General features: G+C 37.7%; 1 long non-coding RNA gene across 1 annotated transcript; it reads right to left on the reverse strand.

Annotated features, from left to right (window-relative positions):
* Positions 1-11161: 11161 nt before the first annotated feature.
* LOC145062395 (uncharacterized) lies at positions 11162-20018 on the reverse strand. Its single transcript, XR_013687547.1, has 9 exons — positions 19826-20018; positions 13721-13903; positions 13357-13480; positions 12622-12692; positions 12351-12543; positions 12003-12224; positions 11712-11804; positions 11517-11622; positions 11162-11422 (listed from the first exon to the last, which is right to left on the reverse strand). It is a non-coding gene; the product is annotated as an uncharacterized LOC145062395 (long non-coding RNA).
* Between the last annotated feature and the right edge of the window lie 52071 nt (positions 20019-72089).

The raw sequence follows: 72089 nt of genomic DNA on the forward strand, positions 1-72089 counted from the left end.
AAAAGATGGGAGAGTACTTTAGTATCATGCTTTGTGATCATCTTAATGATTAAGAAACCATAGCATAATTAGTTCTCTAAGGAAATCTTAGTGCATTCTTATGACTAAGAAGAGGAACTTGAATTTTTGAAATGGTTAAATCAAGAAGATGAGTCATACTTCGTTCCAAAACAATTCTTAGAGTTATACTCTAAGATTGTAACTTGAGTGACATGTCTTAAAGAAGGTTTAAAACACTTGTCAAATGTAAGAGTAAAAGTTTTCTACTCTTGTACATTTGAAATTGGTAAGTTGTGATGTTTTGGATAAAACGAATACCAACTTAGGCCAATTTTGTGAAGTGTTTGTCTTGATTAGAATCCACACTATCTCTTGAATAACTGACAAGAAAGTATTATATGTCAAGAGGACAGTGGGAGTCTTAAAAGTCTCAAGAACTAATCAAGAATAAAACCTATAGTTCTTCACTAGCACACGACTTGAGGTTTATAACCTATCGTGTTGACATATTCTGTGGTCATTCCAGTTAAAGTTGGCTTTTCATATGAGTTCTTAGAGTTCTCAATTGGTTGCACAATAACTTGGAAGCAATGGCAGGCCCTTGAGCTGCCAGGTGGCAAGAAATTAAGATTGAGTTCAGTCCATATGAGTTTGGATTTGTCATTATCCTTGTCTTGTGACTATGGTTTTGACAATTCACATGGATAAGAACACATACACCATTAAATCTAAGGGTCATAAGGTTTCTCTCCGATTCATGAAAATGATGGTGAGGAAACACTTCCACCAAGTAGATTTGAAGACGATAGCAATTGTGATATTTGCATTCTCCAAGTCGTTTGTGGAGCTGTGTGGTTAACCGGCACACTAACATGGACTTGTGAGAAGTGGCAAAAAGGTATAAACAATTGAGACTATGATTACGGAATCCCTTTTCATAGTTCAAAATTTGTTTAGACACACCTGTGAGCTATCTAAAAGAAGTGTATGATTTTGATAAAGTTTTATCAAAACAATCTAGTATCAGAAATCTGAACTTTGGTAAGAAAGTCAGCTAATTTCTGAGTACATGTCAAAGCTAGTGGGAGCATAAGTGTTATGCTAATAATCATCATGTGAGTGGGAGCATGATAATTATGATAAAGGTTGCAAGTTAGAAATGTTAATTATAGAAAACAAAAAGTTTCAATTGGGAAAGAGTTGTTTTGCTATAATTAAGGGAGAGAAAATTATACTTCATCTCAAATCTATAAGATTAGATCGTGACATTTTAATCAAATTTAGTCAAGATTATATATGAATTTCATGTTGGAATGACTCAACATAAGGAAATTCTATACATGGGTTCATTATTTGCATTCTAAAATTCGATTATGATTACGACATCCCTCTTCATAATCTGAATTATGAGAACTTGGCAAATAGAAATGAAAATATTATAGCAAAAGACTGGTTTAGTCTTTATGTGAGACATCATGAATCGTGTCCCATATGCTTCAGATATAGGATCGATTACATGTGCTATATTTATCCTGTCTAAAATTTTCCAGATGCCTGGGGCATTAAGAAGGGAAAAGGTCTAGAACTGGATATGACTAAAACAATTAAGCAATTATCGAGGACAATCTAAGGTTTACCAAAGATTGGTTGCTCAGGAACAATTGAAAGTATAGTGTTAATTATTGGAAGGACCATATTGACATATTCTGAAAAGAGGCAACTCTTGTTCAGAAGTGATAGTCAAAAAGGGAATGTGGAAATGATCTCATTGGTGGAAGTTGTTCAATAAGTCTGTATAAGATTAGGAAACTTAATGCAAGAAGGATGTTTCCAAGGAGTTGATCTCCTTTGGAATGCTCTATAATGTTTGTTGTCAAATCTTTGTGACTTTGTGCATAATCATTACAAGAGAATCATTGCATATAAGTTGAGAATATAACATATTTAGGTAAAATGGCATGAATTTGGAATTTCTGCATTTGCCATAAGAATTCGGGAGTGTGAAATTAGAATCATTGAAAGTTTGGTCAATTGGTTTATTTCACAAAGTAAGGGTCATAGACAAACATAGTATGCATACTTGGTGTATGGCATGACTAGTGTTTAGAAAACATAGTGTACATGCTTGGAGCATGGGACAACTATTGTTTTAAATTCAAGAATAAAGTTGATAGCTGAAACAGTATACAATGAATAATGTGCAATCCTATGGTGATATATAAAAGGTGTTTTATTTATATTCATAAGTTCTGAGACCATATTAGATTCATTTATTCTTGTGTTTCACTTTTCATGTTTTGACTTCCATAATAACTAGGTTATCCTTCCGGAATGACTAAGTTATTCAAACCATCCACAGCCAGTCATATGTTGGAAGTAGATATGAATCAAGACTATCATGGGTTGGCTTGTAGAGGTCCAAGTTGGTGGACAAAGTTGTGCTACAATACTCATGAGTGCTCATAAGTTCTGAGTATTGGATTCAACCCGCGCTCATTTGAATCACTTCCTGGATGTTATCACGAGCGATCATGAGACGATAATATCTTATATTCTTCAAACCTAGAGATATGAGTTGTTACTATGAGTTGATAGTACATTGATGGCACGAAAACACATTGGTAACTCGATGTTATAAAACGTGCCTTTGTGTTTGATTCAACAAGTAGCAGAACATGTCATATGAGTCGAAGTTTATCCATTCCTTTTACCTTCGGGATAAAAGTGATATCTGTGGGCCCCTCGATGGTTTGATGATGACAAATGGAAGTGCGCGGCCGGGCCAGGACTGATTTGATTTGTTCAATTAGTCAGTCGTCATAAATTGGAAATCGGGAAACAATAAATGGACAGATAGAATGATTATAATCCATGTCTCAGTCCATATGATATCTAGAATGGAGGAATATATGATCACTTATCTAATGGACAAGTCATTGACAAAGGTTAGAGTTCATCTACAAGGTCAGAGTTCGACAGAAGCTTTTGAGAGCTATGATTGCCAGTCGGTTCTTGAAGTCATACACAATAATAGTTTTAGACTTATCTAAGTGGGAGACTGTTGGATTAATGTCTAAGTCCATAACTATAATTGGTAAGACTTGACCCGACCTGGCATGGTCCATTTGGGTTGCATGGCATCATGCACTTGGATAGACTAAATGAGAGAAATAAGACACTTATGGTTATTAATATATTATAAGTTCTAGTATATTAATAATAAGAATAATAATATTTAATTAGTATTGATCAAGAATTAATTTAGAATTAATTATGTGATCAAAAGAAGACTAATTAAATATATGGGTTGATTGTGCAAATCATCCATAACTTATATAGTGGGCCAAAGCTCCATGGATAATCAAGTTGGGTTAAACCCATAGGATGCTCCATGGAGGTTACATAACCCATGGGTGATGGAAATGAAAGGTCATGATAATTAGGGTTTACATGGTGTAACCCTAATTGTAACACACTATATAAGCATCATATTGTTCACCAAAATCTTCCACTAGTGAATGTAAAAGAAGGGCTAGCCGATTTCATGGGCTGTGGATTTCTCTCATGTCATTCCAAGTGTATTTGGTGTTGTGTGAACCATTTGAGGTGTCACACTTGAGGCACTAGGCACTCAAGCTTCATGAATACATTCTACATCAAAGAGGTATGCATTCTATCTTCTTATATTCATTGTTTTGTATGCTAGATTAGGATAATACCTTGGATGTTCATATTTGTATGTATAATAGAGAAAACATAGATCCAAGGTATTTAGGGTTGCATGTACACTTAGGAGTGTTAGAATGCTCAAAACCTAACATCAACTTCTTGGCATGCTCAAACAACTCAAAGGCTAAAAAGGAAGATGGAAATGGCCACAAACTCCCTAAAGAAGAGATCTAACCAAACAATGATTAAGGTGACAACTTTTTACCTCCAAAAAGTAGCTAGCACTAAAAGAACACCGGATCCAGAGGATTCTTCTCATTCCAAGCCTTATGCTCTTCTATCTTCTTCCATGAATGCACTAAAACACATACTTTTAGTCTCTCTCTCTCTCTCTCTCACTCTCTCTCCCCCACACACACAGATGATACCGGCTCCTTTAGGGTTTCTCTCAGAGTGTTAAAGTGATAAGGGAGGCGGAAATGAAGGCTTAAGGTCCTTTAAATAGGACACAAACCCTCAAAATTAGGGTTTTCACACTCAGCTCCTACTCCTCTAGTAGACTCTAAAAATCACACAACCGTTAAATCCTCTACTCGGCGAGTTGGGGTGTCCAACTCGTCGAGTTGCTCTGACAACATGAATGCAAATTGATTAATTATTATACTTGGGAGTCGGGATGTTAAATAAAGCTTAGGAACGAAAATTATACATCTCTTCTCTCTTCTCTCTCTCTCTCTCTCTCTCTCTCTCTCCTCTTCACTCTAGGTTTTCTAGGTTTTGGGTGTGAGCCATTAGAGGCACGAGATTTTTGGTACTTGCTTTCTAAGTTTTTCTAGATGGAGATTGAAGTGATTTGTTTTGTAACATCACAAAATTCTAGACCAAAATTTCATTTTTAGTTCAATTAATTCATAAACCAACAGTATAAAAACATCCATAAAACATCCAATGTCAAAAACAAAGTGTCAATAATCAAAACATGTTATCATAAAACAATATCAGAGTACAATCCCAAAGATCTCATGTGCGGAAAACATAGTGTGATGCGATGCGATCGAGCCGACTCCTTTCCTTTGAAAACGAAGTACGTGAAACCAAAACCGAAAACCGTAAGCACGAACCTTAGTGAGTTCCCCAAATACCACATATCATACATATCAACATAATGCCTAGCACATCTGGGTGCTGGCTTACCCCTTCAATCTCTTTCAACTGGATATTGTCTAGCATATAAGCACATAACTCGCATACTATCATACATAACCATGAGCCATACATATATCATAATTAATAAAGATTATATGTGCCAAACATAGTCTTGCCATTATGCTATGGGCCGCCACGTGGTCTTTCTTGCCAAGTAGGGGGCCACCCCTTCGGTCTCACAGACAAGTGCCAAGAGCCACTTCCTGGTCTTCCATGGAAGCATCACAAAGACAACTAGCATACATACTACCCTAATAAGCCAATTAGCATATGGTGTGCCAGGAGCCACCTCCTGGTATTTCATACATAATGCCTAGGGCTAACCCCCGAGTTTTCCTACCATACATAATAACATAGAGTGTGTCAGGCGCCGCCTCCTGGGCTTTCATACATAATACTTAGGGCTAACCCTTAGGTCTTCCTACCATACATAAACTAAATGGGCCGGCATTGGTGCCTTAGACCCATAAAAACAGTGAGGAGACTCACCTCACATTGCTGAAGTCCCGCGGATAAAGCTATGGCTGTTGGCTGACAGATTCATGAATCTGTCAACATCAAAATAACACCCAATCAGCAATTAGGTTCCAACATATACCTATAAGTCCATTCTTGGGGTAAAATACTGATTTACCCCTATCTTAGCTTGATTCAAGCCCAAGGCCCAATCCAAAAGCCCAAAAGTCAACTATGAGTCAAAGCCCAACATATGGCCCAGTTTTCAAAATTGGGCCCAAACCTTTACATGGTCTTATTCTAAGGCCTAAACATTTAGTCTAGTCCCAACATTTTGCATTTCTAATGGACCAATATCTCATAATCATAAAGACCCAATTATGGCCCATCTATGGCCTAATTTTCCAAATTGGGCCCGAACTTCACATAGGCCTTACCCTAAAGCCCATCCATAAATTCTTAGTCCATATGATTGTTCTTGGATGGCCCATCAATAGCCCAATCACCAAAGCCCAAGTGACATTAGGGTTTTCATATAAAATTACGATTAGGGTTAAGTGTTTCTCACTTAACCCATTAAGGACTTAATCCATTAAGTTCATCACTCTACTATATAAATCATATGGTGATCGAGTGTAATTAATAATTCAATTCTAATGGCCCAAATGTGGGTCTTGATAAGTCCAAGGCCCACATATCCAAAAATTAGGGTTTTCTAAACCTTAATTATGGTTTCCCACCCATCACAACCCAATTTGGCTCAAAAGCTAAGTCCTTAGGTCCATTAGGGTTTCATAAGTAGGGCACCACCCATTACCACCTCGGGTAGTAGTGGTCAACGGCGGCTCACGACGGCGGCCACCACCTCACGGCGCTGGTTATGGTTACAGTTCAATTTGTCCAAGTATCCCTAGCGAAATCTAAACACAAACTAAGCAAACCGACACCCAATACAACGGATGGTGGCGGCAGCCACCACCTCACGGTGTTGGTTATGAGTTTTCTTTTCATTATTTCACCACCGATTACAATATACAATGCTTAAACCTAACATAAACACACACACTAATAGATAAACACACACACACACACACAACCACCCTTGTGGTGGCCGACGGTGGTAGATGGTGGCAGCCACTACCTCACGGTGGTGGTGGTGGGCTTTCTTGGTTTTCTAATCAAACAAAGCATACACACACACACACACACTCTTTTTGGTCTGGTGAAGTGGATCCATCCACCCACCTGGCGGCGCACAGTGAACGACAGCAATAGCAACCTTGACAGCCGGCAGCGGAAGATGCAACAGTGGAGCAAGGTGGTGGTCTCCCAGAAGCTTGGCAGTATCGATGATGTGGTTGATGATGGGATCGAAGAAAAAGATGAGATTGGAGATGCCATGTTCTTGTCTGAACAGCCCAGCAGCAACAACAATAGAACAATGATCGTTTGTTAGTGGCTCTGTCTTCATCAGGTATGACGTAGCTGCATAAGGAACATCGGGACCAGATGGTTGAAGGCTCCCATTGACGACAACACCATAGGCTGGAATCAACTATCATTTGGCGGCCATGGATTGTTGAAAGGTGAGCGAAACCAATGGTGCGGTGCCGGAAGTTGAAGGAGGGTGAATGGAGGCGGCTGAAAACATCCTAGGGTTAGGGTTACCCGAAGGGTTATATACCCTATTCAACAAAACATCATTCCATAATGATAGGAGTGGTCCCTCACTATCCCTTTTCTTTCAATCTAAATCCATAATTTACCATTTAAACCCTGCCTTCTAAATTCCCTTTCAAGACAAGTCTGAAATTTATCCAACAACCCCCAGATCTAAAAATCCTTTCATAATAAGTACAATAGTTACCAAACACCCCCTGCCTTCTAATTTTTTTAAAAATAAATAATGAAACTTACCCTTCTAGCCCCCAATTTCTAAATTATGCTAGTTAACTCCTCGAAACCAACACCTTGCTATATTGTAACATCCCGAAATCCAGGTAAAGCTATTATACCCTTCCATTTTGTCAAGTTGTCAAAAGTGGTCCCTTGAAAGAGTTCTTGTAGCAAATGAGTATGCTGGGCTTACTGGGGAGTACGTTGCGCGTACTCATGTGCTTAATTTGGAGGCGGACTCGCCTGGGTACGCTGGGCGTACCCAGGGTTACGTTGGGCGTAATGGGTCCAGACACAAACCCTAATAGTAGACTTGTGCACTATATAATGGATGCTAAGGCTCATTTCTCAGCCTCCGTATCAGTGAGCGAAACCCTAAGAGAGCCTCCCAATCGTCCTTAGCTGAGAGTGAGTGTTTTGGAGCTAAAAGTGCCTTGGTGTGTTAGTGAAGAAGAAGGAGAGGAGCTTGTGGAGGCTAGAGCTTGAAGTGCAAGTTTGGATCTGAGATCTACAGAGGAAGGAGATGCATTGGAGGTATAAAGTTCAAAACTTTCCTCCTTATTTGGTTAGATGATTGCATGGACCATTTCTAGGGTTAAAAGTCCCAAAGGTGGAGACTTTATAGGTGTAATGTACTCCATGGACCTAGATCTGCCCCATTTCAGTGATATTTGTGTTATAGATCCATAAAGTTGCCATCTTGGTCGTTGTTATGAGGTCATGCTTGAGTTAGGAGCTTTCTAGAGTAGGGAAATGGAATGTTATGGGTGTTAGTGACTTGTCCAGCCATGCAAAGGCTTAAAGTCACCAACTTTATGGAGTAAGAGGGTTAGAAATGGTCAGATCTAGAAGTTGGACGTGGGTCTTAACTGATTAAGACCCCAAAATGCTTAGAGTCTGAAACTGGGAGTTACGTGGGGCGTAATCCCAGTACGCGCGACGGAAGGGGTTGCGCACCCCGTTTTCTGTGAAGACACCGGGTACGCCCAACGTACATGTGTGGTACGCGCAGCGTAACCCGGTGAGTTGTCTTTTGTTGACTTTTAGCGTTTGGTCAATTTTGGGTCTTAGGGCCATGAGAGGGGTAAAATGGTCTTTTACCCTTCTGGGAGTACTAAGAGAGGAAATAGCCTAGCCTTAAGGGATGTATTGATTTAGAGTGCTTATTTCATATGATTAGGCGGAGGCTAGATCAGATTTTTCAGAGTTCGAGATTTACCGAGTTACCCGAGGTGAGTCTTCTCACTATACTTTACCTAGATTGGTAATTAGAGTTATGTGACAGAGTACTTTGTATGCTTTTGCATGATGTGATTTCTATGTGACTTATTTTATGTATGTGCCAAAGTTTTCAGAGTTAGGATCGGAAGGTCCACAGAGTTAGGGCCAGAGGGTCCACAGAGTTATGGGACTGGAGGGTCCCACTAAGACACATTGACCAGAGGGTCAAACAGAGTTATAGCCTCAAATGGCTAATATGTGTTGTGTGTGGTATTTTGGGGAACTCACTAAGAAATTATGCTTAGATTGTTGTGTTATGTGTTTCTGGTACCAGTGAGGATCGCGAGAAGGCGCCGGTTTGATCAGTACACACTCGAGGAGCTTTTACATATTTTGATTTTGGGATGTGATTTTATGAATTGATTATGTGATAAAATGATGTTTTTATGACAATCATGAATGAAAATGTGTTTTATATATGTAAAAAAATTATTTGAAAATTAGGGTGTTACATATATAATTATTGATTTTAGGGCTACTATTTATTTATTTATTTATTTAATAAATGGGTGTTACATGCTTACTACAACAAATCATATGTATCTAACCATAAATATTATATTTGATTATACTAGGGATTCATTAGGGTTCAAGTTAATTTTTATTGTTCATAAAATGTTACATTCAAAGTGTTAAGACATAGATCCTTTAGGTTGCATGTGCCTTTAAATGTTAAAATTTTGCAAGTATATTGTTATTATAATCTATAAAACCCATTGGTGGTATCAAAGCCTTGGTGTGGCTTACATTGTTTGTACATAGGATGAACTGAATAAAATCGATTTTTGTGAAAAGCTGTTTATCACGTCGTGAACATCTGTTTCTCACGACGTGAGAACTGCCAGATCCAGTTTTTTGGATTTTCTTGCCTTATATGATTTATGTGGTTGTTAATTGGTAAGTATCTATTTCAATATCTGCCATAATCCAATTTTTGCCTATATTAGATAATTAACTAAAATCCTAAATGTTAGGAGATATCCTTAGACTTGATAATGGTTAATTAATATTATCCTTATGGATCTTATTATTAATTTAATTAAAATTAAAATTAAAAATTAATTAATAAATCTTTAAATTGGTTTAAATTTAATTAAATTAATAGTTTAATTTATATAATTACAAGATTAAACCTTGTATTTTTAAATGTTTTAAAATACACTTTATACTATATATAATTAAAAGTTTAATATATATTATATGTATAAGACAAGTCAGCCAAATTGCTAGTACGATCAGCTAGTGCCCGAACGGTGATTTCCCAAACTACCCTTACATTATGAGTTATGAGATATGTTATGATATGATATGCATGCTAGAGTAGGCTAGGTATTCTTATTAGGACTAGAGTGGCCTGATTTGTGATGCCTTAGCCTAGGATTTTGCTGCTAGGAGATGCTTGAGAGTGAATAGATAGCAGTGAGGAGTTTATGAGAGACCTGATAGAGAGTAGGGTATGTATAGAGAGAGTAGAGTACTTGGGACTTGGGATCCTAGTTGGAGGACTTGGCGTGAATATTGATGCTGTGTGGACGGTAGTATTGGGCCCGTACTATCGAAGGCACCGGATCAGTGCGGAGCCCAAGTAAGAATCTTTAGGATACCAGGGATCAAGTAGGAATGGGATATCGAGTGTGTGTACGATCGAGTGAGTCTTTGATATCTTGTGTTGTATTTCAGAGAGACATCATGGTTGGGACACGCCGCAGGCCAGGGACTAGTGAGGGGGGTGTGAGCGGTGAGGAGCTCCGCTATATGATTCATGATGAGGTGGCTGCTGCCATCCGTGCTGAGATTCCAAAGATGTTCGGGTCTATCAAGACCACATTGATTGAGACTTTTGATGAGCGGTATGCTGCTCTTACTGATGCTGTTGTTGCTGCAGCCACTACAGTCGTTGCTGCTGCTAGGCCGCAGGGGGTGACGCGTTGCTGTACCGGGAGTTCAGCAACACGTAGCCACCAGAGTTTGATGGGACTCAGGATCCGATAGCCGCGATGAGGTGGATCTATGACATTGAGGGGTTCTTCTACACATTTTTATGTCTGGAGCATTTGAGAGTTCGGTTCGCGCTGAACTAGCTTCGCTTGGGGGCGAAGGACTGGTGGAAGTTTGTGACAGCGCATTATTCTTCTGCAGAGCTTGCTGCGGTGACCTGGGAGAGGTTCACCGCTATGTTTCGTGATGAGTACATTCCCCCGGTAGAAAGGGAGCGTTTGGCCCATGAGTTCTTGACCCTCAAGCAGGGTACTGAGTCTGTTTGCTGTGATCACCAGGATGTTCCATGAGAGGGCGATGTTCTGCCCTAAGCACGTGTCTACCGAGCAGACACATATGAGTCGGTATTTGAGTATTCTGAGGAGGGGAATACGAGAGTTTGTGGTGAACTCGTCGTACCGAACATTTGCCGAGCTTCAGGCAAATGCTCGGAAGAGGGAGATAGAGCTGGAGACTCCGGTTAGAGAGGAGGCGGAGTCTCAGGGGATACTACAAGAAAAAGGGGTATCAGAGACTGACATATTCAGCCTTTGATGGTTAATAGTCTCTAATGAGAATCGGGGACTGATTTCGCTAGTCCTTAGCTAGTCCCAAAAACCTAGTCCTAGATAGTGTTTTTTTTTTTTTATATCTGGGACTGAAAATTAATCCTTAATATGCAACAATCTTACTTTTCATATCTTCTTCGTCTTTTGAGGCTGATTGAGATGTTTCTGCGGTTGATAAGAGATGTATATCTTTTTTCCTCATAACAGGTCCACTTGAAGCCTCCCATCCAGATTGTAATTTTTTTATGTTTGGCACAAATAGTTTTAATGACTTTTTTCACTATGTCGTATTCCATTTCTTGAGTAATGCTTGTTCCCGCCGAAACTAATTTGGCACATTCTTCCTCCTTGAGTTGGAGAATATTTTCCTAATACAACATAAAAACATATTATAATAACTTATAACACCAATATCAATATATTATAACTATAAATAAATATGAGTCAGGAAATCATTCTTACGTATTGAATGCATGACTCATCATTTATCCATTTCTTTATAGGATCAAAATGCAACTTATGATATAACTCGATTAGGCTGGGGGGGCAATTGAGTCTCTTTATTTGTCTGCAATAATAAAGATTAATATAAGTAAAGGTAAAAAATAAATTTTCTTGAATATATTAATTTAAATATGAATTAATTTGATAGTTTACCATGACAAATTTGTGATTTGCTATCGATCTTGAGCCTCCTCTACTTGGAACAACAAGTTTTCCGTGATTATGTTTCATTTGTTCAGCATATTACTACAAAATTTGAACTATACGTGGTTAATAATATATAAATAAGAGTTAATTACATAAAATGTGTATGTGCAAGATTGAGAGAATTTTGTTATAGGTGTATACTTTTTTATATTTGATAGCTCATGTTTTATAATAATACAAGAAATAAAATAAGAATTCTAAGATGAAATTATAAGGTTTATAGAATTTAATAATTACGTTCGCTTTATCCGATTCCCAATAATCGAACAAATAACCCCAATCTTTTTCGCTACGACAATCTAGCTTCATTTTAGATCTTGCAAATTGTGGATATGTCATTCCTCCATTTTTCTTCCAATAATCTTTGAAAATATTTCGTGTGCGTTTCCATTGCCTCCACATTTGTTCATCTACATACTCCATCATAACTTTATCTTCGTGCGGTAATTCAAAATTTTCCTACATTTAATACATAAATTAAAATTGAATGTTATTAATAAAATTTTAATAATAAATTACTTCCATTTATGAATTTTAAATTTTAACAAAAAATGAATAGATTTAGGAAAATGATATGTAACTTACACGTAATTTGTTAATCATTTCTTTTTTATTTTCTTTTGCTACTTTCTCCCATGTATGGAATTCCATTTGACAAAAGCTCCGCATCACAATCCCATGTATGGAATTCCATTTGACACGTAATTTGTGAAGCCTTTTTATTAATATTAGGGCCTCGCCTCCACCTCTGTGGTTGATCTACACGACAGTGGTTGATCTACACGAAAGAAAGTATACATCATCTAATGCATAATTTGTAATATTATAAATAAAAGAATAAATTGTCTATGATTACTTGGAACGACTTCCTCTGTGGCTAATGAAGCCGATTGAGTATTTTTTCTAGAACCACTCCCTCCTGTTTTTCTAGTCACATAAGCGTGTAAATGTGTAAACATAAGTGGAAAGAAAGAAAGAAACACAGAAATCACAGCTGGCCAGAGACATAAAAACAAGATACAGAGGCGGAACAGGTGAAGAACAAAACAGGAGAAAAAATTTCTGGGAAAATTATCTTGTACTCCAAGCTGTGTTGAGAAAAATATGAATAAAATTAATTAAAACATCATAGATACATATCCTATTCATACTAAACCAAAAAAATCCTAATCTAACAAAAAAACTAAAAATACGATGGTTTTTCCCAAAATACCCCTGGATGAAACCTGTCCTAGAGTTTGATTATTCCAACAGATGCCCTGAAAGAATGTAAAAGTTCTACGTTTATGATGTGAGGATAGATAGAGACAAAGAGATATATACTAAATTGAAGGAGATAATTAATAAAACAAACAAGGATTTGATTTTCTTTCTGGTTTTCTTCTCTGGGCATCACAGTGGAATTGTTGTTATTTTGTATAAGAAAGCATGGGTGTATATGCATGGTGTCATGATCTTTAAAAACTAAAAAATGATGCAAAAGAAGACATAGCAGTGGCTTTTATAAAATAAAAAAGAAAATGATATTGTAATCTGTCTTCACTAAATTGTGTTAAGCATGGGTGTATATCCATGGTTTGATGATCTTTACCTGTAGTGCCCGAGAAAAGAATCCGTATTTTGGCAAACTACTGGCTCAGTTGTGTTAGAGACAGTTCCTTCACCAACAAGCAAATTTGATGTTGATTGAGGATTTTTTCTCGGACCACTTCCTCCTGCAGAAATTAGAAAGTACATTTCCCGAACCCGAATAACAAGAAAATAGAATTACCCAACCGAATAACACCTATACATCGTGTAAGTTGTTTATAAGGTTGTAAAAAGTACATTGTCCAAAATTTTAGATTTAAAGTTAAAAACACAAATCAGGTCAAAAACATAAATCTGAAATCCATTACATTTAAAATTTGCTTTAACTCAATTTTTAGTAAAAAGTAAAAACATATAAGGTTTACCTGTTGCATCAACGGATGCCAAATCATGTTTACGTCGACGAAGCATACACAATTTTGGATCGAGTTCACCTTCACTTCCTTCACCTGATGACGTGACTGAAATTTATCGAGGTACTTTTCTTACATGCTTAGTACCTCCGAGATTAACAATCGTCATCATCACCAGAAATATCCACATTTTATCTGCAAAGGATGTGATTTATAGACAAGTTAGTTAGGAGTACAATTATTTATATTCATCGTCTAAAAGTTTTAAATATTAACAGATTAAAAACACACCAATGAAGTAGAACTACAGTACAATTATTCATAATCATAGTAAATAAGTTTTAAAAATGTAACTAATTACAAAACACACCAACAAAGTAGAAAAAGATTACAATTATTCATATTTATCGTTTGAATCATCAAATAGGGCTACATTTGTTTCATTGCTATCATCTAAACCCTCTAAATCTTCAGGTTCCTCACTAATTTCTTTGGGGATAGTATCATAATCAATAAAATCATCTAAATTGTCTTCAAAAGCTTCAACATCAACAATTTCCACAAACTCTTCTTCACCATTTTCTACATGAAACTCGAAATTTTCACAATTTGATGTTTGAAAGGGGGTTGTGTCCGACGATGTTCCTACATGTTCGAACATATCCTGTACATCCTCATTATCCGTAATATCCCATAATTGCCTATGTGTGCTTCTTTCTATGATTTCCAGCCCGAGTCACGCGTGGGATTGTTTATATAGAAAACTTGTTTTGCTTGATTTGCCAACACAAAAGGATCTTCGTCATAAGCTTTTTTGGTTGTATCTATAGATATGAAATGAGGTTCAAACATCACGTGCTTCCTTTTACGGTCGGTATTAAACCAAATGCTTTTAAATAAAATAACTCGGTATCCTTTTATGAATGAAAATTCAAGGACTTCATCAACATATCCATAATAATCTTCTTCAACACCATTGTGAATTCCTACAGCTATGACTCCACAATTTTGAGTCCTCCTATGATCATCTCGTGACTTAACAAGAAATTTAACTCCATTTACTATGTATCCACTATGTGATATAACTCGGTTATCTGGACCACGAGATAGTGCATATAATAGTACTTCGTTGATTTTCGAGGAATTTTGCTCATACATTGTACCTATCTGTTCTCCATTTCCAAAAAAAGTAAGGGTAGGTTGATTGTTCTGACATGAGAAAATGATATAAACTATGTTATAGTAACATTACCCGTGATGAAAACCAAGATGGAAATGTAGATTGTTGTAATTCACTGAAATCTAAGGCTGCTTGATGTTGTCTTTCCAAGAAATTCAAGTGCTTATTGTCAAGTGTAAGTAAGCTTTAAATACCTTGAGATACAAAAAAGTGAATTCACTATGAAAGGGAAAATGTACTTACTTCAAGTACGGTTCAACTTGTGAACAATTAGTTAACATAAACCACAATGCTTTCTTTATTGAAATGTTTGAAATCCTAACAGTTTCTCGCTTCCCAATTCCTCGTCCATTTAATCTGAAAATATCTAATTTATAGTCTCGAACATCACTGGTAGTTTCATCATCATATCTACCTCGCTTATCTAATATTGAATCAACACCACGTAAATAGTGTGAACAAAATATCAGAGCTTCTTCAACAACATAACCTTCTGCAATTGAACCTTCGGGTCTTGCTGTGTTTCTAACATATTTCTTTAAATTGCCGAGATACCTTTCAACTGGATACATCCACCTTGATTGTACAGGTCCTCCTAAAATAGCTTCTTGAGGTAGATGAACGCACAAGTGCATCGTAACTGTAAAAAATGAGGGGGGAAATATGCGTTCAAGCTTGCAAACAATCTTAACTATCTCTTCTTGCAAAGTTTCCAACTCTCTCACAAGTAATGTGGCTGAAGTTAGAATCTTGAAAAATTGAGACAACTCGGTCAATGTATCACATATACACTTATTTAAAAGCCCACGACCATCAATAGGGAGTATACGTAACATGAAGACATGATAATCATGTGATTTAAGCCCATATATCTTACTTTGCTCGACAATAACATTTTTACCCAAGTTTGCGGCATATCCATCAGGAAAACGCACAGACTTAACTAGAGAGAAAAATTGTTTCCTTTCTATTGGAGTTAAGACATATGGAGCGGGCGGTTTAATCCAACGATCATTTTTCTTCACCAAGTGCAGATTCTTGCCTATTTTCATATCTTGAAGATCTCGGCGAGCTAGGTCAGTGTCTTTTGTCCTCTTTTCTATGTTCAATAAAGTTCCCAAGAAGTTCTCACCCACATTTTTTATAACATGCATGACATCAATGTTATGACGCATTAACAACTTACACCAATATGGTATTTCAAAGAATATGCTTTTTTTTGACCAATTTAACTCACGTTCGCTCCTTCTACGTTTTTGGCCAATGTGAGACTGTTTCTTTCCATGTGGAAAGTAAGGGACATTTTATAATTGGTGCAAACAATCTTCTCCACTGATATGTTTGGGTGCAATCCTAGACTCTTTTTTCCCATTAAAATCTCGTGCATTCCTCCAAGGATGATACGGGGGAAGAAATCGCTTATCACCTACATATGCTATTTTTTCGTATACGAATACTAGATGCATCTTTGTTGCATGTTGGGCATGCCATGTACCCACTTGTGCTCCATCCAGAAAAGTAACCATATGCAGGAAAATCGTTTATTGTCCACATAAGTGTTGCACGCATGTTGAATGTACGTCCCGATTCAGAATCATATGTCTCAATACCGTTCTCCCATAGAAGTTTCAACTCATCTACCAGTGGACGTAAATATACATCAATATCCTTTCCTGGTGAATCTTTTCCAGGAATCAACAAAACCATCATAAATGAAGCATCAATCATAGACTTCCAAGGAGGCAGATTGTACAATATAAGCACAACGGGCCACATACTATATGAAGTACTCATCATCCCAAAAGGGTTGAAACCATCGCTCGCAAGACCAAGGCGTACATTTCTTGGTTCTTTGGCAAAATCAGGGTAGATTGTATCAAAGTGCTTCCATGCTTTTCCGTCTGCTGGATACCTAAGAACTCCATCTTCTTTAGACTTGTTGTGAGTGTGCCACTGCATGTCCTTTGCAGTATACCTAGAGGCATATAGTCACTTAAGTCTACTTATGATGGGAAAGTAACACAAGACTTTGGTTGGAATCTTCTTTTGACGCATTTTATCGTCTACCCAACGACTAGCACCACAAACAGAACATGATTGGAATTCCAAATTTTCCTTCCAAAATAATGCACAATTATTTTTGCAAGCATGTATTGATTCGTATCCAAGTCCAAGAGTACGCAAATACTTTTTTGCCTCATAGTGGGATTTAGGGATTATTGTGTTCTTGAATGCCTCACTCAATAACTTCAGTATCATATCCATGGACACATTTGTCATTTTACATGTTACCTTCACGTGCATCAATCGTAATATAAATCCTAGTACACAGAAAGTATAACATCATGGAAATAAAGGTTTCTCCATATCAGCGAATAACTTGTCCACATTTGGATTACTAGATTGATTATAAGACTCGGCCTCATCGTTGTCATCTACTCCTTCAGTTTCAGCTCCCACATGAAACACATCACCAAGTAAAGCATCAACACCGTCATCTGATTCATTATCACTTTCATCATGCTCGTTGTTTAGTTCATTTTCCTGGCGACTTTCCCCGTGAAATGTCCATATTTTATATGACTAATGAAAGCCATGATGTATGATATGATTACAAACTACATCAGGTGCATGCTTTCTTACATTTAGACAGCTTTTACATAGACAGTGTGTACGACCTTCACTATCAACGTAACCTTTAGCCATCTCCACAAAAGCAATTGCCCCCTTCATGAACTTTGGATCGACCTTATTCGTGATTTTAGTCCAACTCTTGTCCATCTTATCTTAGTATGAAGTTGTTGAACTAAAAGGAACCAAAAAGAAGAAAAAGAAGAAACATAAAAAACTACCATTAATGTTAAATAGATAAAATCTATTTACATGTTGGTTTGTGGAATGCAAAAAAGACTATTCTACCCTTTGTTTATTTGATGTAAATTTCTTCAATAACTGGAGATATAACTTATGATTATGAGTTAATTACGTCTTGTAATGTATACATGAAGTCCTAGAGAGTGATGGAGTTTGTGTATTGTGTTATGTGGTCCCTTTGCATAAATCATGTGGCATTGAATACATAAGTCTAGTAACTAGATGACTGAACACCATACAACTTAAACCTAGATAATTAATTTAGGTGGGCCATGCAGGCTTAGGTTTTAGTTTTTACTTCTTACATCTGACCATTGGGGGCATATATCATAGAAAATAATAAGTAAACCCAATTTATAATATCAAATATATGGTCATTCAAAAGTCACTAGGGACATCTTCCCCCACTCTTCAAGCACTAAATCCGCCCCTGTATTCAACCATCTTCCACTAGCAGTGCTTATTTAGTAGAAGATAATTTGTATGCATGGTGGCATAGGGAGGGAGTTTTTGTATAAGTGGTGCTGTTTTCAAAAGTAGCTGTCAAAATGGTGTTGTTTCAAAATGTAATGTAAAAATATGGTGATGGCCCCGCCATTCCTCCATCTGTTCATAACAATTTACAAATCAACCCTCTAAAATTTCATTTTTATCCTTTAAGTCTTACAATTACAAATAAACCTTTAATATTTTATTTTTTAATCTTTTAAGCTTTACAAGATGTCATATTTATATTATATTAATTTTAAATTTATTTTTAAATTTTTTTTGTCTTTAATATAATATACATAAGTTATTTATTTACGGATCGTTAAATAACATAAATTTTTTATTTATATATTATATTATTATACGTTCCAAAATATTTGCAAAATCAACTTCATGATACTTATATGTTATATAAGTATATATTTCATTTATAGCCCCTTAATTTAAATAGTATATATATATATATATATATATATATATATATATATATATATATATATATCATTTTCATAAACAATTTATATTTTATACCATTGTTTTATTTTTATACATAAATTTTTATCTAGAATAGAAAAAAAGTTGTCATAATTGAAAAAATTGACACCAACTTAGTCATAATTTTTAAACATATAAGGAGGTCCATACATTTAGTTGAACAGAATGAGAAAATCGAATGTAGAGTGTTGATATTGTGATTAATAAAAAGACTTTACATTATGGACAAGATTGTTGAAAGTTAAGCTGCAATTAAATATTTGGTATTCTTAAGGGTTAATTTTGTAATTTGGTGGTTATAGAAATTATTGTTCTGAGTGTCCTTGAAGCGATGCCATGTTTTCAATTTGCTTGATTCCTTTAAAATGAGATTTTAATAGATGATATATTACTTATCTGAGAACTAATTCACTTAATTCACAAAGATTATCACACAAAATAAACAAACATAAAAATCACAGCAGGACATGGACCGAAAAACATGATACAGAGGGAGGAACAAAACTGGGGAAAATTTTTCTAGGAAATTTTGCTTGTCCTCCAAGATTTGTTTAGAAAAACGTGAATAAAACTTAATTAAAACGTCATAGAGACATATCCTATTCATACTAAACCAAAACAAATCCAAATCTAACACAACAATTAAAAATATGATGGTTTTACCCAAAATACCCCTGGGTGAAACCTGTCCTAGATATTGTGTTCATCAAACAAAGTTAACTATTATTATTGATTATGTAATGGGATTGGAATTGCTTTTACAGTTGGATTCTTTTTTATTGAAAAGAAGTCCTGTAGTTGCTAATGCTTTCTGTAATTTATTTAATAATCTCCATATTATACAACCTGTATTTGTTGACAATTAATCAAATCTAAATGGGAAAAGATTTCTAGCAGAAAAGAGTATCATCTTCATAGCATAATCAAATTCCAAATGAAATCAATTCATATTATATGACCTGTATTTGTTGAAAATTCATATCACACTTTTTGGAATTGACTTTCAATATGTTATTCCAAGCATAACAATATTCCAAATCAAAGTCGATCAAATTAAAGCTACAAACAGTTAATGTTACCTTGAATTGACGAATACTTCACAAAGCCCTTGACTCCTTGCAATCGCTAGTCTTCCTTCAATTTTGGTAATGTATTTATAGGGTTTTGTGCGGCCGAATGTGATTGAATAGCCGTACCATTAATCTATATCCATGCTCTCGGAAATTCCGGAAAAGATCGTGTTGATCCCGTATCCCCTCCAAACCACAGGCGTGTTCCTCCTTATTTTGCAATATGCATACTTTATTTGTTAGATTTTTTAATAATTTAGGACTCATACTTTTCCAAAGAATTAAATGTTTTTTATATTTTTTAATTGAATCTCAATGTTTTTTATTTCCTTTTTATACAAATTGCTATAAATTTTTGTTTTTTACAATGTTTTTAAAATCGGACTGGACCGGCCGGTTCAATCGGGAATGGTCACGAACCCAGTTCTAAGAAGCCAAAAAAATTGCTCGTCATGTGAACCGCTAAAAATTGGTAAGAACCGGTTAAACCTATAAGAACCGGTAAAAAACAGAAATATAAAAAATATTTATTAATTTTATTTTATGTAATTTTGTATATATAATTAAAGTTAATAATAATGTAATTATGACATCATCAGGTTTTTCTGGTTTTTGAGACCGGTCCAATCGGTTGGACAAGTTGGACCATCGAACATGTAAGACGGCTGGTTCGGTCTACAATACGATTTTCAAAACCTTCTTTTTTAAGAGTAAATCACATGAACAGTCTATATGGTTTGTATTAATTTAAACGTTTAGTTTCCAACATTTTCTATTCTAGCTTGGATCGTCCTCATTGTTTGTTTTTATTAAAGTCTCAGTTCATACCATATATAAAATGTCCTCATTGATTATTTATTATTTATATATTGTTAATAAATAAGAAAATGACCAAACCGCTCATCTTACCATCACACCCTTCTTGAAAATGATCACATGAGTAGCACAAACTAAAACACAAACTAATGCTCCATAGTTGGAGCTTAAAGATGGTGGCTATATGTGTGGACGAGTGGTGGTTACTGGAAGTGAATGGAATAGATGGGATGATGTGGAGTGGAGGGCATGGGTGTCTCAAAGACTAAAATTCAGTCCCTAATGATTTCTCTTCGAAGCCAAATGTGTTTAGTTTATCCAAGACTGATTTTTAGTCCCTAATAAGTTTCCTTCGAATTAGTATTTGTGACTGATTCATCAGTCTCTGATATATGGCATCTATGACTAAATAATCATTCTTAAATACAAATATCTAGCCAATTATATGTGTTCATTCGAATGTCAAATAGTGCAAGTCTATTAGAGACTGAAATTCAGTCTTTAAAAAGTTTCTCGTCTGTAGGATAAATTGGCGCAATTGTATCAATGACTGAACTTCAGTGTAACAACCCGAAGTTGTTCATCGCCGAAAACCTATTCTACCCGTATAACTCGCCGTATATCGAAACATTCCGATGTCGTTTTTGGGTTTAGTTAATTAAACTTATATGTTTAATTGATGCTAATGAATGTCCAAACCTCTTAGGAACTCATGAATTTAGCTCAAAATGTTTAATTCATAAATTTAGAAATGTCCTCGCCGGGTTACGGTAACTCAATCGGGTGCGACCAAAAGCCCCGCTTAATGCCGGTATCGGGTAGAATTCCACCGTGTCCAAGTTTTGCGACCTATATAAACGTGTTTAACCTTTCATTTGAAGCTTTTTCTCTCTCTCACTACTCTCTCTCTAACCTCTCTCCTAAATCCAAGTTTAAGGGTCCAAAACTCAATTTTAAGGCCTCAAATCCCTAAGGTACCTTCCCTAACTTGTTATATAACCTCTCTAGCCTTCAAATTCAAGTTCAAAACATGGAATAGGACCACATTCATGAGTTTACAGCCCTGGAACAGTCCTAGGCCGTGAACTCATATGAAATGGGTTTTTGGAGCAATAAAACCCTTCCAAACCACAATTGGACCTTAGATATGGCTAGATGACTTTATGGAATGGACCTAGAATGACTTAATCTATAATTTAGAGACTTGTATATGAGTTTACGGCCAAGGATGGTGTTTAGGCCGTAAATTCATAATTATAGGGTTTTTAAGCCCTTAAACCCTTCCTAGACCCCAACAAGACATGGATATGACTTTTAAAATATTGGTTTTAGCCTTAGAACACTTTAAACATAAATTTTGGGGGATTTATATGATTTTACAGCCAAGGCATGTGCTTGGTCCGTAAACTCCTTAAACATGGGTGTAAACTCATTTTCAAGGTGTTAGAAAGCCATCCAACACCACCAAAAGCCTTGGAATAAATCATAGAACCAACCAAAAATAGTTTAGGGGATTTAAACACAACCAAACTCATCATTTGAGAGTTTACGGTCATAGCATGTGTTCCATGGCCGTAAACTCCTAAAAGCATGTCCAAAGTCCCTCAAAAATCCATACAAGACTAGGAAAAATCATTAGAATCACATGTGATTGATTAAAGGACCAAAACATTAAGGATTCTATGTATGGGGGAGTTTACGGCCGTAAACTCCATGTTTATAGCCGTAAACTCCAATAAATGGTCCCTATGTGTGTTATAATCTATTCCAAAGTCAAAAACCAAAGTCTAGCATTTATCCCTAAGTGTTTGAAGCCATTTTGCACCATAAACCACCCCACCATGAGTTTATGGCCGTAAACTCATGGGCAATGGGTGTTATAGACCAAAAACTCTTGTATGAGTTTACTCATGGGGAGTAAACTCAAATTCCAAGTCCCTAGTTCCATTTCACGTCCTTAAACGCCACCCGGGTCCTTCCAAACACTTGATATGGAGTGTTTTCGCAACTAGAAGTGTTTATCCCTAACAATCAATTAATCTAAGTCCTAATTAGATACAAATGTGTATCTTTGCATTATACTTAGGAACCTCGTGCATTTGCAAGCCCTGAACCAACGTTTAGCATTCTAAATCGTCACGTTTCTCGTCCGGTGAGTTCATACCCCTACGCTTTTTCCGTGTTTTTCAATGTTTTCAGGGGGGAATACAAGCAAACTATAACTGTTTTCAAAACATAACATTGATGTGTTTCAAATAATATCTGGCAAATTTATAAACACTTTTACTCCTTATGTATTATGCTGAGCATAAGGGATGATCTATCAATTACAACTAAATGGATTTTAGTTAAGAAAATAACCAAACTAATCAAATTATTATGGGAATAATTTGGGGTTTCTTTAATTCTCGTTTTATCATGTACTGATATGTGTATAAAATTATTAGATAAACTATGTCTGATTCAGTTTATCTCTGTATCATATGAATGTATTGCCGGATAGTTTCATTGTATGTATCTATATTCACTGTATTATGTTTCATAATCTTTTGTATGTTTGATATCGTATGAGAACCCTGTGAATAGTTTAGTACTAGTTTGTGAGTTAGTCACTACCCTTTATGGATGATCAGTAAATCCTCCCCGGAAGTGTAACCAGAGTCTCCTGGAGGGAGAGCGAGGAATTTGTGAATAGATCTATTCGGGACTGACAATCCCACACCTTAATTGCTAGCTACAGTTTGGCGGGCACGCATGGGGTGACAAATTCTGGATATCGTCCGACGTCTGACAAGCATCAAGGAGGTCTCGTTGTCGTATCAGCATGGTTACCCTACTCACAATACGTATTAATATAATTTTATTCACAGTTTTGGTTTTAGAGATATATATCTAGTACGGGATGGTAATCCCATGGTCTTTAGTCTATAAGTTTCATATCTATTGCAGGATGTTATTCCTATGGTTAGAATCTATATCTAGTTCGGGATAGTGATCCCATGGTTTTATCAAAATATCATATATCTAGTTCGGGATAGTAATCCCATGGTTTTATCAAAACATCTTATATCTAGTTCGGGATAGTAATCCTATAGTTTTATCAAACTATCTTGTATCTAGTCCGGGACGATAGTCCCATGGTATTAAATCTATATGTATTACGGGATGTTAATCCCAAGGTTTCCAAACTACTTTCCATTTACAGTTCGTATAGTTAAAGTATTTTATACTTAATTCAAGACAGTAATCTCATGATTCTCAATATATAGTTTTGTGTATTAAACTATACTCTGTAATATTCAATTGGTCTTGTATTTAGGAAAATATGAGATTTTCCTGGGGTAACGTATAACATGTAATTGAACTGTAATGAAGGATAACTGAACTGTTTTACATAAGAAAATATGGGATTTTCTTGGATAACAATCCTTTTCGGAAAACTAAAGGAAATTGGTACATTTTTCTGAAAACAAACATCTTATGAACTCACCAGCTTTATGCTGATTTTCAAACCGCTTGTATTCTCAGGTCCACGTTAGACAGCTACCCGGCGATATCTTTTGGAGAAGATGGAGTGCTCAGAAGACTCGTCTCAAATTTTGTTCATATGATATATGTATAACACTTGTACAATTTACTTTTGAAACAAATGTAAACTTTCAAATATATGTAATGTAATGGTTGTTTACTGTGATTACTATGTACATTGGATTTGATACTCAACGTGGAGTCAACCCCAGAAATGTTTCCGCCTCTGGTTTTCGGGGTGTGACATTCAGTCCCTAATAAGTTCCTTACATAATCAAGACTGAAACAAGTCTATCAGTGACTGAAAATCAGTCCCTTATAACTTCCCCTCCAAAGTCAAAGTTTGCGCTAAACTATTCGAGACAGAAATTCAGTCCCTAATGTGTTTCCCACCAAACCTAAATCGATGCAAACATAATAGGGACTGAATTTTAGTGTCGAATAATTTTGGCCAGACTCTAATAACCCACAAATTAAAATCAGTCCTAGATAGTATCTAAGACTAATTTATTAGTCCTAGATACATTGTATTCAAGAATGATTAATCAGTCTTTGATATTTTAGTCACAGAGGCACCTTTTTCTTGTAGTGGGAGGGATTGACGACCGACACAGTCCTAGCCGGCTGCCAAGCGGGCTAAGCCCGCCGATTTGAGATCTGGGAACCAGAAGGGCCGCACTTGTGGCAAGTGCAGCAAGAGTCATGAGGGGGTGTGCAGAGCAGGGTCTTGCTACAAGTGTGGCAAGGAGGGGCATATGACCAAGGATTGTCCCAAGGGATTTTCCGTCTGTTTTCACTGCAACCAGACCGAACACCGGAAGGCCGAGTGTCCGCAGTTGCGAAGGTCAGCATAGGGAGCATCACAATGTGACATCCCCAAAATCACGGCCAGAAAAGACCGATTTTGTTTATGCTTTATAAAAATCAGAGTACTTCATTTTATAAAAAGGTTGCGGAATTTGTTCCCAGAAAAACATGGTAAATACGTTATTAAAACATTTTCGAAGAAACGTATTTATTTCATTTTAAAACATTTGGGATGTCATCGTTAATACCGAAACATAAGCATAAACAGAACTTACAATGATTTACACTAGTGATCTACATCTCTTTAAATCTCTCAGTGTAATGTCACTTCACTTCGTCACCTGTGATATACATAAACTGAGTGGGTCAGGTTGGGAAACCTGGTGAGTACATAGGGTTTTCAACCCACAATAATATAATTGTTATGTTCAATCATCAAACAATTAACCCAATTACCCATCCCCGTTATCTTCTTTACTCTTAAGGATTTAACCTAAGAGTCATCTATCCTGCATTCGTTTATTCCGAAGTCCCTTACTTCCAGGATTATAGGACTGGCACTAAATCCATAGCTGCCGATGTTTGTTCATAGAGCACTAATTCCATAGCTGCTATGTCTTACTCATCGGGTACTAAATCCATAGCTACCAGTGTTCAATAGGTACTAAGTCCATAGCTACCAATTCCTAACAGGTATTAAATCCATAGCTACCAGCGTCTGACTAATAGGTACTAAGTCCATAGCTACCAATTTCTAACAGGTACTAAATCCATAGCTACCAACGTCTAATAGGTACTAAGTCCATAGCTACCGGTGTTTGTCCCATAGGCACTAAGTCTATAGCTGCCAATGTATACTCACGTCATCTTCTATCTCTCATCATTCATCTACCCATCTCATACCCAACATATTCGTATATATAAAATACGTATACAGTTTAAATCCTTTAAAACATGTATAAAACGTTCATCCAGCATAGACAGAAAGTATTCAAATAATATGCACACATAGCACGTAGTTTATATAAAATACTTCATATCTATGTGTAAGATGAAAAGGACTATGCACTCACCTGAGTAGGTGGTGACTCAGCACTCAGACAGCGCTTCGATACTCTCAAAACGATATTCCTTCGATAAAACCTAGTACCAATACCACTAGGGTTTAGTTTAACGATAACCGTGACAAATTAATTAGTCCGAGTATTATTAAGCGTTAATAATACTCGATATAACTCATAATAATAGCCCAAAGAATTATTTTAAGGACCTAATAACATTCCTATAATTATTTGAAAGCTATATTAAAAATTGCGTAAGCGTAGCACACTTACAACGAATTTTATCGAAAACCGGGACTTAATTGGAGCAGCGTTTCGAAACCGAAAAACTCCTTTTTCTCGGGACTCCGAGAGCCTCGGGGCTTCCCTAGGGTGCTAAGGGGCTTAACTAGGGCTTAGGGGGGTTTATAGCACTTAGAGAGAGAAAGAAGCTAGAGAGAGAAGTGAAAAAGGTGTGAAAAATGAAGAACCATCGGCCCCCTTTTATAGCCCTGCGAGGCCTCGGTACGTTGGGCGTACCTCGGACCTACGCGGGGCGTAGCCATCGGATAAGAGCGCCAGCGAGCTTCCAGCTGTCTAACACTCGGAGTAGATCAGGGCGAGGGTACGCGGGGCGTACAGACTTCGGACATGCAACGTATGCGAAGGGCGACGTGTCAAGATCCGAAGCGTGTTCCTTCATCAGCGATGGGCGGCCCAGATGCAGCCACGTCATCAACCTCGCAACAGACTTCGTGGATTCATGCTTTAACTTTAAAAATTCGTAACTTTCTCATACGAACTCCGTTTTTGTCTTTCTTTATATCCACGCGAAAGTGGAACGTACTCTACAACTTTCGTTTAGACTCCGTCGGCTAATTTTGGCTCGATTTTAAATTTTATATTATCAACAGGCCGGGACAGGATTGGTCCGTTAAATCCTCATAACTTCTTCATCCGATATCCGTTTTCACCCATATTTTTCTCGTTACGCTACTTTCAACGAGATCTTCGATTCTCGTTTAGGTCGTGTCGGCTAAAAACCGCTCGATCTAAAATTCGAATTTCGGGTTGTACACTGCTAGTCCGAAACTTCGAAAAATCATAACTTCTTCATACGAATTCAGATTTGGGCGTTCTTTTTATCCATGTTCTTAGTTTAGCCTATTCTACGACTTTCGTTTAGATTGCTAAGGCTAAATCTCGCTCTATCGTAAATTCACTATTTACGCTTTCCGGTGTCGTGCCGGTTCCGTCGCGAAACTTCGACGGGTCATAACTTCTTCGTTATAACTCAGATTTCGGCGTTCTTTATATGTACGAAAACCTTGAGAAATATCCTACATCTTGGTTAAGATTATTTATTCTAAATAATATTTTGTAGAAAAGTCGTTTTCGACCCCTATTGCCTCTAATTTGACTAGCCCGGATTTTCGGGCGTTACACACAGGGATCTGCCCCTGCTGGCGTTCAATTTATAGAGAGTCATCCAGTGAAGGCTAAGGCGCCGAAGGCTCGCGGGAGAGCCTTCTAGTTGACAGCGGAGGAGATTCGCACTGCACCCGATGTTGTGGCTGGTATGTATTCTTCCATCTGATTATTTTGAGTTGTGATGATATGCTTATATTATGATATGCGTAGGTACATTTCTTATGTCTTCTATACCTGCTTTGGTGTTATTTCACTCGGGTGCGAGTTGGTCTTTTGTGTCGTTACCCTTTAGTCAGCACATCAGTATCCGTCGGGAGGCGTTGAGTCGACCTTTGCGAGTTTCCATAGCTGACGAGAGAGTAGTGTATGCCATGGATGTGATTCGAGGATTGGTACTCGAGATCTTCGGCGTGGAGTTTCTGATTGATTTGGTTTTGATTGCTATGGGTGATGTCTGTGTCATTATGGGCATGGACTGGTTGAGAAGATTTGGAGCGGTTATCGACTGCGAGCGACAACTGGTGACCATACGAGACCCTAGTGGGGGAGTTCTTACAGTTTATGGTGAGGGCACCCGTTCTGGGTCAGCATTTTGTTCAACTGCGAGAGAGAGGCAGAGTCTACAGCAGGGCTGTAGTGGGTATGTGGTGGATATGAGGGTAGGTGCAGAGAGACCGAGGTCAGTCGATGAGGTCCCAATAGTGCGTGAGTTCCCAGATGTTTTCCCTGAGGAGTTGTCGGGTATGTCTCCTGAGAGGCAGGTTGAGTTCTATATCGATTTGGTTCCGGGGGCAGCGCCTATCGCCAAGGCTCCCTATCACCTTGCACCTCCAGAGATGCAGGAGTTATCCTCGCAGCTTTAAGAGCTGCTGGGGAAGGGGTTTATACGGCCGAGTAGCTCGCCGTGGGGAGCACCAATCCTTTTTGTCAAGAAAAAGGACGGTTCACACTGGATGTGCATTGATTACCGGGAGTTGAACAAGCTGACAGTTAAGAACCGTTACCCCTTACCGAGGATCGACGATTTATTCGATCAGTTGCAGGGAGCGTCTTGGTTCTCCAAGATTGATTTGAGGTCTGGATATCATCAGATGAGGGTGCGTCATGAGGATATCCAGAAGACGGCGTTCAAGACTCGTTACGGGCATTACGAGTTCGTGGTGATGCCTTTCGGGCTCACCAATGCACCGGCGGCGTTCATGGATCTCATGAACAGGGTGTGCAGGCCGATGTTGGATCGATCAGTGATCGTGTTCATTGATGATATATTGGTGTATTCAAGGTCCAGAGAGCGGCATGAGGAGCATTTGAGGGAGATCCTCGGAGTTCTGAGATCGGAGAGGCTTTACGCCAAATTCTCCAAGTGCGATTTCTGGTTACGGGAGGTCCAGTTTCTAGGACACCTCGTCAACCAGAATGGGATATTGGTCGATCCGGCCAAGATTGAGGCGATGATGAGTTGGGAGGTACCGAGATCTCCTTCGGAGATTAGGAGTTTCCTGGGGTTTGCCGGATATTATCGGAGATTCATTCAGGATTTCTCCAGGATTGTTGTTCCTCTCGCTAGGCTGACTCGGAAGGGCATGGCTTTCAGTTGGGGCCTGGAGCAGCAAGCCTCATTCGAGACACTTCGCCAGAGATTATGCGAATCCCCAGTGTTGGCTCTTCCGGAGGGAATGGAGGACTTTGTGGTATATTGTGATGCGTCGATATCGGGACTGGGTCCGATGCTGATGCAGAGAGGGCATGTGATAGCATATGCATCGAGGCAGCTGAAGCCTCATGAGAAGAGGTATCCTACTCATGATCTGGAGTTGGGGAATGTGGTGTTTACCCTTAAGATTTGACGTCACTATTTGTATGGGGTTCAGTGTACCATATACACGGACCACAAGAGCTTGAAATATCTGATGGATCAGCCCAACATGAGCATGCGTTAGAGGAGATGGTTGGACGTGGCAAAGGATTATGAGTGTGAGATCATGTACCACCCGGGCAAAGCTAACGTGGTAGCTGATGCCTTGAGTCACAGGGCAGAGAGTGCCCCTTTGCGAGATGTTTGTATGAGGTTGACAGTGATGACTCTGGTGTTGGACACCATTCGGGAGGCCCAGGTGGAGGCCATGAGACCGGAGAACCGCAAGCAAGAGCGGGAGATTGGTCAGATATCATAGTTCATTGCTGATAGCCGGGGGCTTATGACCTTCCAGGGCCGGATTTGGGTGCCATTTGAGGGTGGGGCACGTGCCATTTTGATGGAGGAGGCGCACAAGTCGAGGTTTTCGATCCATCCTGGGGCCACTAAGATGTATTTGGACCTGAAGAGAGATTATTGGTGGCCCTGTATGAAGAGGGATGTGGCGTGGTTTGTAGAGAGGTGCTTGACCTGTCGCAGGGTTAAGGCCGAGAACTAGTGTCCACATGGCAAGTTGCAGCCACTTGAGGTTCCCCAGTGGAAGTGGGAACAAATTTCCATGGATTTATTTACCAAATTGCCAAGGATTGCGAGAGTCGTTGATGCAATTTGGGTTATCGTCGACCGGCTGACAAAGAGCGCTCATTTTCTTGCTATCAGTGATAACTGTTCCATAGAGAGGCTGGCAGAAGTGTATGTGAGAGAGGTGGTATCGCGGCATGGTGTGCCAATCTCGATTGTGTCAGATCGAGATGTGCGTTTCACTTCCAGGTTCTGGAAGAAGTTCCATGAGGAGTTGGGTACTAGGCTGCATTTCAGTACTGCTTACTACCCGCAGACGGACGAACAAAGTGAGCGGACGATTCAGACGCTCGAGGACATGCTTCGGCCATGTGTGTTGGACTTTGGAGGGAGTTGGGACATGTATCTGCCTTTGGCTGAGTTTTCCTATAACAACAGCCACCATTCGAGCATTAGTTTGCCTCCCTTTGAGTTGTTGTATGGGAGGAGGTGTCGGGCTCGCATCTGTTGGGGAGAGGTAGGGCAGCAAGTGATGGGTAGCACTGAGATAGTGCTTCAGACGACAGGGCAGATACAACAGGTTAGACAGAGGTTGCTGACGGCCCAGAGTCGCTAGAATAGTTACGCGGATAGGCGTCGATCCGAGCTCAAGTTTCAGGTTGGTGATTTTGTACTCCTGAAAGTGTCTCCTTGGAAAGGAGTGATCCGATTCAGGAAAAGGGGCAAGTTGGGGCCCCAGTACATTGGACCGATTAGGGTGATCGCGAGGGTAGGCAGGGTAGCATATCGTTTGGAGCTACCTGCAGAGTTGAGCCAGATTCATGATACATTCCACGTGTCTCAGCTGAGGAAATGTATAGACGACGAATCGGCAGTGGTGCCATTGGAGGATATCCAGGTGGACATGGGTCTGAATTATGTTGAGAGACCGATCGCGATCTTGGACCAGAAGGTCAAGGTTCTGAGGAACAAGGAGGTGTCACAGGTTCAGGTCCAGTGGCAGCATCAGAAGGGGTCCGAGCTGACTTGGGAGCCGGAGTCAGAAATGAGGGGCAGCATCCAAAGTTGTTTTCGGCATGAGACTTTGAGGGCGAAGTCTGGTTCTAGTGGGGGAGAATTGTAACATCCCAAAATCCAGGTAAAGCTATTATATCCTTCCATTTTGTCAAGTTGTCAAAAGTGGTCCGTTGAAAGAGTTCTTGTAGCAAATGAGTACGCTGGGCGTACTGGGGAGTACGTTGCGCGTACTCATGCGCTTAATTTGGACGCGGACTTGCCTGGGTATGTCGGGCGTACCCAGGGTTACGCTGGGCGTAATGGGTCCAGACACAAACCCTAATATTGGACTTGTGCACTATATAATGGATGCTAAGGCTCATTTCTCAGCCTCCATATCAGTGAGCGAAACCCTATGAGAGCCTCCCAATAGTCCTTAGCTTGAGAGTGAGTGTTTTGGAGCTAAAAGTGCCTTGGTGTGTTAGTGAAGAAGAAGGAGAGGAGCTTGTGGAGGCTAGAGCTTGAAGTGCAAGTTTAGATCTGAAATCTACAGAGGAAGGAGTTGCATTGGAGGTATAAAGCCCAAAACTTTCCTCCTTATTTGGTTAGATGATTGCATGGACCATTTCTAGGGTTAAAAGTCCCAAAGGTGGAGACTTTATGGGTGTAATGTACTCCATGGACCTAGATCTGCCCCATTTCAGTGATATTTGTGTTATAGATCCATAAAGTTGCCATCTTGGTCGTTGTTATGAGGTCATGCTTGAGTTAGGAGCTTTCTAGAGTTGGGAAATGGAATGTTATGGGTGTTAGTGACTTGTCCATCCATTCAAAGGCTTAAAGTCACCAACTTTATGGATTAATAGGGTTAGAAATGGTCAGATCTAAAAGTTGGACGTGGGTCTTAACTGATTAAGATCCCAAAATGCTTAGAGTCTGAAACTGGGAGTTACGTGGGGTGTAATCCCAGTACGCGCGACGTAAGGGGTCGCACACCCCGTTTTTTGTGAAGACACCGGGTACGCCCAGCGTACATGTGTGGTACGCGCAGCGTAACCCGGGGATTTGACTTTTGTTGACTTTCAGAGTTTGGTCAAATTTGGGTCTTAGGGCCATGAGAGGGGTAAAATGGTCTTTTACCCTTCTGAGAGTACTAAGATAGGAAATAGCCTAGCCTTAAGGGATGTATTGATTTAGAGTGCTTATTTCATATGATTAGGCGGAGGCTAGATTAGATTTTTCAGAGTTCGAGATTTACCGAGTTACCCGAGGTGAGTCTTCTCACTATACTTTACCTAGAGTGGTAATTAGAGTTATGTGACAGAGTACTTTGTATGCTTTTGCAGGATGTGATTTCTATGTGACTTATTCTATGTATGTGCCAAAGTTTTCAGAGTTAGGACCGGAAGGTCCACAGAGTTAGGGCCAGAGGGCCCACAGAGTTATGGGACTGGAGGGTCCCACTGAGACACATTGACCAGAGGGTCAAACAGAGTTATAGCCTCGAGTGGCTAATATATGTTGTGTGTGGTATTTTGGGGAACTCATTAAGCAATTATGCTTACAGTGTTGTGTTATGTGTTTCAGGTACCAGTGAGGATCGCGGGAAGGCGCCGGTTTGATCAGTACACTCTCGAGGAACTTTTACATATTTTGATTTTGGGATGTGAGTTTATGAACTGTGTATGTGATACAATGATGTTTTTATGACAATCATGAATGAAAATGTGTTTTATAAATGTGAAAAAATTATTTGAAAATTTGGGTGTTACATATATAATTATTGATTTTAGGGCTACTATTTATTTATTTATTTAATAAATGGGTGTTACATGCTTACTACAACAAGTCATATGTATCTAACCGTAATTATTATATTTGATTATACTAGGGATTCATTAGGGTTCAAGTTAATTTTTATTGTTCATAAAATGTTTCATTCAAAGTGTTAAGACATAGATCCTTTAGGTTACATGTGCCTTTAAATGTTAAAATTTTGCAAGTATATTGTTATTATAATCTATAAAACCCATTGGTGGTATCAAAGCCTTGGTGTGGCTTACATTGTTTGTACATAGGATGAACTGAACAAAATCGATTTTTGTGAAAAGCTGTTTATCACGTCGTGAGCATCTGTTTCTCACGACGTGAGAACTGCCAGATCCAGTTTTTTGGATTTTCTTGCCTTATATGATTTATGTGGTTGTTAATTGGTAAGTATTTGTTTCAATATTTGCCATAATCCAATTTTTGCCTATATTAGATAATTAACTAAAACCCTAAATGTTAGGAGATATCCTTAGACTTGATAATGGTTAATTAATATTATCCTTATGGATCTTATTATTAATTTAATTAAAATTAAAAATTAATTAATAAATCCATAAGTTGGTTTAAATTTAATTAAATTAATAGTTTAATTTATATAATTAAAAGATTAAAACTTGTATTTTTAAATGTTTTAAAATACACTTTATACTATATATAATTAAAAGTTTAATATATATTATATGTATAAGACAAGTCAGCAAAATTGCTAGTACGCCTCAGTCACGAAGTCATACTATAAGGGGAGTTTAAGGAAGCGGCTTATAAAATGACCGACATTGGGTATCCATTCTTACCCACCGCTTTCTTGTATGGTGGAGGGTTGTTAGCTGAACGAATTTGATAGGACGTAATCTCATGAATAAGTATAATGATATATAGTAACTAAACATTTTAAAATCCCACTCATAGTTACTTTAAAGGGAAATCTACAGAAAAGTCCCAAACTTTTGGGAAAGGTTTCAAAAAAGTCCTAATTTTTTTTTCTGAATAGAAAAGTATCGATTATTCAACATTCTTCCCAAATTAACGAAAAAATCGTTTTTTAAATTTGAATAGAAAATGATAGATTATGTGATTTTCTCAAAATAATGATACTTTTCTGTTCAAAATTATTTTTAGGAATTTTTAAAACTTCCCAAAAAAAGTTTGGGACTTTTCTATAGATTTCTCTTACTTTAAAAAATAAATAAAATATGAAAAATATGCTAATCCATAAAAAACACACATCATGCTTTATATGTCGTTAGTGGAGCGTGTGTGGTTAACCAACACACTAATAGGGACTATAATGAGATATGATGGGCATGTTGAAAATTATTATTGTTGATGGAGCGTGTGTTGTTAACCGCCACGACAATTTGAGATGATAAATGACATCAAGGTTGTCAAGCGAGTGATCCTCGATATCCTAGTCACAAAAGTGAGATCATAATCAGATACTAAAACATGTCATTGATAAGATTCAATGAATCTCTAAAGATCTTGGAGTTTCATGAGATTGGAATTGGTAAAAGCCTTACCTATCTAAAATAGATTTGAATTTGATTACGACATCTCTCTTCAAAGTTCGAATCGAAAATATGGATCCTAGCCTTAATTTAATTTTTGGGTTAATGATTAAAATAAACTAACTTGAATTCTCTTCTATTCCCACTTAAATATGTCTTATGAAGATAAAAAAAATGGACTTTCTCATTCTTATGGAAATGGTTTTCCTCATCTTCAAGAAATGGTCTTCCAATTTCAAATCAAGGTGAAATTGTTTTCCCTTCCTTAGGAAATGATGGAAGTGAATATCATATATCTTCAACTCTTCCACCACCTCCTACGGTGACTCTCCTAATGTCACGTTTTCTCCAAGTTGAAAGATACAAAACTACTCCAGCCTTATTGGCTTGTAAACATCAAGATGGAAGTTTTGTATGTGCGTATATTTTGAAAAGGTAAATCGTACATTGAAAAGTTGGATAGAATGAGTGCCGTTTTACCAAGGGAGAAATCCATTGTTTTGTTTTTTTCTTGCTTCCTAAGTCATATGGTTAGTTTGTTAAAAACTTTCATATGAGAAATCTCGATGTGACCCTAATTGATATGACCCAAATGTTGAATTTTGCTGAAGTACAAATGCTTAAGAGCACATCTAGAGCATAAATTCTTATTGGGCCTATTCCTAAGGTTTCCATGGAATTTGAAAATGGTGATCTAGAAAAGAGTTCTCTTCCCAATGGAAAGGGGCCGTCCAAGATCAAACAGTTTGATATTATGGTAAAGAGAAAGGCTAGTTCTGGGAACATCCATGTGTTGACCCCAAAGTCCATTTAATTTTACTACTAATTGAAGTGACATTGGTTGCGAAGCTGCCCAAAGTAATTGAAAGATCTACGAGATGGTAAAGTCAATTTGAATGACTCTACTTCAAGTACATCCATTATCTAACTCCATTGTTTTTACATGTTCCTATTCATAAACTCTTAATACATAACGTGATGATCATATTTTAATGTTATTTCAGGATCCAAGAGAAAGAAGGAAGCTTAAGCAGATTGAACTAAATCTAATGGTGAGAAATGGACTTCAGTCACATGCTTCGATGATCAAAATTTGGAGCTACTACTTAGGAGTTAGGATAATTTAATAAATTTCTATTACTCTTAGGAGATGTTTAGAAACCTGGTTTTTTCATTTTATGAATTGTAAGGACAAGTTCCAATTTTTCGTTTATTTTTAATAAAAGTGAAAATTTGGTTTATCTGGTTGCCTTATTCTTATTTCCTTGCAATGACATTTATAAAAGTGTTGGTTATGTTTCTAGTATTAACAATATTAATTACGGATTTGATTCTTATAATATCATGTGTGGTATTGTCATAATTGACCAAGTGAAAAGAAATCACATCACCATCTAGACAGATACTTAGTGTTGTAGAATTCACATTGTATAGTGAATGAGAATCTTGTTCACTAGAAATTATAACTAGTTCGTGGATCACATATTTATGTGAGTCAAGTGAAGGACTAATTGATCTAGTACATATTGACATGGACTCTCCAGATCCACCACAAAGGACAATAACTCTATTTGTCGTGATTTTTTGATATTTCAGTAAATATGTTTTGTTCATAAGATTAAACAAAATTCTACTACTTTTGAAAAGTTTTTCAAAGAATAGCACAATGAATAGAAGAATCTATTAGGCAGAAAGATAAAAGTTTCTTCTATCTGTGAAAGGAAAGGAGAGTACTTTAGCATCATGTTTTATGATCATCTTTATGATTGTGGAACTATATCACAATTGTTCATCGAAAAACATCTTAGTACAACTTTACGACTAAGAGGAATTAGGTATTGTTGAAATGGTTCAATCAAGAGATGAGTCATACTTCATTTCCAAAATCCAGTTTTAAAGCCATACTTTAGTTACTACAAATCGTATCTAGAAACTTATTTCAAACTAAGAAGATTTATAACACCTCCGGAAATGTGGAGTATTAATGTTTTCTTAATCTAGCACATTTAGATTTAGAATTGTGATGTTTTCGTCAAAAAATGAGACCAATTCTATGAAATGTTTTCTTATAGGGAATCCATACGAACCTTTGAATATTTGTTTTAGCTCGTCAAAGGAATGTTATTTGAAAGAAAAATCATATGTCAAGAAGTTAGTGGGAGTCATATTGATCTTGAGAGTTTCAAGAGTCAAACGACACTAAACCTTTTAGTTATCACTAGCACACGACCTGAGGTTGATACCCAATCATGTTTGATTGACCCATTCTTATTTTTGTGCACCTTCCAGTTGAGTTGGCAATGCCTATGAGTTATATGTTTTTCATTTAACTACAAAAGAAAAGCATGTTAGTTAGTGATAGTACATTGATGAATATGGGTGAGATGCTTAACAACACGGAAGCATTGGTAGGCCCTTGTGCTACCAAAGGAAAAGAAAATTAGAATAAGTGAAGTTCTGTCCATGAAAGGAAAGCTAAATCTGAATTTGGTTTTGTCCTAAACCTTGTCTTATATTGTAGGTTGGAAATGATAGATTCACATGGATGGGAACATATGCAATGTAAAAAATCTAGGTGGCAAAGTTGTCTCTCTAATTCATAAGAATAATTATGAGGAAACACTTTTGCTAATAGATTTTAAAGATCTGATAAAGATCAGTATTTATATTTCTTTTATTAATTGCATTCTAAAAATCACAATATGATTACGACATCCCTCTTCATATTTCAAATTGTGAGAAATGGCAAGGAATTGTTTTAACTTTCAAATACTTATAGTTATAAGTTGTGAAAGGGTTTAAACACACATATATGCTATCCACTGAAGCTATATCAGGTTAAGAATTCTAGTTGGAGACTTATCGAAGCATTGCATAACAGAAATCTATACTTCAGTAAGGAAGTCAAGAGTATTGATTTCTAGATGTCAAGTTGATTTTTGGGTACATGTCAAAGCTAGTGGGAGCATAACTGTTATAATAGTATTGCATATACTGTTCATAGGGAACACAGTTTTCAATTTGTAAATTTCAAAGTTTCGGAATTGTTTTCGCTATGACAGACTTAAGGGAGAGGGCATTCGTACTTTGTTTCAATTGTAAAAATTTAGATCGTATAATTTAATAGAACTTAGTCATAGACATGTGAATATCATTTTGAAATGGTTCAATAAAGGAAATTCCATATATGGAAATATTATGGCAAGAGATTGAACAAATATTGGATTTAAGAATCGAATCCCATATGCTTCAGATATAGGATCTATTACATATGCTATAATATTTACTTTTTTTTTTATATTTCCATATTGAAGGGAAAAAGGATTAGAATTTCTGTGTGACTGGAGTTGTTAAACAACTGTCAAGAATAGTCTGAGGTTTACTAAAGATTGGTTGCTTATGCAGAGTTGGAAGTATGGTATTATTTGGGAGGACCATAGTGACATGGTTTAGATTGAGATGATTCTTGGTCAAAATTGATGGTTATATCGTCATATGGAAAAGTTTCCATCATAGGAGTTGATAGTTAAATCTACATGTGAATTGGAAACTTTAATGCATGAGAAATGTTTAAGGAGTGTACCTTGAATTTAAAAATTCATTACCATGGAGTTGTTTCTAGTAACAAAGTTCCAATAGAAAATTCTGTAATATCATTGGTAGAGGTGGAAATCGTGTCGTGTCGTGTCGGGTTCGTGTCGTGTCGAAACACTAAATGGGTTGAAAGTGCTTGACCCTAACCCGACCCATTTAATTAACGTGTCGTGTCGTGTCAACCCGTTTATTTTCATGTCGAGTTCGTGTCGGGTTTCGGGTTAGGGCTATACCTCGAAATATGTCATGTCATGTGAGGTTAAAAGATTGAGCATGTTGAAAGAGTAGGAGTTAGGTAGACAGAAAGGAAAAGCTAATAGTTTGGAGATAGAATAAATAAAGTCATAGCAAGTTCAGATGACAAAATTAAAAGAGTGGGGGTTAGGGAGGCGGATGACAAAGGTCATGAGGATGCAAGAGTGGTGAAAGAGACTGGGTAGTTTGGGAGAGAATGGAAAAATTGAAATGAAGTCTTGATCTAGACGGCTAAGTCATTTCAACACAAAAACAAACAATTCAATTCGAAGGCTTTTTTTACTTATGGTTTTGATTTTGTATCTTTCTAGTTTATTTAAGTAATTAAAAATACTTGCATATAAATAAACGGGTCATTTTCGAGTCATATTCGAGTTGAAATTCTCAACCCTAACCTTACCCATTTAATTTTCGTGTCATGTCATGTCAACCCGTTTATTTAAACGGGTTGAAATATCTTACCCAAACCCATTTATTTCGTGTCGGGTTTCGTGTCGTGTCAATTTTTGCCACCTCTAATCATTGGCTCAGTCTCTGTGACTTTAAAGCCTCGACATCAAGAAGGTCAATGCATGTTAAGTTGGAATTCCAATACATTTTAGATAGTGACAAGAATTTGGAATTGTGAAATGAGTATCATTGGAATAATGTCCAGTTGATCTGTTTACAAACAAGGACCATATAGAGGCATAATATGCATGTTTTGAACATGGCATGGCTGATGTTATTTAATTCAAGTGGTTAGTTTATTACTCGAAATATTATACAATGAATAAAGTCATAATTATTATGGTGATTAATTAATAGAGATTAGTTATATTCAATAGGTTTGAGACCATATTTAATTAGTTTATTATTATGTTTCACTTTGAATGTTTTACTTCCAGAATAATTTGATTATTCGAATTCCGCATTCGCTCATAATTTTGGAAGTAAGTAGTGAATTAAGACTAATATGAATTGAATTGTAGATTGTCTATGGAGATTAGACATTGCAATAAGATAGCTACAATGTTCATGAGTACTTAGTAAATGGGGATTTAGAGTATTGGATAAACCCACGCTCAGAGAATTACTTCATGTATTCTATCATGAGTAATTCTATGACGATAATATCTTATATTTGTGAAATGGAGATATATGAGTTGTAATTTACAAGTCGGTTGTAAATTGGTGTTACGTAGACACATCAGTAACATGAGGTTATAAAACGTAGTATCATGCATGATTTGGTGAGTAAAATATAAAAGAATATGAGTCCGAATTTATTCGTTCCTTTTGCCCTAATGGGAAAAGTGATATATTTGGGACCCTCGATGATTTAATGTTGACATTCATGAGTAAGGCCTTGCCCGGACTGAATTGATATGCTTAATTAGTAGTTAGATTCTAGTCGTCATAAATCGGAAATCGGTAAACATAATCTTGGACTAAGAGATTGATTATGATATATGTCTCATGTCCATGTGATATCTTGCAAAATGGAGGAATATTTGATCACTTATCTTAGGACCAATGTTTGATCGGATCAGAGGGGGGCAGTGGCTTTAGAAAGCACACTTTACTGTTTGGTTTAGAAGTTGTACCTATAATTTAGTTCTAGACTTATCCAAGTGGAAGACTATTGGATTAGTTGTCTAAGTCAATAAATAAATCAGTATATTCTTGTATTATTAGCAATTAGGTTGCCCTCATAACCAGAAATAGCCCACATATATTATAATGAATTAAATCAAATTGTTCATTACACATATTGTTCATAGAAACAAATGGAACAATGAATGTAACACCCTGTGTCGAATCGTATCATAATTTGGGGCCATGACCCAAAGACCAGTTATCATAAGGCTTCGGGCCTTGGGGAAAGGAGAGATTTAGACCCCTTTGGATGTGGACGATGTAGATTAGGTGATCCGAGAGTTCGGTTGGTGCTATGGAGCCCAAGGGTATAACCGTAAAGTGATAGTTCGAGCCTTTTACAAATTTTACATTTAATTTTGGTAAGTTTTAAGGCAAAGGAGAGTTGATAGAGTTGTAGATCATCTCAACACCTTTTAGTGTATATAAAGATCGTCGAAATCGGAGTTGAAATCGTGAAGTTATGGCCGTTTAAAGTTACAACAGTTTTGGGTTGAGCCGCATACAATGGGAATACTCAACATGTACGTTGGGTGTATTAGGGCATCCCTAGTATGCTTGGTGTACGTAATCAGTGCCCAAACCCTATTTTCATGTTTTGAGTCCTATTTAAGCTCCTTAACTCCCCCATAACCATTCCATTCTCAGCCTCCACCTCTCTAACACCCTCTCTTGAAACCCTAACCCTAGTTTGAGCCTTGTGAGCAAAAACAAGGTGGTTTTAAGTGCTTTGGAGTGTTCTTGGTTCACCTTGGAGAAGAAGGAACTCATTGTAGAAGTGTTGGTTGCATTGAAGCTTTTAGATCCAGAGTTTGTTCACTTTGATCTTTCTTTTAAAGAGTGAGAGGGTTTGCGATTCAGCAGCTCGAGTGTGATTTGATACCTTCAGTCTGAAGTGAGTTTCCTTCACTTTATCAGTGGGTCGAAGGCACCAATGCCGACCCACTAGTTTATGAAGTAGTATGATGATTGTCTTCGTGACAATTGTTAGTTATGCCTGTATTTGCTTGATGACTATGTGATTCTTTGTTATGATAATATGTGGTAGTGGTAGGGGTAAAATAGACCCGATATCGGTTGAACTAAATTGATAGGGTTGCAAGCACCCATATATGCTTACCTGTATCCGGTTGAAATAGACCAAAGGGGATTGCAAGCACCCAAATATGCTTGACTGTATCCGGTTGAAATAGATCGAAGGGGATTGCAAGCACCCATATATGGTTGACTGTTATATATGTATGGTATGTGGTAGTTTGGGGGAGCTCACAAAGCTTTATGCTTACAGTTTTTAGTTTATGTTTCAGGTACTTATAGTTCGAACGGGGAGGGCCTAACTTGATCGTACTCCATCTGCCCATGTTTTTCACATTATGTGATTTTCGGATTCTTACTCTAATATTATTTCACTATAATACACTTTTGGTTGTTTTGACATTGTTACTGGATGCTTTAAAATGAATTAAAATTAAAATTTTTACCTTCTAGTTTTTGGGATGTTACAAGTTGGTATCACAACTTTGTTTTGAGGGATTCAGGCACACTATCAGATGTGACTGAGCTCAAACTGAAGAATTGGTAATATTTTAAAAGAAAACGAATTTCTAAAAAGATTTTTGTAAAGAAAAAGGTGGTGTGATGCATACAATCGGCCGAGCTCAAGTAAGTAATTCCCAGAACACCCATACATGTTGATATGTTATATGATATGAATGTTTGCATGCTAGTATAAGGCTAGGGATGCCTTCAGGAATTGCATGATAGATTGGCCTGATATGTGATGCCTTGTGCCTAGGAAGCATTGGATGCTATGCTAGATTGGGTATATGTATTGGTATCAATAATTGTTAAGTGTCTACCTTAAAACTTGTATATGATTAGGATCATATAGACTTAGAATGATTAATTTGGCCTAATTTCCTGTTCCTCTTTTGGTTGTGGTCCTAGGGTAGAGTCTTTTATTCGAAAATCTATTTGATCCTATATTATGTATAATTTGCATGCATAAGGAAACCGGTAGTGAGAGTGGATGTTCCTAACATGGGTTGTAGTAAGTGAGCTTTGGAGGTTCTTTGTCTTTTCTATGGTTTAGAGTGTTACTACACGAATGCTGCTTGCTTTGTGCTTTGTGGAACTCTTAGTTATGTAAGTTAGCTATTGAGTGAATATGTTAAGTCACATGTTGCAATGGTTAAATAATCTTAAAGTGATGGATTTGACTCTACTGCACAACTCTCGTTTGAGTCTAACCGTTGTAGGGTTGAGTATTTTACTCGAAGAATTATCTAAGCTTTGCAGCATGTGATTATATTCATGAAGTAGTTAGCTGACATTAGTGAGAGTTATTCAGTAGCTGATGACAAGGTGAGGTTGGGAAGCTAGGAGAGCCTAGGAAGTGTTTTAATAGGTTCGAATGTGCTGTTTAGCGGGTACTTGGAGTACCAGTTTGAGAAGGTGACTTGGAGGATACATGATAATTCTTGAGGAAAGTATGGATAAGTGTGGAAGGTAGTATTGGGCCTATACTATTGAAAGCACATGATCCATAATCGAATCGGGGAGAGTCTTGGAGAATCTAGGAAGCATGTGGAATGAGGATTCTTGGGTATGCTCGGATTATTTGTATGATTGTTTTTCAGAATAGTGATGAGCACATGTGGAGGAGGTTCAGATTCTGGTGCAGGCTCAAGTGCAAGTACTGATTCGATTGATGATCAGATGCGGGAGTTAAGCTCATCGTAGATTTCCCGTGGTATTTTAAAGCAGTCTCCTGTAATGCTTGGCACGATTAAGGAAGGGATCATGGAAATCTTGGATGATCGTCTCGAGGCTTTTCGGGACGAAATTGTAGTAGGACAGTTGGGGGCCCATCGGGAGCTCAAGGCTTGTAGAGCCCGAGAATGTTTTGGGGAGGAGGATCCTATTGCTAGCTCTTGGCATGAAGGATCGAAAGTAGATTACGCATCATGCCTTTCGGGAGATCGATTCCATGATTGGATTTCCACTAACGTTTCACGAGTTTTATGCGAGGAGATACCTGACATTATTTTTCATGTCACTGACTGAATGGTCACCAGGTTCGAGGATTGGATCCTAGCTGTTCAGCCAGTTGATGGGATGGTCGAGATTACTCAGGGCAGGAGCTTGGTTTGGAGAGGCAACTGGGGAAGAGGAAGCGGACTCATGATCTAACTCTATCAGCAACATCTAAGGAATTTGATGTTTCCATGTCTAGTGATAGAGGCTCGAAGGTTTGCGGAATTTATGCAAAGGGTTAAGGAACACATGAGCATGTGTGCGGAAAGTCCAAATGCGGCAGGTGCAGATGGAAGGGCCACCTTCGCCAAGAATGCATCCTGGAAGTAGAATTGTGTCATCGTTGTCATCAACTTGGTCATACCAGGGAAAATTACTCACGTTTAGTGGTTGGGTTGGCTCAGGTTCCGTTGCATGTGCTTCTGCAGGAAGGGGGAGTAGAGCCCTAAGACACTATGGGTATGTATCGTATTCTTCTCTTTTACGCTTAAATCACTATGCTAATAATTTTGTGTTGATGTGTGTGAAATACTATGCCTTGATTATCTAAGAATGGAAGAACATGTATGAGTAATATAGTTATTTTATCTGAAAAGTTATCATATGCCATTTTGCATACCGTGGGCTGTGTAAAGAAGAGGATTGAGTATTCTACTTAGGAGATCAGTAGTCGTTCAGATCTTTAGTAGTATCAAAGAGAATTTAAGGAACTCGAAAGGTAGGCATGTTGGGTTTGAATGCAAGATGTGTAGGGTGTGTATGGTTTCGAGATAGTAAGGAATTGGGTCGGTCATGAGTGTAAGATCGGTAGTTTTCAAGTTCACACCTTCAAAGTGAGGTCAGTTGCAGGTTGCTTGGGAATGGATCTAAGTACAAGTACGTGGTTGAGCGGGATGAGTACTTGTTCAATATTGAGATTTTGTTCCTCATCCACCGACCAGCCTCCAAGGACTTGCAGTGGATTCAACAAAAAATGCTTAAGGAATTTTAGATTCGTTGAGGTATTGGGAATGATCATCCGGTTTTATAATGTATAAGTGCTAGGCTGGGCTGGTCAAGGAAGGCTAGCCGTTGTAAAGCTTAGGTTGTCGACTGCTACCGTTAGTAGAAATTGAGCTTATCACTCTTAAGTGATGGGAAAATGTTGTCCGCATGGGTTATTTCAGCCATTAGCAGAAATCAAATGGTATCTATTAGCGAACTTTGAGTACATCGATCCTTTGGTAGGTGAGTTGTTGAATTGCTGACCTGTTCATTCCGGTCAAGGGTTATAGTTATTTGTCACAAGCTAAAATGACTTAAAGATTTGGAGTTGTATCATGGGAAGTGCTAGGGATTATTGAACTTGTTGAGATTTCAGGAAGTATTCATTTGGATTTGGGATGTGTGTGTGATCATTAAGAATGGCTAATAATGGAATGCTAGTCCTTGTAAGCTCAGGGTGTCGATAGTGTGGATGGTAAGGATGTGAAAAGGGTTGGAAACCCATCAACCTTTGTGGATTGGAAGAGAGCAGTCGAGTCTAAGTGGGGGAGAACCGTTTGGATTTATGGGGATTAAATCAGTGTGAACTAGGAAAACTTCCATATCCTAGTCAATAGAGAAGACAGTTCAAGTGGCAGTATGGATATAGGTTTCCCGATAGGTTGGGAGTTCAGAAGCTTTCAACATCAGATTGATGCATACTTAGTAATGTCTAGTAGACACGTGGATGGATCTTGGTCGAGGGTTGTGTTAGAGCCTATCTACATGTTCTTGTCTGATGAAGGCGTTGAGGTTCGAAGCATGACCCGAACACCTGATTGGAATATAAACAATGTGGTCTGACTTGTGATGATTATGATTGGTATGAAAGAAGTATGGTGAGACAATGGGTTGGACCCCTGGCCATATGGATGTGTTGTAAGACTATGCGGAAACCGTAGCATACACAAGGATGACAGGCTGTCAGGGAAAGTGTTGTAAGTCTACAATGTAGTCGTGGCATTCACTGATTTTGGTAGGCTATTGTAGGAGCGGTCGTTAGGCTGAAAGAGGATTAATGTGTGACTGGGGCAAGGCAGATAGTATCATCGGCAGATTCTCCTTGTTATGAGAAGAGGGCTAATGGGTCTGACACGAGGTTAGGCTTGTGTAGCACTTGTTTAGGTGAGACCCGTGGGTGAGGCCCGTATGGTTATGATAGTGTGGGTGAGACCCGGTGGAGATCAATTGGAACAAGGCATTGGATTATGTTCATAGTGGAATGACTTTGTGGTCAGTGATTGGTTTCCATGTGATGTATAGGATAGGGAATCCCTTATTAGTTAGACTCTTAATCGGAGCCTTATGTTGGGACCAGATGTGAGACTGTCAGTCTCCGCAGTGGATTGGGGATTTTGTATCCCGGTTTAGTGGAATCAGAAGATTTCAGATAGAATGCAAGTGTAAGGTGTTGTTTTTTTTTTGGAAAAAAACCTCTTTAGGCCTCTTATTGTTGCGCGGTGCAACACATGCGCATCACTTTTCATCTTGCAGCTGTTTGTTTCTCAGAAGTATTCAGATTAAAAAACATCTGCACGTTTTCTTCTTGGCGCAACACTTGTTTTGCCTCTTCCTACCTCTTCCAACCTCTTCTTCTTCTTTTTTTTTCTTGCTAAAATATTGATTATATATTGCTAAAATCTTATTTCACATTTTTTTTTGTTTTTTTTTTGTTTATTCTTGTTGAATTTTTTTATATTGAATAGTAATAATTTGTTGATGAAATATCATTATTTTATTCTAAAATATCTTTAATTTTTCGTTAAAACATCATTATTTTTTGCTGAAATATCATAAATTCTTGCCGAAATGTCATACATTAATAAATTTTTGGTATTAAAAAAACAATTTTCAGATTATAAAATCAATTTATTTTAATTTTTTAATATCTGCAGCAGAATGCGGATGTTAAAAAAACGTGCTTCTTATTACAGTCTGCAGCCGTTTGGTGCACCTATTCTACTGTAGAGAGTTGCAGAGGTGGTCCGCAGTGTTTATGGATTTTTGCTTAAAAAAACAGCACCTAAATCTTTGGATTTCGTGAAGTGAGTTATGTTCCTAGTTGGAACAAGGGGTTGAGACTCACATTGAGAGTCGCCTTGTTTATATGAAAGATTTTTTCAACAACAAGGTTTGGTTAGGATTCTGTCTGCCAAAAGTGTAGTCTAGATGGTTTAGGACTGGAATGATTTCTTCTAGTCTGGATTGCTAATATAGGTCCTGATGATAGTATTTCAGAACGGTTTTGCATGTTTGGAAGTCGGATAAGGTATTGGAATCCCGGATCTGAGCAGAGTAGTGATGACTATCCTTCATTGGTTAAGGATAGTAGGAGTAGGCATTCGTTCGTCGTAAGTATGCAAGTTCTGCTAAGAATGGGTTCGATTATTGGAAAGGCATCGTATGTAGGGGTTAACTTTCATCAGGGATATGTAAGAGTTGGTCGGATCATCTGGTTTCCTGGAGAGTAGCAAGGAGCAATTTCGAGGACGAAATCTAATTTAAGTGGAGAGAGTTGTAACACCCAATTTTGAATCGTTCATAATTCGGGGCCGTGACCCGAAGACCAGTTATCATAAGACTTTGGGCCTTGGGGGAAAGAGAGATTTACACCCTTTTGGATGTAGGTAATGTAGATTAGGTGATCCGAGAGTTCGGTTGGTGCTTTGAAGCCCAAGGGTATAATCATAAAGTGATAGTTCAAGCGTTTTATGAATTTTGGATTTAAGTTCGGTAAGTTTTAAGGAAAATGAGAGGTGATAGGGTTGTAGAGCTTCTCAACACTTTTTGATGTATATAAAGTGATGGGTTTTGGTCATAAGACATCCTATGTGCTCATACAAACCCTAACGCTGAGATCTAGGTTTCTCTATTATACATGCAAGTTATCCAAGACTATAAACCCTAATTCTAGCATATGGAAATCGACATTAACATATAATTAGGTTTAAGATGTTACCTTGATTGTTATGTAGTAATAACAATCTAAATTCCTCCTTGAATTGACTTTGGAAGGCTTAGAGTCACAAGTGTCACTCCTCTAATGGCTCACAAACACCATAAGCAAGAGGATGAAGAGGAAAGAGGATGGAGGCTACCAAAACCATGTGAAAACCCTAGGAGGTTGCTTGTCCACGTTTTTGGTCCTTAAGGGATCTATATATAGTGAGGCAATTAGGGTTATCTAACAAGGAAACCCTAATTTAGTTGCTTAAGCCCTAAGCAACCCATGGAGCCCTTTCCTTAAGGCCTTGGACGATTTCATATGGGCTTCCCCCTATAGAATTCGTCCATCTTATGATATAAGGCAATCCATGGACCAAATTGCAATTATCTTATAATTATAATTCCAGTCCCTTAAGTTTAATTAATCTCTTTTAGTCACAAAACTAATTGCCAATTAATTATTGACTAATATTAATTAAACAATATGATTTCTCCTTTAATATATTATTCTCATAATATATTAATAAATCATATTTAAACCTTTCTCTCCATAATTTATCCTATCAAGTTGCTTTGGTGAAGGCAACCCAAAAGGACCATGCACCATCGGGTCAAGTACATACCAAAATAGTTATGGACTTAGACACTAATCCAACAATCTCCTACTTGATAAGTCTAATAACTATTATGCGTATGACTTCAGATCCTGATCTGCAATCGTAGCTTTCCAAAGCCGCTGTCAACTCTGATCCTATCAGATACGCGTGTCCTTAGATAAGGGATCATATATTCCTCCATTCTAGATATCATATGAGATATGATTTCAAATCATTCTCTTTGTACTATATCTCGATTTCCGATTTATGACGACTGACTAATTGAACAAATCAAATTAGCCCTAGCCCGGCCGAGCATTTACGTTTGTCATCACTAAATCATCGATGGGCCCAAAGATATCGCTTTTATCCTACCTTGGATAAAAGGAACGGATAAACTTTGATACAATACTTGCTTGCAGTCACTCACCGAATCACACACAACAATATATTTTATAACACCAAGTTACTGGTGCGTTTACATATTATCAATGTGCAACCGATTTGCAAGATACAACTCACACATCTCAGTTTCAAGAATATAAGATGTTATCGTCTCACCAATCACTCGTGATACAACTCATGGAGTGATCCAAATGAGCGTGGGTTTAATCCAATGCTCAAATCATATTCATAAGAACTCATGAACGTTGCAGCAAACATTTGCTTATGTCTAATACTCTTTTAGACAATCCACACACCAATTCACGACAGTCTTCATTCATACCTACTTCCAACATATGAACGACTGTGGCCCGTTCGAATAATTTGACTGTTCTAAACCGATTAAATTATTCAGGAAGTCAAAACATGCAAAGTGAAACACAAGAATAATACTAATCCCATATGGCCTCAAACCTTTGAGCATAAATAAAACACCTTTTATTTATCACCATATCGATTACTCATTATTTTTCGTTTCGGGTAATCAACTTCTTACATGAATTATTACACTTGTCCCATGCTCTTAGCATGCACACAATGTTTACCTATGGTTCTTACTTTTGTGAAATAGACCAAATTGAGCACATTTCCAATCATTCTCATTTCACAACTCCAAATCCTTTTTCATAAGTGAAAGAATATCAAATTCTTACTACTTATAGAATATGTTAGATTCTAACACTTTATGCAATGATCCTTTCATAATATCACTGCACCAAAGTCACAAAGACTATTGCCAATGAAATTACAAAGTCCTTTAACGGAGATTGTTACAAGACAATTCCTTAGGTATGATGTCTCTCACTCAAAGTACATTCCTTTTAACATCCTTTTGCATAAAAGTTTCTAATCTAGAAATAGATTTTCAATATTCAATTCCCAATATGGACACGCTTCCATATTTTCCATATGACAACTCATTCTTAATAGAATCTTATCTATTCGTAATGATGTCGATATGGTCCATCCAATATGGAAACATTTCCATAATTTCCATATGACAACTCATTCTTAATAGAATCCTTTCTATTCAAATAATAATGTCGATATGGTCCATCCAATACCATGCTTCCAACTACTCACAAGCGACCAATCCTCGTCAAACTTTGGATTGTCCTTTGATAGTTGTTTAATTATTTTAGTCAAAACCAATTCTTGTCCTTTTTCCTTCTAATGCTCTAGACATTTGGAAAATTTTAGAATGGTCAAGCATTTGCAATTGATCCTTTACCCGAAGCGTATGGGACACGATGCATAATGTTTTATTAGCTATGTTCTCAAAATTTGAATTATGAAGAGGAATGCCGTAATCATAATCAAAATTTTAAGAACACACTATGTACCTTTGACTAAATTTATTAAAATTTCTCAACCTAATCCTTTAGATTTGAAATGAAGCATAATATTCTCTCCCTTAATTATAGCAAAACAACTTTACAACCCTTACGACGTTGCAAGGTATAACTCTTGTTTTCTATAATTAATATTGCCAACTTGCAATACTTTCCATAATAATCATACAATCATAACTTTTATGCTCCCACTATCATGATGATTACTATAAAACATAACACTTATGCTCCTACTAGCTTCGACATGTATTCATAAACATCTTAACTTTCAGAAAAAACAATACTTATTGAATTTCTTAAGTTCATGTTTCTAATACTTAGTGCTTTGATAATCTTTTATCAAGGCTTCTTGAACTTATACACCTTTGTCTTAGATAGTTCATATGCGTGTCTAAACAATTGCCAAACCTCACAATTCAAATTATGGAAAGGGATACTGTAACCATAATCGAATTCAAGAATGCAATTTTACAATCATTATCTTCTTAAAATCTTTCTTAGTGAAAGCATTTCCTCATAATCATTTTCATGAAGGAGGAAATCTTATGACACTTAGATTTAAACGGTGTATGTGTTCCTATCCATATGAATTTGTTAAAACCAAGGTTTACGACAAATTCAAACTAATATGGATCGAACTTTCTTAATCTCGATTTCTTGCCTTATGGTAGCACAGCTGCCCACCATGTCTTCCAAGTAGTTAAGCAGCTCACCCTTTCCTATCAATGTACTTTTCATTGATTAAGGTGTTTTTCCTTTTATGCGATCAAAATGAGAACTCATAGGACTCACATGTATAATTAACTCGATTGGATTGGCACAAAAACAAAATAATGTTAACACGATAGGTTGTAAACCTCAAGTCGTGTGCTAGTGATGATCGATAAGGTTTATTTGATTTGTTCTTGAAACCTTTCAAGACCTTTAAGACTCCCACTGACTCCTTGACATACAAGATTCTCTTGTCAATAACCATTTCTTGACAAACAATTATTCAAGAGTTAGTGTAGCTTTTATCAAAACACTTCATAAATTGGTCCTAGTTGGTCTTTGTCTTATCCAAGACATCACAACTCTCCATATTAGATGAATGTTATAAACCTTCTTAACACTTATCACTCAATGTCACAATCTTAACTTTAAGACTTGTTTTGGAACGAAGTATGATTGACTTCTTGATTTAACCATTTCTTCAATTCTTGATTCCTCTTCTTATACATACAATTGTACTAAGACTCACTTAGAGGATCAATTGAGATATGGTTCTTAATCATTAAGTCCTATCATAAAGCATAAAAGCTACTCTCCCTTCTTCTTAGAATGGAGAAACTTTTATCTTTCTTCCTACTTGATTCTTCTTATTCGTTTTTCTATTGATTTAAACCTTTTCAATCAATTCATAATTACACGTAATCTTGTAAGTATAATCACATTTACTAAACTTTTAGTAAAACATGACGAATATCTTTGTTACTCTTATGATGGACTTGATCAACACGCAACTTTGTGTGCTCGATCTCCTAGTCTTTCACTTGACACTTTGTCAATGAATTAGTCTAATTTCCAAATATGAAATTTCTCATTTATCGTGCAACCAAGTTGCGTGATTCCAAATTTCTATCCAATTGAAACTTGGGCGATGAGAAACTCTCCCTATTTGGTAAATTCTCGACTTTCCATAAATAACATAAATAAGAACCAAATCCATCATTGCTAATAATAGAAACATTCAAACATCAATTTTTCATATACGCCATTGCAAGGATAAATAAATAATATAAAATCAAAATTTATTTTATTGCGGAAAAATTTTGTCCTTACAATGCAATTCATTGAAAAACTATGCTAATACATCGTTCTTAGCAATCTAATTCTAACTCTAAGTAGTAGCTTAAGAATCTAATCTTCGAGAAATGCGATCGAAATCCATTCCTTCACGGTTAGATTCTGCTCACTTCTTCCTTTAAGCTTCCTTTCTTTTCTTCGATCCTACAAAACATCAATTGCAATCTTATCACATTATGTATTAAGAATCTAGAATAGAAGCTTAAAAGAGTTAGTTAATGGATTTTACCTTTATTAGAGCCATACGTTTCGACTCTCCCATCTCTTAGATCTCTTAGGTAAATGGGGCAACTTCGTCTCCAATGCCCTTTCTCTTGGCAATAAAAGCAAATTGACTCTTTTGGAACATGACATGGAACTACTTCAGACATTGCCTTTCTCTTATGATCAAACCTTTCGATCATAGCATGTCTTTCGTTGCCATTGTCTATATCCATATAGGTCTTAAAGGCAGATTCACTAATCAACTTTGCTTTTCCATTGTGCCAAAACATTTCTGATTCAGCAGCAATAAGCATGTAGGTGAGATCTATAAGGGTCACGTCGCGGTTCATCATATAGTACTCTCTTACGAAATCACTATATGAGTTAGGAAGTGACTGAAGAACCCAATCAACATCTATTTCCTCACAGACAATGGATCCCAACATTCTTAACCTATCAATGTGTGACTTCATCCCTAGGACGTGTGCACACACCGGCTTTCCTTCTTTATGTTTACTTGCCAAAAGGGCTTGGGTGATCTTTAACTTTTCAAGCCTTTGAACTTGTGGGTTAGGGAGAATAATTGGAGGAGGAGGAGGAAGTGAAGTATGATCACTTGTTCCTTGATCGAATCGTGGAATAACATCTTCATGTGGAATGCTTGTTCCACGGGATTTGAGAAGACCATAGTTGTCAAACTTTGACATCTACAAAACGGGAGAAAACGAATTCAAGTTAGTTAATTGATTGAGTCCTTAGTAAATCACCCAAATGAGATACTAAGGCTAGGACCCAACACAATATTCTACAACTCGGGAGAGGGATGCCGTAACCCTAATTGCAGAATATTTGAAGGTAAGTGAATGACGATTCACTAATTTCCACCACGAAAAACGAAAAAGAATTTAAGTTTTAAATCTATGAAAACTCCTAGATCCTTTGAGATTCATTGAACTTTCAATGGCATGTTTAAATCTCGATATGCCCCTCTTGTTTGTGACTGGGATGCCGAGGATCACAAAGCGGGTGTGAATAACCATGCAAACTTACATGGTGCCCTCACATGTTACAGTCACCTATTCGATGTGCCGGTAAACCACACACGCTCCACTAACGTCTTTGCAAGGGTACAAAGTGTAATTTCATGGAATTGCATAAATTCACTTTGCCTAAGTAACTAAGATCGGGAATTTTATGAAAACATTTAGTTACTTTAATAATTCATTATACTTATAATGGAAGGTTTCGTCCTATCCTACCCGTTCGGCTAACGAACCTCCACTAGTCAAGAGTGCGGTGGGTAAGAGTGGATACCCATTCAATCGCCATTTTATAGGCAATTTCCTTAAACACCCCTTATAGACCAGTTTCGTGAATGAGGCCTACTAACGGTAAGACTGACTTTTACTCATACATATATATAATGTTAGACTTTTAATGTTATATATAGTATAAGGTGTATTTTATACTTTCAAAATACAAGGTGGTCTAATTTAACAATTATACTTTTAATTCATTTAAATTTTAAACCTAAACTTTTATGGATTTATTAAACCTCTTTTAATTATACTCCTTAATTAATTAATAAAACCATAAGGGTGTGATTTGAACTTTTTCAAAACAATACTAGAGTTTTTAGAATTTAACATTCCTAATTAAACTTTTAATCAACTTTTAAATTCCAAAACTTGAGGGCAAGTTTTGAAACATTTCAAACATTAGGGTTTAGAATTTAAATATACATCAAAATTAAACTGTTTAATCAAAATTTAAATTCCAAAACTTGAGGGCAAGTTTTGAAACCTTTTTCAAAACATTAGGGTTTTAACTATTTAAATTCCAAAACAACAAAACTTTTGGGTTCAAATTTAAACTATAAAACCTAAAGGGGAAAATATGAAACTTTTCATAACACAAGGATCAAATAACAAATAATCTAAATTAACAATTAATCACATAATTATCCATATTTGATTTATTTAATGATTTCTTGCAAAACAATTTACCAATTTAATCAAAATAATTAATCAATTATCACATAAGGAATCAATTATCTTATTAATTGATAAATATCTTCAATTAGATCAAGAATATAGTCAAATATATCATAAAATCGGAGTAATATTGATCTAATATGATAAGGTAACTATCCATAAGCAAAAACAACACGAGATCGCGAAGATATCCCCATCTGACGAGTTGACTCGTCGAGTCAAGCTTGGACTCGTCGAGTCTCCATGGACTCGGCGAGTCCAGCCTCCAGAACATCAAAAATCGAATTTTTTTGAACATGTAATGCATCAATACAATTGAAACCAGTCAAGTCTCTGATACCACTGATGGGTTTTGGTCATAAGACATCATATGTGCTCATACAAACCCTAACGCTTGGATCTAGGTTTCTCTATTGTACATGCAAGTTATCCAAGACTATAAACCCTAATTCTAGCATATGGAAATCGATATTAACATATAATTAGGTTTAAGATGTTACCTTGATTGTTATGTAGTAATAACAATCCCAATTCCTCCTTGAATTAACTTTGGAAGGCTTAGAGTCACAAGTGTCACTCCTCTAATGGCTCACAAACACCATAAGCAAGAGGATGAAGAGGAGAGAGGATGGAGGCTACCAAAACCGTGTGAAAACCCTAGGAGGTTTCTTGTCCACGTTTTTGATCCTTAAGGAATCTATATATAGTGAGGCAATTAGGGTTATCTAACAAGGAAACCCTAATTTAGTTGCTTAAGCCCTAAGCAACCCATGGAGCCCTTTTCTTTAAGGCCTTGGACGATTTCATATAGGCTTCCCCCCATAGAATTCGTCCACCTTATGATATAAGGCAATCCATGGACCAAATTGCAATTATCTTATAATTATAATTCCAATCCCTTAAGTTTAATTAATCTCTTTTAGTCACAAAACTAATTACCAATTAATTATTGACTAATATTAATTAAACAATATGATTTCTCCTTTAATATATTATTCTCATAATATATTAATAAATCATATTTAATCCTTTCTCTCCATAATTCATCCTATCAAGTTTCTTTGGTGAAGGCAACCCAAAAGGACCATGCACCATCGAGTCAAGTACATACCAAAATAGTTATGGACTTAGACACTAATCCAACATAAAGATCATTGAAATTGGAGTTGAAACGGAGAAGTTATGACCGTTTGATGTTAGGGCGGTTTTGGGTTGATCCGCGTATGTTGGGTGTACTCAACATGTATGTTGGGCATACTAGGGTATTCCTAGTACGCTGGGCGTACACGATCAGCGCCCAAACCCTATTTTCGTGGTTTGCGCCCTATTTAAGCTCCTTAACTTCCCCAAACCCATTCCATTCTCAGCCTCCACCTCTCCAACACCCTTTCTTGTAACCCTAACCCTAGTTTGAGCCTTGTGAGTAAAAAGAAGGTGGTTTTAAGTGCTTTGGAGTGTTCTTGGTTCATCTTGGAGAAGAAAGAACTCATTGTACAAGTGTTGGTTGCATTGGAGCTTGTAGATCCAGACTTTGCTCACATTGATCTTTCTTCTAGTGGGTGAGAGGATTTGCGAGTTAGCAGCTTGAGTGTGATTTGATACCTTCAGTATGAGGTGAGTTTCCTTCATTGTATCCATGGGTTGAAGGCACCAATGACGACCCACTTGTTTATGATGTAGTATGATGATTGTCTTCGTGACAATTGTCAGCTATGCCTGTATTTTCTTGATGACTCTGTGATTTTTTGTTATGATATTATGTGGTAGTGGTCGGGGTGAAATAGACTCGATACTAGTTGAAATAGACCGAAGGGGATTGCATGCACCCAAATATGCTTGACTATATCCAGTTGAAATAGGCCGAAGGGGATTGCAAGAACCCATATATGCTTGACTAGTATGTATGTATGGTATGTAGTATTTTGGGGAGCTCACATTTTCCGCATCTTCTCATGTTTTCCGCATAATGTGATTTTGGGATTCGTACTCTGATAAAACTTCACTATGATACACTTGTGGTTGTTTTGACATGCTTACTGGATGATTTAAAATGAATTAAAAATGAAATTTTTACCTTGTAGTTTTTGGGATGTTACAATGAAAAGATGACAAATCTTTAGAAATGAAAGATCCTAACTGATCTTTATGATATAAGATTCTCTAATTTGATGGGTGACCAAGCCTGTTATGCCAAACATCTAATGAAATAATATGAACATGATGATTTGTATAATCTCCCACTTGATATAGAAGATACATATCATGAAATTTATCAGCCTTGCCAATCATCCTCTTGAGGTGGGTATCCTGAATAAAGGCATGATCACAAGTAAACTGAATCATCAATTTTTGTGCCTTTGTAATACATCCCACCTATATTAGATTTAAATCAAATTTGGGAACATATAGAACTCCTTTCTAGGTAAACAAGTGGTCAATTCTCACATCGCCAACTACGTGAACATGAAAACCCATCTTATTACGTAAGGTTACTATATAATTGTTAACCTTCCTTTTGTTGAAAAACATATCAATGTCATGGAAAATATGTTGTGTAGCTCCTGAATTTATAATCGAAATATATGAATGATCATCATTGTGGACAGATAAAGAGAAATGTTTACTTGTTGCAGTTTCTTCATTTGGATCAATAGAAATCATGTGGTTAGAAAGAGCATACATTAAATGTTGGCATTGAGCATGAGTGAAACCTTGAAATATATCATTAAATGTTGTCATTGACTTCATTGGTGTTAACAACAAAGGAAATGTAGTTGATCTTAGCCTTTGAATTATATCCAGGTGGATATCCATGCAACTTGTAGCAATTTTCAATTTTGTGACCTTGAAGTTTGCAATGAGAACATAAAGTATGATCACGACATTGATTTTTATAATTGGAATTTGTAACAGGAGACTTTCAGACATTCGACTAAGCAAGAAATGCCATAGAGTCTGCATTCTCATTCAAGAAAAACTTTTGTTTCTCCTACTAAGAAACTAGAGAGAAGACACGATTGATAGCAGGTAAATGATCCATTAAAAGGATCCGACCTCTTACGGATGAAAATGACTCATTAAGACCCATTAAAAAGTTCATCACATGCTCTTTTTGAAATAATTTCTCAATTTCTTTAACTCCATTGGATTCATGCGTGCCACAAGAACAATGAGGACGAAAATTAGACAATCCTTCCCACAATGACGTGAGCTTTGTGAAGTAAACACTGATCGAGTCTTGATTTTGGTTCAAATGAGTAATATCTCTCTTGATTTGAAATTTTTGAGGGCCATTGCTCTAACATAAACGCTCTTTGAGATTAGTTAAGATCTTATGCGCGGTCTCTGCAAACATGATGCTAGTAGAAATCTCTTTCAAAACTGAATTGAGAATCCAGGAGACAATGAGATTGTTGTTGTGCATCCATGAGTTGTACATGTTAACTTCAGATGTACTCGACTTTTTCTAAGGTTCCATCGATGACTCGAGTTTTATTCTTCACAGATAGCGCACTTAACATTGCTTGATTCCATGAAATATAATTTTCACCAACAAGAGCTTGAGAAACAAGAACACATCTAAGATTGCCTGAATGATGAAGTAATAAGAACGTAGACGATCATAAATAGGAGAAACAATAGATCCAGAACTTTGTGAGTTAGAACTTGAATTAGATCCAAACATGATCTCAGTTTGTTAGAAAACAAGATTGAGATGAAAACAAGAAAAACGAATAAGTAAAGACAAGATTGTAAAAAAATAATCTCGAATGACTGAATTGAACGATGGAATGAAGAAACAGAGTGATCTTCAAAATTGCGTAAGAACGAGAAAATCGAGCTCTGATACCATATTTCGTAGTAAAGATGTAAGTCCCCAAAATTGCTTGTGTATCAATCAGATCCAATTGATGGTACGGAATCCCAATCAATTGGATGATGTCAGATCAATATAGAAGAGAAGGAGAAGAAGAATTAAGATGAATCTTGATTGTATTGATGATATGATTGATGCTCCTTACAATAGATTCACACACACACACATACACACTCTTCTTCTCTCTAGCTTTCTCTCTCTTCTCTAGCCTCTAACCGTCTTCTAACCCATACACTCCCACATGCACTCTTCTATTTATATGGACCTCCAACCATACACATGTGTACAGCCGCACACCCTGTTTACGGCCGTACCGTACACAGGGTGTGCGGCCGTACACACAAACCGGAAACACATACAATATTACATAAAAATATATTTTCCTAGAAAAGCAAAGTATAAACCATATTTTTTGACCCAACAATCTCCCCCTTGGTTTATAGCTTTCTTTTCTAATTGGACCAACAAACTCCCCCTAAAAAGTAGCTGGCTTTTTCTTGTGAATCTTCATTGGGAGCTTGGCTTCAGCATTAATCTTCAAATTTCTTCACAGCATCAAGATGAACATATGAATCTTCAATAAATGAATTCATCTTGAGCGGTTGAGTTTTTCTTCAAAATTTGACATTGAACGCACGTTGGGTGAGGAGGCTTTTTGAAAAGATTCTTGAAAGATAACTCTTTCAGCTTGAGAATCTTCAGGGAGAACATCAGAGAGAAATAATCTTCTGGATCACTTCAGCAGGTTTAAGATAGCAGCAGACTGATTGAGGAGGCTTCAATACAATCCGTCACATAATCTTCAATTTCAGCTTCACCTTGCTTCTGGGGTTGAAAGATTGAATGATGGAAGAATAGTCTTCATTTCTTTCTCCTTCGAATGAGAATTCTTCGATGCTCACGAATGAAGCCTTGGCTCAAAAGATCTTGAATACAGTCTCCACGAGTCTTATCTACGCCTGAAATCACTTTTCAAGACAAAACTAAACTAAAAGAAAAATTAGCACACAAAAAAAATATTTTTGGATTTTTGATATTTTCTGGAAAAATAAAAATAGAAACAAAAATATTTTATTTTTTGGATTTTCTGAACAAGAAATAACACTATTTTTTTTTTGATTTTTAATTTTTTGATTTTTGTTTGATTTTTGAGTTATTTTTAATTCTCCCCCTTTCTCTATGCACAAATTTAACAAAAATAAAATGATATCTAACTTTAAGAATGATTTGGGATCAAAGTTTTTAGACAACCTTTATCCACTTGTCGGTACCTTCTATCTTTACGTCTTTGTCTGGTCGATCGCCAGTATTGTGGTCCACTTAAACACGAAACATTTGTGACAAGATTAGGACACACTATAAGTGACAAGACAATGTGATCCTAAGTTCCTAGATATTATATCTGATCCTAAGTTTCTAGATACTATATTTTAAGGACCAGTCAGCTGGCGACGACCAGGGATATTGTTGTCCACCTAAATTGAGCAGCGAGATCTATAGACAATCTTTTAGCGTTCAATTTTAATTGTACTGGAACATGTTTCCCGCTTCCAGATATACCCCGGTAATCAAGGACTTCCAGAGTACTCCTTACATCGGATGAGCAGACCATCATTAGGGGAGAAGATAGATTCAGAGTATTATCACTTATAGTGCATATGCTGTGTACCAGGTCGGATTGTTAGTCACGCAAAGGAGACAACATATGGCTAACAGATAAGAGGAATTTCATATATATATATATATATATATATATATATATATAATATGCAGAGAAATAGAGTTGCATATGTTACAGTCCAGGTCAGATCTCTTCCAATCACGCAGAGGAGGTAACACATGACTAACAGACAAAAATAAATAAAATGATTTTCTATAGACCTAATTTATCGGAATTTACCAATTGCCCCATCAATACCGGAATTAAGGACATAATCCGCACATGGAGGAAAAGTTAAACCACGGTTCCAGATACGGGTTCAGTTAATGTGACGAGTAGATTCCCATATATATCTCCCTGCTCAACCTATCCAAGCGTTGTATTGTCAGGCTAAACGGATCTAACTAGGTCAAGATTTGTCAAGTCATTTGATTTCTTAAGTTCAACTCTGCCTAGTCATGTCCATTTAGAATCTTTCGTGCCTACCGACACATCAAACCAGAGCATAGACCCTTCAACTTTGGGTACGTTACACAGACTCAGATTGCCTGTTATCACTTGATAATATCACTTCCCAAAACATCTCCCTCAAGCACATTCCATAACCAACATAATTTCTTTTTGTTTTTCTGATTTTCTAATGTTTTTGGATTTTTTTAATTTTCTAATTTTTGTTTTGATTTTATTTCTCCCCCTAAATTTGTGCATAGGAGAGAAACGAAAGTAAATGCGCAAATTTAAACTATCCTAAAACAAAAATTAGTCTTTAAAGCAAATCAGCTTAAGATAATCTCAGGAGTATAGAGAAGAAAACTCAAACCGTAAGTCACCGATTGAATTTGCATCCAGAAGGTCTGAGAACAGCATGCGTAATCTCAGAACAGATCCGAAAATTCTTCATGTCATTAAGCACAAACCCCATGTGATCGCTTCCTTTATTCCCTTCCTGCAAAGGACACATACTCTCAAACAAATGTACGAATTTTGTACAGTTGAGAGATGTCCCCTATCAAGTGCCAGGAACAGCCACTACCAACAAACTGAAGTCTGATGATATGCCTCCATAGCTGCTCCAACACAGAGCGGGATCAGTTGGTCTTTGGAACCCAGTCCATTTTGAAATTGGGTCGACCTTTGTCATCCTTGCATGGTACTCTCTCCCATGACATCTCCTGCTTATCACAAACAGAAGATGTAGAAATATTAGAATCGTTAGTAGATTTAGGAGAGTGAGCCTTTGGAACCCATTTGTAGTTGGGTTTAACCCATTTCTTTTTTGTTCTGATGGGTGGCTCAGTACTTGCTTTTGATCTTGATGTCGGCCGTTGAGATGACTTTGATTTTGGCTTCATGGGAGCATCTCTTGGATTTGGCTTCTTGACCGACATTCCCTTCTTGACCTTGGGAGTTGGATTCTTGGCCTTTTGGGTTTGACTCTTGGCCTTCTGCGCATTCCAGTCACCATTGATTGAACGTGAACTTGAGGGGTTTCTTTTAGAAAACCTCCCTCTTTGCGCGTTTTGCCAGCCTTGTGCATAGTAGGGAGCGTATGATCGATTAGGACAATTTCTAGCAATGTGTCCAGGTGTTCCACAGTGAAAGTATGTCTTTTTCTTCACTGGGAAGTTGTTTCTTCCTGCCCCTGGTGGCGTGTCCATGCATTGTCTCTTGTTGTTCCCACATGCACACTTGCAACAAGAACTCTGTTGCGTTGGAAGTGGTGGCCTGTATTTCTCAATGGCAGGTTGATCAGAAGCAGTTGAGTTCGAAGCAACAAATTCAGAGTTCAAGGAGATGTTGGTTTGTTCAATGGTGTTCTCCTTGTTCTCATCCTCTGCTACTTTACCTGCACATAAAGTAGAAGCATTAGTATCTTCAACTTGAATACCTCTTGACACAAATCCAGCTGGTTTGCCATATCGAAGATGTGCCTCCCTGTCAATTTCGTCCTGTGTCATAGGGATGGATGTGTAGTTATGATTGAAAGGTGGAGGAACACTATCATACCCTAGACCCTTGTTTTGATTTTCTTTGAATTTTAATTGGGTTTCATATAAGGACTTGACTGTCTTACTTGACGCAGTGTAATTTTTTGAAACTAACATCTGTTTTTCCACACTTTATTTTCAAAGCGTCAAGTTCTTCAGTTATAGCATCAAGTTTTTTCTTAATATTATCATAATTTTCACACTTGTTGCTGTAATCTTCTTGTAATTTCCAGAAATCCTTGATTTTGGTTTCTAATTGAGCTTTTAACGGTTTCTGTCCTTTCCTAAGAGTATAGCCTTCGTATTTGAGGTCCTCATTTTGTCTTTTTAATAAATCAATTTGTTCGCGAAGAAATTTAATAGTAGCTTTACAAGATGGAATACATGAAACTTCATTTACTGGAATTGATATGGAACTCATTTTTTTTATCTATTTTTTTAATTTTTTTTTATATTTTTAATTGCCCTTTGACTTAAAAACCGAGAAAGTCAACCTTAAAAGTCAAATTTAAAATGTCAAACTCAAAAGTCAAACTTGAAAAGTCAAACCGAAAAACCAAATTTGAAAAATTAAAAGTCAAAATTTAAAGTCAGAGGTCAACTTTTAAAAATCAAAGTCAAAATTTTAAGTAAAAAATCAAAAATAAAAGTTAAAATTTAAAAACTAAAATTTTGGGTTGAAAATGGAATTTAAAAATAAAAGGAATTGATTTTTGGGCTGATTTTGTCAAAAATGCGAAATTAGGTTCGAAAAGGACGAGTTATATTTCAAATTTCGGAAGAATGAAACAAAGAGCCTCCTAGACGAGTTGGTTAAGGCGCTGTAACAATGACCAGGAGGTACCTGGTTCGATCCCGGCACTTCAATTCGTGTGGATATTTTTTATTGCTAAGCGCTGATGCAAGGCTGCAGGGATGCGAAGCTGCTGATGACGCAATGCGAGGACGTGCGAGGCTGCTGACTGAAAACCGAACACCTAGCCACACACTCCGAGACCGCACAACGAGCCGTACACGTCCGAGCCGCACACCGAGGCTGCTGAGGCGCACACCTTCAAGAGCTCAACCGCACAAGTCTGGCCACACACATTCAACAGATTCGCGAAAAACGACGTTTTCACCCTTTTTTACTCTAAAACTCAATCAAAAACTCGTTTTTATGAAAAATGCAAAGAAGAACCCCCCACTAATTTTCAGTGATCTATCCAAAAACGCTATTATCTTTTCAAAATAAGACCAAATAAGCTCCAGATCTGACAAAATTGATTGATACAACCTTGCTCTGATACCAATTGTAAGTCCCCAAAATTGCTTGTGTATCAATCAGATCCAATTGTTGGTGCGGAATCCCAATCAATTGGATGATGTCATATCAATATAGAAGAGAAGGAGAAGAAGAATTAAGATGAATCTTGATTGTATTGATGATATGATGGGTGCTCCTTACAATAGATTCACACACACACACACACTCTTCTTCTCTCTAGCTTTCTCTCTCTTCTCTTGCCTGTAACCGTCTTCTAACACGTACACTCCCACATGCACTCCTCTATTTATATGGACCTCCAGCCATACACATGTGTACAGCCGCACACCCTGTGTACGGCCGTCCACACAAACCGCAAACACATACAATATTACATAAAAATATATTTTCCTAGAAAAGCAAAGTATAAACCATATTTTTTGACCCAACAAAAGATGAAACGGAGAAAATAAAATATTCTCATTGAACTCAATTAACAGAAATGAATTAGGTCTCCTACCTTTTATACATTGATCTAACCAAGCTAATTAACAACTAAGATGCTAACTAACATGTTAGTAAAAAAACTAATTTAACCCTAAATGGTTAACTTACAAAACTAACAGTAACAACGATTCTGACAACCTCTAATAGTTTATGCAAAAATGAATTTTTGTTTATGATTTTTTTCACTTGTGGATATGCCGACTAGATAGAACTCTCTTTACCTAATAGTTGAATATTTGCTAAAACAACAATAATTATTAAGAGAATATCGCACTTTCTAGGCTTCCCCATGTTCTTCTAGAGGATATTACACTGATCGACTGAATTCTTATTGTATAGTTATATATTCCTTTAAAAGTACTATAACGAATGGAGTTATTAAGGATTCATCACCAATGTTTATAACCACTATGATGAAGCACTTTTTGTAATGATCAAAACCTGTAAATAACCAATACAGATACACCAGATTTATAGTGGAAAACCCAAACGCATAACACAAAACACTGTAAGCATAATGCTTAATGAGTTCCCCAAAATACCACATACAACACATATTTGCCACTCGAGGCTATAACTCTATGGGCCCTCTGGCCCTAACTCTATGGACCCTCTGGTCCTATCTCTGTGGACCTTCCGGTCTTAACTCTGTAAACTCTGGAATACACACAACATAATCACATAGTAATAATGTCGTGCAACATATCACATAGCATACAAGATACAAAGTCACATAACTCTGGTTACCACTCAAGGTAAAGTATAGTGAGAAGAATCACCTCGGATACTCGGTAAACCTTGAACTTTGAAATACTGCACTACCTTCCGCCTAATCACATAAATAATTACTCTAATTAATACAGCTCCTAAAGGCCAGCCTAACCCCTCTCTATAAGTTCTCTAAGAAGGGTAAAAGACCATTCTACCACTCTAATGGCTCATAAGTCCAAACATTGACTAAACCCTAAAAGTCAATGAAGTCAACTCTGGTCAACGGTCAAACTTTGACCAGACTCGTCGAGTGCACACAGGTGACTCGGCGAGTCCACACAGGTCCCCTAAAGTCTTCTAAGCCTCACTTGGCACGATCAGTTCCCTCTCCACTCGCCGGGTTACTCAGCAACAAATCGCGGGACAACCCCGACTCGACTCGTCGAGTCCACTTATGAACTCGATGAGTTGCTCCCATGTCAACATTGAAATGACCTTCTGAGGTCAGATCCGCTTCCCTAAGCTATAGATCTGGCTCCCCCATGACCAATAACCATGTAATGGTCGAAACTTGACCCACATGCAACGTGTACAAGGCTATTTTGGCCAAAAGGCTTCTATAATGGCAATCTAGACTCTTTTCTTCCTTAACCCAACATAAATAAGGTTGGGGAAAGCTCTCTGGACCTCTTTGGGTCCAGATCCGAAGTCCAACACCACAAGGGACCATGAAATCAACATAACAAGATCAAAAAGGGGGTATAGAAAACCCTAGATCATAGATCTTAACCCAAAATAGAAGGGAACTCGATTTGGTACCTCAATAGTGTAGATCTGGGCTTGAAAACTCTGGAGCCACAACTCCTTTGACCTCCTCTTGCTTGGAACAACTTCTCCTTAGCTAGAACACACCAAAATCGATCAATATGGCCTTATCTCTCTATGAACTCGCTTAAGCTCTTAGGGGGCACTCTCTCTGGATAGGTAGCCGCAAAAGAGGGCTATAAGGTCCTTTAAATAGGGCTCATGCCCGGGGAATTAGGGTTTCATGTGACAACACAGACTCGTCGAGTCCCTTCATTAATCCAGTCATCAAACGCGACCCTACTCGACGAGTCTATGCGTCAACTCGTCGAATCCACCCTTTAAACTCAAAAATAAAATATAAAATATAATACATGGATATCCGGATGTTACAATTCTCTCCCACTAGAATCAGACTTCGCCCTCGAAGTCTTGCCCCACAAACAACTCTGGATGCTGCTCACGCATCTCCGATTCCGGTTCCCAAGTCAACTCGGACCCTCTCCGATGTTGCCACTGAACCTGCACCAGGGGAACCTCTTTGTTCCTCAGAACCTTTATCCTCCGATTCGCAATCACAACTGGCCTGTCAACATAGTTCAGGATGGCATCCATGTAACGCTCTAAAAATTTCAACCAATTTAAACTTTTCAAAAACAACCCCATTTCATTAAGTTATTACAAAAAGGTTTTCAATACAATTATTATCAGAGTCTTCCCAGAACCACATCATAAAACATAATCATGAGGAGCGGTACGATCACGCCTTTGCCTTGCCAAGGTCTCCTGAAGAACCTGAAAAACATTAAACCACAACTGTATGCCCGAAAGCTTAGTGAGATACCCCCAAAATACCAACCACATATACCATACACATACAACATGCCATATCATAACAGAACACAAAACAGCCATGCACTTCGGGTCTACTGTGTGACTGGTCCGCCGCACCGGCCTTCAGTCCACCTGGTCCACCCTCCGAGTCTAACCATATACATCGAGTCTACAGTGTGTTTGGTCCGCCCGCACCGAGCCTTTAATCCACCTGGTCCACTCTCTGAGTCTACAGTATGACTGGTCCGCCCGTACTGGGCCTTCAGTCGGCCTGGTCCACTCTCCGAGCCTCGGCACGTCTGGTCCGCCCTCTTGGGGCCTACAGTCTATCCGGATCAGTCGCTGGGCCTTCGGGATAATCGGTCCGCCCTGGGTATGTTGGCCTACAGCAAAAAGTAGGACCTGCCTCAACCCAACCCCAGTCCAACAACCATGTGCACATAAACATTCAATCATATAACAATTCACATCCAATCAAACTGATCTAGCAGATCACATAGCATAACATCATCCTAACCAGGATACCGACCTAACCGGTCACTAGCATAAACCATCCAAAATACCAGGATGCAACATAACAAAGCAAATAACATAACAATGATACCCGGATCACAATCTGATAAAGGGCCGGCCTTGGTGTCGTAGACCCTATCGATATAGTGAGGATAACTCACCTGCAACTGTTGACTGGAGAGATAAGACCAAGCTGCTCCGACCACTGACACGATCTCCACCACTAGCCAACACCAAAACACTGAACTCAAAAACAATTGCCAGGAATTACCAAAATGCCCCTGAAATTCAACTGGTCAACCCTTGGTCAAAGTCAAAGTCAAAGTCAACCTCCTAACTGACTCTACTCGTCGAGTCAACCCGCTGACTCGTCGAGTCTCCATGCTCAGAACTTCCCAATCCGCGACTCAACTCGCCAAGTCACCCCGAGACTCGCCGAGTCCCACAATTCTGAGTCCCCTCGCACTCAACTCACCGAGTCCTCCCTTGACTCACCGATTCACGGCTCAACCAGAAGAAGGTTAGGACCTCACGACCAGACTCGCCGAGTCCAAGAACAGACTCGTTGAGTCTAAGGCTATCTTCAACCAACTCGCCGAGTTCCTGCCCATCTTCAAGCAACTCGCCGAGTACACCATTGTGACTCGCCGAGTATCTCTAGATCTTAATCCATACAGAAGCTTTCCAGGCCATGCAAATGATCCAAACCACAGATCTACCCTTCTACAACCCATCCATCACGTAAAGTGGCAAACTTTACGTGAATCCAAAGAGATCTAAGCACAAGACACTCTAGGGTTAGGGTATGGGACAAGATGGCTTCACCAATCACTCAAGAACAGGGACTTTAATGCACTCTAGACCTTCTCCATTCCAGATCTAAGGTAGCAACCTCAGATCTAACCTCCAAACTCAAAACACCACATGCTATCTTTTCCAAAAACTCCAAAATGATGAATAATAGCCCAAGCAACGAAATAATACCTCAAAGGAAAGCTCCAATAGAAGAGAAATCCAAATCCTTGCAAAGCCCCTTGCCCCAAGCCTCTTAGCTTTCCAAAATCTCTTCTCTAAGATTCAAAAGCTCATAAACCACTTACAAACGCGCCTTAGGGTTTTTCTGGACTTCAAGAGAGGGTAAAGAGGCTGGGGAGAGGGTATAATGTCCTTTAAATAGAGCTCACTCTCCGAAATTAGGGTTTTCTCCACTCAGCACCAACTCGCCGAGTCCAGCCGCCGACTCTCCGAGTTGGCCACTTAACATGCGACCAGAGTCGCGACCCTACTCGCCGAGTCCACCCATGGACTCGCCGAGTTGCCCTTTCACATTTACACTTTGAACCCTGAACTTGCACTCCTGAACTTAGGATGTTACAATTCTCCCCCATTTAAATTAGGCTTCCTCCTCGAAGCCTGCGGCAACACAACTCCAGAATTACTCTCGCAATGCACCTCCTGGCATTAACCAGACCAGGTTCCTTAAAACACAACCACTGAAACCCAATATAAGCTCAACTTTATCCACTCCATGCTGACAGGATGACATATCCTTCAGCTTCAGAGCAACTCCCATGAGTTCTCCTCTGCAATCACATACACATGCTGAACTGGCTCTAGCATCCTCGGGTTGGGAAGACCCGACACACTGACGACACCTCCAAACATCCCCCAAGATGAATTACTACTACATACACAATTCCTTGATCAAAATCAAGCTGGGAATCCAAAACTCCATCCCTTCATCCCTTCCGAGCCTCTTGGCTCTACACCCTCGGAATTCCTTCCGTGACCTCAGCAGACATCCAATCCGGATGTGATTCCATACCACTGCCACAAACACGTTGCTCAATGACCATAATTGGGACACCCCAATCATAACTCCACACTACTTCTTTCACTTCTGCGAACTTACACTCCCTTTTGGAGCTACATTCTTTTCCCTTTCCTTACCAAGGAAAACCACTTGGCTGCGTTGACACTACCACAAGTGCCACGGTACTCACCCAATACTACACCATTTCCTTATAGCATAACCGCTATCCCATGCACCACACAATACTATGAATCCGCTCGCCGGGACTCTCGAGTCCATGCACTGCCTCCACTAATCATGATCAATATTCGGGGCCAGACCTGTTGGAATAGTGTCTAAGGCTGCAACTATATTAGGCAAGTATTTGACCCGGTTGAGCATGGTCCTTTTGGGTTGCCTTCACCATAGTAACTTGACAGGATGATTTATAATGAGAGAAGGAATATTATTAATATATTATAAGAATAATATAAGGAATAATAATATTGTTATTTGATTAATATAAGTCATAAATTAATTTGGAATTAATTTTGTGACTTAAAGAGATTAATTAAATAAAGGGGTATAAACTGTCAATTGTTTGATAGTTGCACTTTGGGCTATATATCCTTTATGGATAAGGGGTGGACAATTTCTAGGGCTAAGGATAGCCATAAAATCGTCCAAGGCTTATCATGGAAAGGATTTGGATTGCTTAGGGCTTAAGTTATCCAATTAGGGTTTAAGGGTGAAACCCTAGGAGCCTTACTAGTATAAATAGACCTTAGGGGTTGAGGGAATTCGGCACTCTTGTCTCTAAGGAAACCCTGGCCGAATTCTTCCTCTCCTCTCCTCTCTCCTAAATCATCTTCTTGCTAGTTGGTGTCTGTAAGCCATTATTGGAGTGACAATTGTGACTCTAAAGCCTCAAGGACAACAAGATCAAGCAAGCGATTCAAGGTAAACTTCTAATCTCCGATTTCATATTGTTATTATTGTATATTAGCCATTAGAAGTCTTGGATTCAATGTATGATCAATTAGTGAAACCTAGATCCAAGCATTAGGGTTGCATGTGCACATAGGGATGTTCATATGGCTAAAACCCATCAGTGGTATCAGAGCCTAGATTGGTTTCTATTGAATTCATACTTTGATTGCTTGTTTGTTGCTGAAAAAATCATTTTTTTGTCCTCTAGCTGATGAACTCGGCGAGTAGGCTCAACTCAGCGAGTCCATCTGGGTACTCGGCGAGTTCGAGCGTCAGATGGAGGAAACTTCGGGATTTCTTGCTGTTTATCTTTGAGATACTTGCCTTAATCATATTAGATCAATATAAATCCGATTTTATGATATATATGAGTATATTCTTGACCTAATTGAAGATATTTATCAATTAATAAAATATTTGTTTCCTTCTGTGATAATTGATTAATTATTTTAAATTAATTGGTAAATTATTTTGCAAGAAATCATTAAATAAATCAAATATGGATAATTATGGGATTAATTGTTAATTTAGATTATTTGTTATTTGATCCTCTATTTTTTAAAAAGTTTAAAACTTGCCCTCAAGTTTTGAAATTTATGTTTTGTGATTAAAAGTTTAATTTAGACAATTTAAATTTCAAACCCTAGAATTTTATAAGTTTAAAATCCAACCCTATACTAATATAATATTACAATATTAATATATATATATATATATATATATATATATATATATATATATATAATTAAAATGCTAGTCTTACCGTTAGTAGGCCTCATTCACGAAGCCGGTCTATAAGGTGGGTATAAGGTTGCTGCCTATAAAATGGCGCTTAATGGGTGTACACTCACACCCACCGCTTGCTTGATCGGTGGAGGGTCGTTAGCCGAACGGGTAGGATAGGGCAACATCATCTCTTCATTAAAAGTATAATATGAAATACAAAGTAACTACATGTTTTTCAAAAATTTCCCAATCTTAGTTACTTTAGGAAAAGTGAATTGATGCAATCCCACGAAATTATACTTTGCACCCTTGCTAAGAAGTTAGTGGAGAGTGTGTGGTTTACTGGCACACTAATTCGTTCTAAGAAAAGGTGGCAAAGGGTGATTCATTGTTTATCATAGTTCGATGGAGCATGTGCGGTTTACCGGCACATCGAATAGGTGATCGTTACAATGAAGGCACCATGTAAATTTGCATGGTAATTCACACCCACTTTGTGATCCTCGGTATCCCAGTCACAAACAAGAGGGGCATATCGAGATTTAAACATGCCATTGAAAAGTTTCAATGAATCTCATCTAAACCTAGGAATTCTCAATACATTTAGAACTTATAGTTATGTTTTGTGGTGGAGAATTAGTGAATCGTCATTCACTTACCTTCAAATTGTTTGCATGTTAGATTACGGCATCCCTTTTCTAATATGTAAATATTGTTGTTGGATCCTAGCCCTAATTTTCTTATTGGGTGATTATTAGGGATTCATATTCTAATCTATCTTTGTCCTTTCTATTTGTAGATGTCGAACGCAAACAACGCTGCTGCTAGTTCATTCACATTGATGAGCCTTTGTCAAAAGGTCACTTTTGATGGGACGAACTTTAGATAATGGATAAGATACATTCGCACAATTGCTCGCTATGAGGACAAGGAGTATGTCCTCGATGAGAAGCTCGAGAAAATCAACCCTGAAATCGCTACTCCGGCTGAAATGACTGCTTTTGAAACTCACGAGCGTGATGCAATGAAGGTACATTGCGTCATGATAGCCACCATGAATGCCGAATTCCAAAAGTCCTATGAGGACATGTATCCGTATGAAATGCACCAAGACTTGTTGGACAGATACCACCAGAACGCGAGGCAAGAGCGTTACGAGATTTTCACTAACATGATTTCCGCTAAAATGGGTCATGGAGAATCTCTTACCTGCAAAAGATGCAAAGGTATGTCGATCGTCTTCGCAAGTTGAATGTTGACTTTGGGGAAGACTTGGCGATCGACATGGTGCTTCACTCTTTGCCTCCGTGTTACAATCAATTTAGGATGACCTACCACATGAACAAGGAAGAGGTTACCCTAAGCAAGCTCCAAGGTCTCCTTAGGGTTGCTGAAAGCAACCTAAAGGACAAGTCTGTTGCACCCACTCCCAATCCACCCGCTGCTGCTGTTTTGGCCATTGGGCAAGGAAGAGGCAAAAAGAGGAAGGCTCCTGTAACACCCAAAGTTTGGAAAGCCAAGAAAAGGAAGAAAACTCCAATTTTAAGGGGAGACTCGGCGAGTCCATGGAGGGACTCGGCGAGTCCGAACGGGATCCGGGTTGAGGTATAAGCGACCGACTCGGCGAGTCGGCCAAGGTGACTCGGCGAGTCTGGTCTGAGCAAGGAAAACCCTAAATCCGGGACTTGGAGCTTATTTAAACGTCTCATTCTCTCCCCTAGGGTTCCTTTACTGCCTCTCTAGCACATAACACTAAACCCTAGCCGCCATAATCGTTTTGGAGCAAGATCTACCCTTGGTGAAGCTTTTGGAGCTTATGAGAGTAGTTAGTCTTTGTGGAGCAAGAAGGGGGCCTTGGATCCAGAGTTGGTGGAACATTTCTGAGCATTTAAAGGTAATAAATCATTACCTTCCCTCTTTTGTTTAATAGTGTTGGGCTGAAAAGAGTTTTGATGTTGCGTCTTTTGGGCTCGTTAGATTAGCCTTTTATTCTCCGGTTTGGGCCTGTCCAACCGAGAGCCTTTTATGTATAGTATTTAAGTTAATGCTTGCATGCATATTAGGTTAAGATTCTAGAGATTATTGATATAGCGATTGATCAAGAGTACAATATTTTCCAGTAATCGTTCTTGTAATCTTCCAATCCTTTATAGTTGATGTTCTTAATCGAGCTCTTCTAAGGATTTTATTTAATCATTCGACACGATTGATTCAAGCTGTTTTGTTCTTAATATTGCGTTTTGCTTTGGTTTTAATATTGTGTTCTTGCTGTTTCATATTCATATACTTGTTCAAGATCTAATCGATCTTCATAGATTAAAAGTTGTTTTAATCCCATCAATTGGTATCAGAGCAGGAGGCTGTGTAATCGATACACATCTTTTCTGTGAAAAAGATTTCCATTAGGGTTTTCCGCAATCATCGATATTTATTGAGCCGTCATCTTAATTGACGTATCTTAGTATTTATTGTTTTGCCCTAATATGCTTTATTACAAGTCTGATCTTTGAACAGGTTATTACGATCATAATGGACGCGACGCAATCAAACCCTATTAATATTTCCAATAGCATCGGTTCGACAACAAAGATTCCAATCTTATACACCCATGACTATGAAGTATGGGCGCATCATTTTGAAGATTACGTGATTGGATCGGAGGACAATGGTTTTCTCATATGGGAAGCCATCATCAATGGACTGTTTTTTCATTCTGCTACATCCAGAATCATTAAGACGCAAAAAGAGTATAACGATCTGCTTAAGGACGTGACGAATATTGCGCAAGATGAAAAAGATAAATTTCAGTGCAATATTAAGGCACTAAGGTTGATCAGATTCGCCCTTCAGTCCGATACATTCAGACTGGTCAGCTCATGCACTACGGCAAAGGAAGTGTGGGACAGACTTCGCGAACTGTATTCCACAGACGAAGATCTTGAACATTCCATCCAAACCTTGCTTCTATCTGAATTTGGTGAATTCAGGCAAGGGGCCGAAGAAACAGTGACCCAGACGTTTGATCGCTTCAATCATCTTCTCAGCAAGATGATCAAACACGAAATTGAAAGGAAGCTCATCGAACAAAAGGTTACTTTCTTGAACGGACTGCGATCTGAATGGAGAGCAGTTGTTTCCACAGTCAAAGCCCATGAACAGTTTAAATCATATTCTTTGGCGAAACTGGTGGGCATTCTAAAGTCCCAAGAGAAGATTGTGGTTCAAGAGAAGAATGTTGTCTCCAGTCTTGGTTCGTTGGCCCTCCTATCTAAAAGTAAAGCTGTGGTGGAGGATGAAGAGCTCAA

This window comes from Lactuca serriola, chromosome 7 (genome assembly GCF_051521515.1).
Source record: "Lactuca serriola cultivar US96UC23 chromosome 7, Lser_US96UC23_V15, whole genome shotgun sequence".
Classification (NCBI taxonomy): domain Eukaryota; kingdom Viridiplantae; phylum Streptophyta; class Magnoliopsida; order Asterales; family Asteraceae; genus Lactuca; species Lactuca serriola.